The sequence below is a fragment of the Lipophrys pholis genome, assembly GCF_963383615.2.
Source record: "Lipophrys pholis genome assembly, chromosome: 6".
NCBI classification, from domain to species: Eukaryota; Metazoa; Chordata; class Actinopteri; order Blenniiformes; family Blenniidae; genus Lipophrys; species Lipophrys pholis.
The window spans coordinates 27,586,529-27,658,617 of NC_137629.1; the positions used below are offsets into that span (position 1 = coordinate 27,586,529).

The window sequence follows — 72,089 nt, forward strand, 5'->3', positions numbered from 1 at the left end:
TCAGTGTAGAAATAACTGAGTACTTCTGAATACATTTGTTTTTAACCATGCAGATGTGTCATGTCAAAAGGAGTTTGTCTTTTTTTCTCCGGTAACCCTTTTAGTGGAGACGAGGTTAACTTCTGAGTAGAGGATGGTAGTATCATGTTCAGGAAATTGACCAGTTCGCCTTTTCCGATGACAAAAAACCAGATCGTACTGATCTTAATTCTTAATGACCGCTGTGGTATGTGCATGCCTGACATGACATGCAGCCGGAGCAGCAGCCCATAGAACTAAAGCCAGATCTGACTCACACATGCAAAAGACAATCCCACGAAAGCCTGCACATTGTATCAAAGGTATTAGAAGTCCCATGCTCATAAATAAAAAAAATAAAAGATTTCTCCAGCATTATGACATAAGCTTATCTTTCCAAGTGTAAAAAGAGCTATTCTAAATTACACTACTTATAATTAACCCAACTCTTATATCTTTACTGTACTAATGCATTTTACACCTTTTTAGTTTCCCATATCATTTTCAAGGTTGTCTGCAGTTTGTTTCCATCTGTTGTACACTTCCTGTAAGCCAATGACCGTTTCCTTTACATGAGCCCAAACTAGAACAGAGGATGAAGGATGTTTACCACACAAAGGGAACCGTCGCAAACATAAAGTGCAAAGGTGGGGGATGGAGTGTTACGTAAGGCTGCATAAACTCTGATAAATAACTACTAAATCGAGATCCGTCGCAGAATTTCATCCACTCTGCACTGGGAGCTACCTCGCTGCCTTTAAACATTTGCAGATATTCAATAAAACCTTTTGGTGTTCTCACTCACTGTTGAGTTGAAGCGAAGTTGTTAATTCCTCCCTCCCACCCAGAAAACCACATTCATCCCTATGTTTGCATATATTCTTACTGCTTGTGTCACCGTCTGCACAAAAAAAAATAAAAAAAATAAATATAGATGAAAGCTGGGCTTTTTCATAATTACAACTGCATACCACAGTTTTTTTTTCCACCACGCTGTGCACTTCAATGAACTTAATTTCTATTTACTGAGCTTTTGATAAAATGTGTGTAAACATAACCCCACCCAGCACCCAATGAAGGCCAAGTAAATGTAAACTCTTTACCGCACCTATTGAGGTTAGAGGTTGCTTAATGTCTTACGAGGAATATTGAAAGTAACATTGTTGCACAATCACCCATTTTGTATTGTGTGGTCAGACCGTGTGTAAATGCACATGGCTTGAGGATTTTAGCACTGCCCATTTTCTATATTGTTCATGTTATGCAACCATGGACACGGGTATTACACCGCATGTGTCATGTGTTGGAGTGCAGGGTTGGCGGGGCTTTAAGTTAAGTTCACGCTCCTGCTGTGCGGCGGTGCCATGAACTGCAGTATCACCATGAATCCGTGACTTCTGACCTTTTGTCTCTGAATAAGTTGTCCTGCCCTCGCCACATTCCTGGAGTGACTTTGATCAGCTGGAACAGTTGACATAAATGTGGCTGAAAACAAAAATGCCCCCCCCATCCCCCCCCCCCCCCCCCCCCCCCCCCCGCCCCTCTTTTGATCGTTAAAAATGTTCAAGTCCAAGGCAAACTGAAAAGTAAATGACAGCAAGTTACAGAAACAAATGTCAAGTTAAAATACTTATGAATGTTTAGAATGTTAATGAACACATATAGTAATTTTCTGTTTTTTTGAATGTCGTATGATTAAACTAGAGCTGCAACACAGTTTTGCTCACTGTTTTATTATCTCCCTTTCACTCAGAGCAGCTTATGTATGCATTTGCTTTACAAATATGATCTTCTATGTTTTCAAAAGAGTGTTTTCATGTATGCTCTCTGCTCATAAAAGAAGTGGTAGTGGCGGTATACTCGACTCAATTTGACTTGTTTTCCCAATATAATTGAGTCAAATTAGATGGAAGTAACCTGTCAGGACCAAGAAGGATTTTTGTATTGGGTCTTTTACAGAAATCCATTGAGAAATGTTTCCAAATGTGAGACTATCTATGGTATGAATGCAAGTTTTTGGTCAGTTAAAATCTTTTCAACTGATTTTTTTGAGTTGATTTCATTCTATCTTTCTTTCACTTCTTTTCAAATATGTATTAATATGTATGTCTATATTTATCTTTTTTATGTATATTTTTTGTCCCTACAATTTCTCATTGAAATGTACGTATGTATTCAAAATATAGAACTTAATTTGGTGAAAATACAACAGGTCGGCTTGATTTTCAAGTCTAAGACCTACAACACATGCTTTATGCCTGTGTGAAATTCCCATGGGTTCACGAAGAGTTAAAGTCTTAAAGGACCAAATCACATGTGACCTTTCAAATGCCTTTCCAGGAACCACACAATTTCAGTATATGTGTTGTGAAAGATGCGAACAAACTATCCCAGGGAAATTTGCAATGGCTTTTGCTACACATTCCTCATTATCAATAATGACAGGCAGTCGTGACTGTTGGACGGGGAAACAAGGAGCATTTCTATCAACAAAAGCCCACTCACGTCGACTCTTTGACTTCATTTCTAATGATGACTTCTTGGTGGATATTTTGCTTTGCCCCGTCATGTCACAAGTTGGTAAATACAATGCAAGGTGGGAGGGAACAAACAAAATCAAAGTCAAAGATTGCGTGATTCAAGGCGTAACTAACCAACCGACCTGGTGTCCCGCCTGTCAGAGGTGAAATACCTTCCCCGTCTGCGTGGCTGGACTTTGCACATTTGAGGAGGTTCACGCTTTGGGCAGGACTGAGTAGACTTAACAATGGGAAAAGCATGTAGTGACCCACACTCAGCAGAAAATGTAGCGTACGGTCAACTAAGCACACACGTATGTCTTTACAAGACTACAAATCTTTACCACAAATTTTCATTGTGACCAATAAACCCGTGAATGAGCATGTGCTCTTTGAGACCTCCAGAGGTCAACAGAACCGCCCACTTTTTTTTAAAAAGGTCACAATAATGTGTCATTGTAATAAAAATAATTGAGAAGTCAGTGAAATCATGTTTTCAAATTGACATAAATGTGCCCTCCGTGCTCGTAAACAGTCTTGAGATCATTAATGGCACTTCGTCTCACCTTACATAACCATCTGTCATCTGCAGTTTGCAACTCATTTCAATCTGTTTCCCTTTTGGATGAAGGTGAGGAACTTCTTGTTCATATTAATGGAAATAGGCAGTGCATGGTCCTGCATAACGACGTTGCATAAAACCAGAATCGGACTTTTTTGTTTTTCTTTCAGCTCTGACTTTAACGTTGGCACGCTGGTATTCACTGGGAATATAACTTGTGTTCAGTATGTCTGTATGAAAATCAGTCTGACCAAATTGTTCCCCTGCATGCAAACCCAACCGCAGTTACCCGGAGCTCTCTGATCCCAGCACACCATCCCCGAATTTCCATCTGAAGCAGATGTTTGGGTTTTTTTTCTTTCTGCATTGCTTTGGATTGCATAACACGCATAATCCAACACAAGCACTTCTCTGAGCTGCCTGCATTCAGGGAGTCTGGAAGTGAATCCCACACCTTAGGCTCTTCCCAGGGTTTTAATATTTAACTGTTCTTCCGGGGGTGACGTGGGACCACTGACGTATTGAGTCAGACTTTCTGTGTTCTCTGCATCGATTCAGAATATCTGGAGGTGATCTCTCAGTCATTAACGAATGAGAACATACCTTGTTTCTCAGCTGGTTGATTTTTTACCCGGCTGAGATGAATCATTCAAAGACTGGCAGTGTGGGTTGAGTCCCTTTGATAACATAATGTTGCTTCCTTCACACAGTTTCGAATGGATGAAAGTGAATGTGTTACACTAGCTGCGGTTACATGATTCTTAATTAAAGTGATTAATTGTCGTATAAATACTTCTGATTAGATTGGCACCGTTTGACGGACATTAGCAGGAGATTGGAGGAGGTGGCGCAGCTCCGATCAGAGTCCATGTGAAACGGCACATCGAAGCGCATCTTACTGTTGGAGACGACATGCTCCTAAACACTTTCCATCATCATTATCAGGCTTTCGGATAAAACTGCATGTGGACTCATGTGTACACGTCACAAATGGCCAACACTATAGCGCACCACTGTCAGAGAATCAAACAGTATTTTCTGTACAATCCATCAGACCAAATATTCAGAATGGATGTAAAGGAGGAGAATTCAGTCAGACTGACAGAAAAGTCACTAAATGCAGCTATTCTGATTTAAAACATATAATCCACATGGCGTGAGATTCAATCTCCTACCGTGTATAACAATAATAAAACACGCTCTTGCCAAGTTGTAAATCTAACATCAGATGTAGCTCTGCATTTGCTCTGGAGTGAAGTAGTGAACTTCACTAATCCTAATCCAGAACCAAAACACAATCCATCTACTAAAACCAAACTAGTAAGTGAACTCTACGTGCTGCTTCACTCTTCCTACAAAGCTTTTCAAGTCTTCTTTTCTTCCCTTGAGTGCATCAGCCAACAACATGAGTGTGAATAAACAGACGTTCCATTTCTTGATGAAGCTGACCCCGCAGTCTCTTTTCCACAACGTACACAAGGATCCAGATAGAAACAACAAAGACTGACTGCAAGTATCTATCCTGAAGGAACCAATGAGCACTTGTCTCGATCCTCTTCAGCCACTAACCTACCAGTAATTAAAACGCAGAATGTATTTGAGAGCCGATTCATCGACGGAGGCCTTCAGCATCACATAAGATCGGTTGTTTTGACACAGAACAACAGAAAACCGGGGTTTCATGTGTGAGAAGAGGCATCGGGGTCGGCCTCATGTTTACTCGGGTGCTACTTGATCTGTGATCACGGTTCCGAGCCAGACCCGAGTTTCCTTGTTCTCAACAGTAGATGGATGTGAGCCGAGTCTGCGCGCCAGGGAAGCCACAACATATCTGGTTACACACAGGCTGCACTGACTGGCTGCCAATCCGTCTGAAGGAAAAAACGCTACGAGGACAAACTGTTTTTTACTCTCTGCCAGAGCCGGTAGACAGGAAATCTTGCTCTCATTACTTGCTATCATTAGCGGTTGGGCTGTTTTTGACTTTGGAAAAAAAAAAAAAAAAAACTATTTGTGGTCAGTGTTGTTCTTTTTGAGGGAGACTTCGGGCTATATCTTATCTCGGTCCGAGAGGCTATCACCAGCTAACACGAGCTCAGCATATCTCCGTCTGCAGTCAGCGTGGCTGGCTGCAGCATGGCGCTGAACTTTTACCAAATCACATGCCGCTCGTCAGACTCGCTCCGTAAACAACAAACAAGGCTCACAAGGCAGAAAGCGGCAAATGTCCACGGATATCGTTATGAAGTGGCTCCGACTTCCAGGAATATCAAGCTCGTGTTGAGAATAAACAAAGGGGTTGTTGAATGACATTCCACATGAGAGGGGACTTCTGACGTTTTGTAGATCTTGCCGGGTATTGTTGCAGCCGTTTCGCAATTCTTAGACTGGATTTCAAATATGGATAAATCCTTTCATTTCACAGATGTTGTACCAATAAATAAGAAAAAAAAAAAAAAGAGAAAACTAAAAGTTTCAGCTTTTTACCTCCAATTTGGTAGTACAAGATATTTGCCAACTAGAGAATAACACGGTTCTCATGTACATCAACCCTGAGTGAAGAAAAGACAAAATACCAACATGGCGTATTATGTAAACATAAGGTTTATTGCAAATGTGCAGTTGTATCCAAACACCATAGTGAACAACTGTTTTGAGGATACATTACAGCAACAATACCGTTATCTTTACAAAACATATAAACTTTAGCACTACCTACAAACAACTTCCCCCTGTGAAGTTTTACACATGGTCCTGATATTCTCAGCCTCTGTTGTGAGAAAAAAGAAGGAAGGAGAAAAAAAAGAAGAAAAAAAAAAAAAAAAAGGCAAAGTCTTTGGTAGCTGGAAAACAACAGCAACATCTGAGCTCAGTGTGGAAAAATGTGTTCCTCTCGTTTCTTACAGGCACTGTTGTCATGCCATTGTTTTCAAATTGGCATCCGAGTGAGAAAACGGACCAGAGGCTGGACGACGACGCTAAACTCAGGAGTGCATCTGCAGCAGGAAATGCAGGCGTCTGCTTACTAACCACCTCCATTAGGCTAACCTCCGGACATTTACTGGCCTGTGAGGAGTTAGAGGCAAACAGCGTGAGCAGATACGCCCCATTACATAAACAATTTAAGAATTTTTTTTTTAAAAAAACAACAAAACAAAAAAAACACTGTACAGTGCTCTTATTTTACAAACGACTGATTTTTGTTTCGAATCACTAACAAAAACAGAAGATATAGCACAATTAATTTCCCCCGAAAGCAGCAAGCCCCAACTGCAGACAATACAAGATTACATGTTATCAATCATTACAGTATACCCATCAGTCTACTGCAGCGCTTCACCAGCTCTATTACACTACATTGTATTAACCTCCACCTCTGCTGCCTGAGCTCATCCTCTTTGATTATTCTTGTTATGCTTTAATGTACATGAGCAATACATTGTAGGTACAAGAAAGTCCTTGTGACGTGGCTGAAATGTGCAGCTGGAAGTCCTCGAAACTTGCATTTTGCGATGGGACAAATCCACATGAAGGGGCTGTTCTCGTTGAGACTTGGAGGACCGTCTCGGATGGGTCTCCTCTGGGTCAGCGGGGGGGGCGGTGAAAAGCCTCCCCACTCTCCAAGTTAGCACCTGCAGGGCCAGCCCAATCAACACCTCCTCACCCCCTCTCTCTAGAGCGAAGGGTGTTTGTTTGAAGGGTTCGGCTAGGCAGGGAAAGCCCCCTCTGTCTGAAAGCAAGCACTCGTCTGTGTCTAGTCGGCCTCCTCTCTAATCTTAAAACTTTAGTCTACAGACACGGACTAGGACAAAGAGTTGGACGGTATCAGAGGACGGGCCTGACATGGCACCAGTCAGAGTTCTGTTTTGTGCTTTTCAGAGTCAACAGTTCATTTGTGTCCCATCGATCAGAAACAGCCCTGAAGCGTCACCTTCGTTGTTTCGAAGGGTTCTCAGCGGCGGCGATTTAGTAACGCTTACGTTTAAATCGGAGGTCCATTACTGGAGAGAGATAGTGGCTCTGCCCGCCCCAAGGCAGAGCCACTTATACAGCAGAGCCAGCATTGCAGGTCTGCTGCAGTTGCAGATGCTGCTGGTGGTCTGGGGTCAGCTGGTGGCCTTGATTGTCCAGGGGTAACAGCACATCTGTGGGGATGTGAGACTGGAACTGCTCCAGTTGCTCCGGACTGGCCAGGTTCTTCAGCAGGTGGTTCTCCCTCTCCAGCTGGTTGTTCTTCTCCGCCAGCTCTTTGATCTGCTCTTTGAGGATCTCCACCTCCTCACGCACGGCATACATCAGGTGGTTCTTCACAAGATCCTGTCATGGCACAGAAAAGACATAAAATCGTGAGGGCGATGTTAAGACTTGCAGCGCTCGCCTGGCTTGTTGATTACCAGACAAAGTCTTTTTTCTTTCTAAATCGTTTGTTGTGCAATGAAGAAAATATCTATCTGGATCTCTTATGAAACGTGGGGACATGTTCGCATGTTGCAAACTTGGCCTGTTTGCAACAATCCGGAGTCTTATAAATAAGTCTGTCTGTCAGCGTTGTGGCCATCTTTCCATGCACTTGTCACATGAATCGACACATGGCTGTTACATAAAAACTTGCCCGTGCACTCTTTGAAGTGGTTATGTGCCGATTGTATGGGAGGAAGTTGCTTTGGAGGTAACCAACTGTCTAAGTACACGCTGTTAAACACGGGCAGAAACTAGTAAACAATCTGTTACAAGCTACTGTAACAAGTAAACAAGCTCCTTTGCTCACTTCATTAGACAATAGTGTTTTACATGTCGCGTCTGCAAACTGCACTTGTCCAGTTTTCGTCCGGCTGAAACTGGGGGTTCAAACCAGAGTGGCACACACATTTGCATATAAACTGAAGGTAAGTGTGCACAGCACAAGTCCTTCACATGAGATGTGTACACTGTGTTTGTAAATGCAGGCTGCAGCAGGAAGCTGTGGTGTGTTTGTGATGTCATCTTACCATTGCCTGTTCGATCTTGTTGTCAATGGCCACCACGCTAGCACCAGAGGCACTGCAGAGGAGAAGAAGAGTCCATAAATCAAAAGTGCACTGCAATAACAACTTTGAACTCGTCACACTTTCAGAATGAACAGCAACAGAAACACTTTGGGAGCTTCAGAAACAGAAAGGAAAACTCTTCACTCTGTTGTTATTTGGTGTACGTTTGTACGGAGTAAATAGTGTGTTGATTGTAGATTAGTTCGCGTTTTTTTTTTTTTTTTTAATGGAGGTACGAAGCACAGGGTCACAATAAAAAGCGTCCAAAGTGCAGAAAAACCACAGCGCACAAAAGACCAGCAGGCCACAGGGCATTTGAACGCATCACTCCATCAAGATAAACAGTATGCATTTTTGAAAGCGGAGGCCTGAACTGCAGTGCGAACCCGAGCTTTTCATATTAAACACATTAAAATTAGGAGAATATAAAACAAGCACTGTTTACTGGATCGCAAAGTTACCTGTTGTCAAGTTTGACGGATACAACGTCTCCTCCGAGAAGCGAGGAGAAGAAAGAGATGGAGAAGTTATGCAACTGGTAGACGGCCACCTCCATTGGCGTTTTAGCGAACATCTCCGTGCTCATGTTGAGTACCAGACTCGTTTGGATTATGCTTCTCGCCACCTTTGCGACTGGTTGGTCACCGAGTATGTAGATCCGGATTGGTTTCGTCTTGAGCAGCGATGCACTAACTCGCAGTGCAGTGTCGGTGTGTGTGTGTCGGTGTGTGTGTGTGTGTGTGTGTGTGTGTGTGTGTATAAGCTTCGCCGTTTGTTACGAGCGACTGTCTGATGCTATTTCTGCCACAGCCGCCTATTTGAATCATTCGCCTGCTGACGTCACCTGACGCGTGCATACATTATGCAAATTGACCGATGGGGCAGGGACTTCAGTTTTGGTATGGTGCCTTCAAGTGTCATAGGACAAAGTATACTTCGGTCATGAAGGATTCTGATTAAAACAACAATAACAGTTGTTTACATAATAAACGCAGAAAAAGTGGGAGGGTGTCCGTTAGACTACTATTACTACTCAATAACCTATTTCACTGCTTTATAACACTTCATAAGACAGATATTTTATGTGTTTGACTGCTGATTATGCATAGTAAAAATTCAGATAAAGAAAAAGCATAATGCAATACAGTTTATTATGCCTTAATTTCACATGATTTTCTAATAAGCACAATAAACACATTTTTCTTTCTTTTTTATTTTTTGGTGAACTCAAAGCAAATATACCATTGCCATATTTTTTGAATGTTATTTTATTTATGTCAAGATGTGGAAACGCCAACCTAACAAGACTACAATTCACATGTGTAGTTTAATGTGGATGACTATTTTCATAACATTTGTAATTGTTGTTGTTATTTTGGTTGGTCAATTCCCATTTCTTACAAGTCAACAAGAACATTTTATTCCAAAGCCACAAACAACTAAATGTATGTTATTGGTCATTTAGATGGATTGCACGTCCTTATTCAAACTTTAGAATATATCAAAGTCAAGTCAGTTTGAATTCGTCAAGTTGACTGTCAAAAACAGAACCACTGCACAAACAATACACACGATCAAACAAAAGCATTCAAAAAAACGACTTTAAGAATGAGCCCTGAATGCAGCACCGGCTCTGCCCTGTTTCTGAACTCCTCCTGCTTCCCTCTGCAGTTTAACCCACAAACCGAAATCTGACTGGAGAAAATGTGACAAACACTAGAAAACAGCCAAACATGCTTTGCCAAACTGCATGCAGAACATGCCTGTTATTGTTCACGAACACTCACGTGGATCAGGCAACACAAATGATCAGATTTCCACGTGAATTGTTTCTTGGAGCGGTGTAGGTGTTTACCAGAGGGATTACTTTCAGTGTGAATTATTTTATGTAATTTGAACACATTTACTTGTTCATTCCTGTGTAGCACAAGTGTAACACAAACCTGTAAATTGGTCTGCGCGTGTTCTTCCTGTTTGTGTGCCCTGACAACGGACAACAGCCGCATTCTCTGCCCATAAGTGAAGTTATTTATGGCAGTATATGTGACACAGTGTCCCGCACCACAGCATATATGAACATGTGTACAGAATAGGTGTTTTTCCATATCCAGTCCTGGTAAATTTCCCTTCAGCCTACATGTGAACTCTAGTGGTCTCTAGTGGTGGAAAAGTACAATTAGACACTGCAGGGTCCACAAGAACAACATGGATCCTTTGTTTGGGAAGGAATTTTCCACACACTCCTCCTGGGAATTCCAGGTTGTTTTTCCAAACTTGAAGATGGCTGTTCATGAACACATCATATAACATAATAACTAATTCCATTATTATTTCTTATATACCATTCACATATTTTGAACTGAATTTGTCCCTCCCTTTGTGCAGTAGTGTGGACTTTGAAACGCAGTCTGTTTTAGTGTAAAGTATATCTGCAGTGTATCTGCAGCCTATCGTTCCACTAACAAAATAAACTATCATGATTGCATCAGACTTGCTCCAGGGAAGAGGCAGTGCTCCCTTGGAGTATGACCTCCTGCACTCCAGGTAGTCTTTTGGACTTGCACGTTACCGCTCGTGATGCAATTGTACCGACTCTCCTGCGAAGTGCAATAAACAATTGGTGGTATAAGCCGATTCCAGAAGATAAACAGAAAGCACCCTTGCTGCTGTTTCTTTCCGTCGAGCAACCACTGAGTCTATTATTGAGCAACAGACTGTGTTTTTGCTGTAGTATGCATGCACGTTTATTGGCGTTGATGTGATTCAAGAATTTCCCCCAGGGATTAATAAAGTATTTCTGATTCTGAATGCCCAAGCACTGCTTCTCTACTATCACATCACATTTCACATTTTCTTGCTATTAATTGCTTTTGATTACTGATTGTTAGCAAATTACAATTCGTCTTCCAATTAGATTTTATTCCTTAAATTCCACAATCTCAGTTTGTATGATTATTGATACAAAACATGCAAAGAAATATACATATTGTTTGCTTGTAAACAATCAAAAGGCTTATGAACGTCTTTATCTTTGCATCATATTCACCAGTGCAGGTGAACGTCCCGCAAGTGTGGACTGGATGTGGAATACTGGAGGTGCATTAAAATTGACAAAGGGCTGTAAGCATTGAGATTGCTGTGTTGTAAACTGGATTCCTCGATAAAGGAAGAAAAAAACGTTCTGTTATGTAACAAAACAATTAGAGTGGACGGGCTGACTTTTGCTTGGCCTAATACGGCTAAGCAGAGACCACATTGACAGGGTATTAGGGCCCATAGTGCCTGTCGGCTCAGATTTCGTGCTGTGACAGTGCAACTGCCAGGTTTAATACCAAGCTCTGTTCCAGCAATGAGAGGCAGGTGAATTACCTTGCCCTGCTGTGATAGTCCCATTTTAGAGGCAAGAGTCACACCATTGCCTTTGGCTCAGCTGAGAAGCACAGAGGAGGTCCAGACAGTGGGGTGCCTCCGTGTACTGTTAGAGTAAAGCATACTCACTGAGCCTCATGCAGTAAAATAATGGCTTTGTACACAATCGTTTCTGACTTCCCTGCTTCATTCACAGATCCAGAGCTGATTTAAGACAAATTGACAGTAAAAGACTCACAAACAATCATGAACAGCTCCTTTCAATCATGTGCATATATTCGTAAACAATATAAATTTCACAGAAATTACATTGTCCTGCCATCTCAAAAAAATTAAGTCCTTCTTTCTCTGGAACGCTTTAATGCCTGACCATTTTTGGCATTTGCCAAATCCAGTGAGTCACTCTGAAGCGATGGGGCCGCAGTTTCCATCAGATGTCCCTTGTGCAATAGCCAACCACATTATATAACGCTGTGATTCATCTGCACCATTGGCTGAGGAGGAACGAATTGGAGACATGCCGCCAAACACCAAACTTCTGTTATGAGCATGTTTTGGGGGGTTATAACACACTAAAATTATCCAATAAGAAATGCAAATTCATTTTATTATTTTAGGGTCACCTCACGGCCAAATTTATGTTTTCCTATTATTTTTACTGTGTGGGTTCCATCTGCACTCCCGCAATTAGAAATTCATGGCTTTTAAGAGAGTGTGGCCTGCAAATACATATGCCTGTCATAGGCTGCAGCCAGAGGCAATCTCAGAGGAAGCTGTCCGTGTGGGCAACAGGACGGGTTACATCCTGTGAATACTGAGCCCTCTGCATACGCCAGGACACCCAGAGGTAGTCATTATTATCACATCACCTCCAGTCTCCATCACCTATGAATAGCAACTAGGTGGATGGCCTTGGCCTTTCTCTAGAGATGTTTGAATGAATTTGCCAGGCTGTCAATTTCTGTCCCTCGATTGCATGTAATGTTTCCTTATGTGATCTACTCTGTTAAAGTATGCAGCGCACGCAGTGGATAATGGCAAGACTGACATTGTCATCTGAGGACTGGTGGAGATGTCACTTTTTTTGCCTCCTTTCAGTTCTGCAAGCATAATAAAGAAGAGTACAAGTATCGCTTTTATGACTTAATGAATCAATATTCAAAAAAGCACTTTCAGCCTCACGACTGCACCAGAGAAATTAACATGTTACAGCGACATACAATCTGATTTAATGCCTCATATTTTGAAAATAGGTCAACGCTTAATTTACTATGATGTTTTGCTCAAAAAACAATAACTGCAGTAATTCCATTAGACTGGAAATACAGTCAGTGTTATTCTCGGAAAAGTACAGCACCTCATTATTGTAAACTTCCCTGGCTTATTATTTTCTTTAGCCATTTTCTTTTTCCTGGTCCAGTTGCTGAGGCAGGAGCCTATCTCAGCTGATAATCAGGTTAAGGCTGGGGACGCTCTGAACAGGTTGCCAGTGTTAAACGTACAATCGATCACACACACACACATTTAAAACCACAGCCAAGATTGCTTAAGTAACCATAACACACATGTTTCTGGGCAGCTGGAGAAAGCGAGCACGCAAGCACAGGGAATACCATGCAAACCTTGGATACAAAACCAGAAGAGACAGTCTCCCTCCTTCCAAAGCCACCTTTCCCCCGAACTGTTTAATGTGCACTTATGTCAACAGCCCATATCTCCTTCATGTCGGATGTTCTCTCATTCACAAGCCAAGTTCTCTGACCGTCCGCTGATCCCCACTTACCGCCGATCTGGCCTCTTGAACAGACTCGGTGAGTAAGGGGGCGAGTAACTCATAGCTCTCTCGGGATAGATGAAGTGCTGGTGGTGACAGCAGAGTCTCTGGGGCGGCTCGGCCAGGCGGAGGGCGCACACCGTCCTGGGGGACGGCGGCATGGCCCTGAACTGGGTTACTCCTGCAGGACACGTCTGAGACTGACCCATCTCGGCCTCCAAATGAAGAGGCTGCCCGAAAAGCGCCGACCCTTGTACTGCTCACTGCTCGGCTGTTGTTCGCTCTCAACAACTGTGTTCTCAGAGCACAAAGCGACAATTGAAGCCAGACAATACTTCTGGATAGGGAGCGATGGCTGCGAGTGCCAGGCTCAGCCTGACACTGGCTTGAGTACAATGTGCTGTGAGTCGGTGAAATGACAACTTCCTGGAATGCTGCCACTAGTCTCACCTGTTTGTTTCAGCCAGAGAAAGGAAAACATCTCTTTTTCTAAGAGTGCCTGAAGGGAACAATCATCACACCTTCGTGCAAAACTAATTCAATCGTTGGTAATAAGTATCATTAAAGTCATAACTCAAGTGTTGTGAAAGAAACATAATGAATTTATCCAGTGCCAAGCTGCTCACGAAACAAGAACAAACTCAAATGGTCACTTGTATGAGATGCTTATGCTGTGATAAAACTGCCACTTCCAGGCTGAGATGGATGAATTAGCTTGGTTGAATTTCGTGAAACATTTAATCATTACCCGTGTGTTGTTGTTTTTTTTTTTAGAAAATCTCTTTTTAATTTCTTGTCATCAGTGGGTGCTGTTCTTTTGGAGAGTTTCAGCTGGCGCTGAACGTGAAACGACAATATTGAGCTGCTCCTGCCGTGGCTAATTACACCCTTCAGCTCGGCGTTTCTCTCACACCTCTTGTCTGTCTTTAATCGTGTCTGCGGGAAAGTCGAGAGTTTTGACATTTCAGTTTGTATTCGGATTGTGACGCGTGAACAAGTGTGGTTTCACATGATGGACAGGCGCGTTGAACCAGTTTCTGTCCACAGCTTCACACGGGATTTACAAAGGAAAAAAAGAAACTGTAGCGTCAAGACAAAAATGTAATTGTTAATTCTCGGGACTCAGATTAAATTGATGTTGGCTGAGATAATTAGTTAGGCTGAATTTGACTGCACACCCTTTAAGTAAACAAAATGTCCTTGTTACAGTGGCATATCAGGTTCACTCAGGTCAGAGTCTGACAATCATTGATCATGATCATTGTTCTCTGTGATTTTCCTAAGTCAATGTACTCATGACTTAAAAATATAGTGTCATCAACATGTTTTCACTCATCGTGTCAGGATTTTAATATAACCGCATTAGTTCAGATGTTTTCTATTTTTCTGGGGGACCCAAGCTCATTTACGATGGGAGCATGGAAAACTATAAATAAGTACAAAAGTACAACGCCAAATGTTTCCCGTTGTTTTAGTGCAGATACTGAACACTGGAGCCACTTGTTGCAATGAGCCGTTTAATTCTGGGTCTAAGTGTTGTGGTATGTTTGCTAATTTCACCAAAATTGGACATAGTTGCAACAGCAGTTACTTTTTCTGGAAGAATAATCCTCTTTGTGATTTTAATACTATGCCGGAGTCTCCCGCTTGCTGGATTTGGCCCACAGGCTGTATGATTGTTACCCCTGCTCTGGAGTTACTTACTATACTACAGTATATACAGTCCTCTCAATTACTTTGCATTTTTATTCACTGTTTATATATACCTGTTTTAAATTCAGTTTGAATTTCAGTATTTTTTTTCCTTGATGTTAGTTATTTTTAAAATTGGTTTAATTAATTTATCTTCCTAAAATACATTATATATAATTCAAATAATCATTTCTAGAGTTTATAGAGAATTTATACACTTTAAATGCCTTTTTTTTAATGTATTTCTTTTGGACAAATCAAAAGGGCCACAAACATAAGGTTAGATAGATTTATATGTTTTCCGTAATATCTATGTATTTTTATTTTATTTTGTCTTCTTACGTTCATCTTCATATAACAAAATGATGCCTTATTACTTAATACCTGCAGAAGGTACAAGATAACAGCGTCTGTCCCATCAACCTGCTGGGAACATTAAAAATTCAATAGGTTCACAGTTACTGAGACCTAAACCATACTGAGCCTCTTGTTTGTTGCTTTTCAGTCACACATACGGTGCCATGTAATTACAGGTGTTGTGATAAGGATCTTTTCACAGAAATGACAAATACTTATCCGTACAAATACTGTCAGACACTCCCAAACATCCAAGACAACATTAAATAACTAATTAATTGTGACTATCAGCACACCCTTCAGCATATGTCAGGAGGTATACAACATAAATCTAATTTCCTAAATTTGAAAAACTGTTCATGATAACGGAGATGCTATAAATCAAGTGTGAGCCACCTCCTACGCCCACTTATAGGCACCAAAACACAAGCGTTTAATAGAGTGTAGTTATCAGAAAGGTTTTAATTATTATTTGTGTTGCAGTAGACATAGGCTTATTTCCGCCCATTTCTTTTTTCCCCCAAAGGCGCCTCTTACAGAATCAGAGTACACTACAAATATGTTTGTGATTGCTGTAAAGTCCTTTACCTTCAGCTGTATTTTTACGATCAGTCCTTTTATGGAGAATTTCCTTTACAGCTCTTTCGGCGGTATGTTAATTTCTGTTCATTATCCTCATGAGCACAAGGTTAAAACAAGACGGTCCCCTTTTAATGTTTAAAAACGACTTCTACTTTGGGGTCAAACAGAATCATATACAGTTCATTTACTGTGGAACCTAACAGCAGGACGAGCGGTGCTGCTGCTTCACCCTGCACATCGCAGTTAACAAGCTTGGGGACTTTGCAGCATCTGGCATCAGGCAGCAATTCAGCAGGAGTCAGACAGCTTTGGGCCATAATGTAAAGATTTACCTTGTGTTGTAACGGGAGGGGGGGAGGATGCTCGTGCTGAATTTGCTCTGAAAATACTGAAGTAGGATTGAGAAAAGTGTTGAGGGAGGACCGTACTGTAACCTTTGTCAGGCTACTTCTATGCAGCAACCCCAACATCTCCTGAATAAATGAATTAAAAGCAATTGTATGTTCTGGTCCATAGCACGCAGGAATCCCTTCTGTATTTCAGTGCAAACATGAACATATGGGAAGATTTACACACTGTATTGTCCACTCTGACACATGAGGGATTAGACTCCCTCAGTAGTTTGGGTGCAATTAAGTAATCTCACTAATTGTTGCGTAGAGGTTCTATAAAAGATCAGAAGTTGTGCACTCCATTAGCCGCGCAGCGTTAAATAGCAGTGAACTTTGACGTCAGCGGCGTCTCTCCCTTCTGATTCGCTTTGGATCATGAAGTATGCATCAATCGTTGTGGAAAAACGTCTTCTCGGTATTTTATGCTACACGCGTCAAATTCCAGTTTTAGTGGGTTTTAAGGTGGAAATATAATTTGTGACACCTGTGTTTACTCAGTGGAAGGCATGAATAATGGCACTCCACGGCCGGATCCAAAATACATGCAGTTGCAATGGCTGACACTTTGCATGTCTGGATCATGTCCCAGAACAAAAGGTTACAGAGTTCAGTGCCATCTGTGCATATTCATCCGACTATGGTTACTTTAGTGTCCTGTATACCTCAGCTGTCTTGAGTTGGTGTGGTTATGAGTATCTATGTCTAATCGGAGTTGACTTTACCTATGGTATGCTGACATTATACTAATGGATCCATACTGCACTGAAATTCATCACAGGGATGTGCCATGAAGCGAACTGACCCCCGCTGAATTACATGGCGGGAACCGTGGCAAGATGCCAGGCAGCCGCCTTTACGGTACATGGTGGGATCCTTTCCTACTGGAAACTCGGTAATCTGTCGGCGCAACAATAAGAATTTCATGGGTTGTGTGTTGCGTTTATGTTTATCATACTCAGAGTAGCACTTTGCATAAAAATGGCTTGAAATGTTTGCTAAATAAATGAGTCTTCAGGCAGTCGGTAAATTAATCACCCCCAATTAGAGAGCAAAAGTTTTTAAATGAGCAGACAATGAGGAAAATTAAAAAAATAAAAAATTGTATGAATAAACAACAGCTCCTCTGCGATAATTACCCAACAAGTAATTTTTTGATATTATCTGGTGCAAAACATGATGAAATCGCCAAGACCTAAATAATTTCTCTCTCATCACGAAGTCCGCATTTTACGTCCAAATAATTAAATAACCGTGTCCCACATTTCTTCTGGCCACATTTATCTTCTTCTGTAAAGCATCTCACTATTTCATTGCCATCGCCTTTTACTTTTGAATCAATTTTTCACTGTCATCTGTCCTTCGCCTCGTTTTTCACATGAGCGTCTGGCTGTGAGTGCAGCTGTGTGACCCAAGTCACCGACAACTGGGACAACACTGTGGAGGGATCTTGGCCCTCCATGAGCAGCCTCCCACTGAGTGTTTGTGTGCTTGCTTGTGTTTTCGCTTGCTCGTGAGTATGCTGATGCGTGCAGTTGGCCGCACGCTCGCATACGTGCGCGCCTGTGTGCGTCTGGCCTTGTCAGCGCGATCTGGATTTAACCGGACGATAGGCACCCTGCCTACTTTCTCTGTCAGTGTCATCCAAACAACGAGTCGTTCCCACAGACTCCAGCAGGCTTTTCCACTGAGCACTAAAGCTAATCCTTTGTCACCTGCGAGATGACGATCGAGCAGTGACTTAAGTTCCCATGGAACATTTCAGACGAGGCACCCGCGGTCATTGTGAGGGAAAGCGCAATTGGACGACTTCTGCAGTTTCAGAATGTGCAACAAGAAGCTACGTGCATATTTTATCATGCATTCAGCTGTTGTTTTCAAAAAAAAAAGGAGAAAAATCTGTTATGTGGTCCTCATTAGAAAGGAAAATTATTTGAAATCGGAAAAAAAAATGATGACCTCCAGGTCACTGATGACAGCGATCAGGGCTGTGGGATACTGACTTATTCATAGTAGCCTCAGGAAGTTTCATTAGCATGCTTTTTACTGATTTCTACAAGCTGAACAAAGAATATAAATCTCCTTCAACAAAACCACAGGAACGGCTAAGATCAAACAAAAGCGCTCTGAGCGCACATTCATATAGGAACTCTGTTTAAAAAGCCCTACTGCGATGTATACTCAAGACTTTAGACTACATTAATACGATATCTCAATTACATAAGAAACTGGGTCATGCATATGTGGAACAATGTATCATGTATATGCACACAAACAGAATACTTAATACTGGTCTAAGTGTTTCAAGCAGGAACAGGAATCTAAACAGAGACAGGATGAGGACCACTTTTCCATTTGTACTGAATGTACACTGCAGATCTCTTAACGTTCACTCCAGGGATCTGAAGTGAAGGAGTTACTATTGAGGACTCTGATTAATAGCTCCAGAAACAGAGTCTGTGCGACAGCACAACACTTTCCATTGTGTTCGTATGTAAATGCTCCTATAAATTTACCCAAATCACACAGACGTTTTAAAACCTTTCACTGAGATGCCGCATTTACTGTCTCTCAAAAGGGGAACCTGATATAACTCAAAGCCCCATTGTGAAGCGGTGCAAATGTCTTAAGCGCCTCGTATATCTCCCCCCCCCTTTTCAAAAGATTAAAACCATTCAAGTTTGGAGTTTGAAAATGCATCGGGGCAATAGGTCTCGACAGTCCCACAGAGGTACAGTGTGAAGTGCACACAGGCGGGAGAGCTGAGGCCTCCGAGAACGCCGTGTGCATAATATTGCCTCAGCCTGTCTACGTGGTGAGAGTCCCCCACTGACAGAAGACAGCCCGAGACAGACCAGGACAGGGCCAGATGTGCTGGCCCCCCCGTCTCACCGAGTCTTGAAAGGAAATACATTGCAGAGTACATCTTTTTAGAATAGATATTTTCTCCCTTTAAGGGCGAAGAGTTCATGAGGATGTGTTGGTGTTAAGGACAATTTCTCTTATAATCCTCTAATGAAAACTGCAGTCTCAAGAAGAGATAATCATGTTAGTGAAGTCTCTGATAAGATGTGTATCTCTCTAATTATTTAAAGTAATAGATGGGTGAATATTGTAATGATGTTACATTAGAGCGCTTAATCAATATTGCACTGATGATGCAACAATCCCACAGCTTGTGTAATTTTAGTGATGAACAGTATGTGCATATGTCTCATACTTGTATTTCCCCACTCAACCTTTAAGAATAGTCAGTTACTATAGAAGTAATCTGGCATTTCTTCCATCCCAGTTGCAGGAATGAGCTTCTGTTTTATAACACCAAACATAAAAGCAAGTTCTTATCATCAGACATGCATCACTGCAGCAGACATCGGCATAGTTGAATGTTTTTCAAGCTTTTTCTCCATATCTGTCCTGGATCTCTGCTCTTTGCTGATTGAACCATCCAAGACTAATTACATTCTGTTACACAACAGACTATAAGGTACCTATACAATTGTATATCGGCCACGGCGCAGACCGGGTTATATAAGTCAGGCTCAAGTGTTGAGATGCCTGTCCATGGCCACTGATTAATGAATTGCCTCCTCTATGCTGTGCTGTTGAACTGTGCTGGGACTCGCGTCTGTTCCGAGTCATCTGAAGAGGAGTTAGTCGAGCTGAATGCAGTTATGTGTCCTTCAAAACACAAATGGGCTTTTAAGACCAAAACAAATGTAAGATTGACCTCCATCATTCTATACGTCAGACAATACAACTCTCTGAATTGAGTTACATCACCGCCTATACAGCAAATGTTGATCAGATAGATACGCTCAAATCCTCCAGCAGTATTTATTCTGTAAAACAAGATTCACAGTATTTCAGGAGTGACTCATAGAGGAGGCGGATCTGCATTAACCCCGCTGTGTGATCCAAGTATTCAAGGGAAAACTGAGATATCCAGCCATTTCAAAGGTTTTGACTTGAAGGGCTGTTGTTTAGATATCCTGAAAAGCTGTTTGGGAGTGTACAGGAACTCCAGCCTATCCTGCTCTCTTAAAGTCAGGAGACCGGCCCCTTTGAAAAAGTCCTCACTTCATATAAGACTTTTCATTTTAGGATATTTAGCTAAATTAACAGACTGATCTGATAAATCTCTCAAAGATGATACTTTCATCAGTGTCTTTTTTTTTTTAACCTACTTTGAGAGTAACTGTGAAAAAGTGAACAGGGAAACTTTGTGTTTATTCAACACCGTCGTTCTTAAAGGCACCTCTCAGCTCAGTGAGCGTGCAACTTTTAATGAACCCCAGGGTTTGAACTAATGTGTCAGGCTGTAGATGTAAGAGACGACTTTAATGGTGTCACTTTTTTGCAATTTGCAAAAGCAAAGTGAAACTTTGAAACTATTCTTTAAATTAAAGGGATATTTTATTTATTTATTTTCAGCAGATGACTGTCTGACAGGTTTGGGCTCTTTTTTTTTTTTTTTTTTTAAGGAAACAAACAAGAAATACTTCAAGTGACTCTTAAACTTGGAGTCTGTCAAAGTACACAATTTAGATTGTCTTTCGGAGATGTCATTTTCCTGGTTTCGGAGCTGCACGGAAGAGTGAGTAAACACAGTGCGCTGCCCCAGTCATTGTATAACAGCTCAGGTAAACAATATAGGCTAAGTTGGCCTGCCTCCAGCGTGTATCTAGGGGGGTCCAAAGTTCACTTATGAAACCAGAGAACACTGTTGTATCTGTTCTGCGCACGCCGCACAGGTACGCTCACTGGTCATACTGCCGTGCAAGTGAATGTGTGCATTCACGCGCGGGTGCCATCAACACAGAGAGACTCTTATCAATGTACTGTGATGAATGTGAATCAGGACAAATAGGAAGACATTCCCAGAAAAACAACACGCATTTGCACACATGTTGGAGGTCACTGATGTACGCAGACAAAGCTCAGACGAACACACACACACACACACACACACACATCCTGATACACGTACCACTGGCTCAGTGTGTCTCTGTCCGGACACGTAGATTTATAGTGTTGGGCAGGCAACCTCTCACATTCTTAAGACGCTGAAATGGAGAACTCTTCATCAACTTGGCACCTTTCAAATATCCCCCCCCCCCCCCCCCCCCCTCTCTCTCTCTCTTTTACATTGGATTATAAACACAGTGGAAAGAAGTGTCACCTGAAGTATCAAGACTGAAAATGCCAAAAGCTGAGATCGAGCAAAAATGTCAGAGTCACTTTTGAAAATGTCACTCTCTGGCATCTATCAAAATAAGAACCCATTTGAAAAGTGCATGATAAAGAGAACAAGCAGATGGTGATGATGGCTTCGCTTGAGATCTATTGCAATGAAATCTGAGACTGACGTCAAATCGCTAATCAGATCAGGCCTATCAGCAAGGAGAAGTGCGTGAAAGCCTTTTGTTGTTGTGTAGACGGCCAGATTTGCCCACGTTAGCAGCATGTTGGGGCCAGAAAGCTGTCACCTTATCTTCACGCTTCTGTCAGATTTCAGCCATTGATGTGTGAGTTTCCTACCGAAATGGAAAATTCTGAGAATTTACACTAAAACAGTGCAGTGAGAGTAAAAAAAAATAAAAACAACAACTATAAAGCTTGGATTGCTTTTAATTCAGCTTGATATTGACCACTTCTCATATCTTTGCTTTACAGTCATCTAGTTGTGGACAGCAATTGAAGTAATCTAAAGAAAAGATGTTTCAGTGGAAGCGACAGCCAGATATCAGCAAGGTCAAACAATAATGTGAAGCACCCTGGGAAAGCGCACGGAATCAGGGTTGTCTTTGGCTGCAACCCCGCAATAACACACAGGCGTGCTGCGGGAGAAATAGGTCACTTTTACCTTGATGTTACAGATTTATTGCACACAAAAGCAGATATGAGCCAAATGACAGGTAGATTTTTAGACACATGCACTGATACACTGATGAAAAGTATTTAGTAATTTTCCCAATTCCATCAAGTTTGGAAAAGTTACCTCTGCAAATGTGTCAAAAACATATGGCCCAATTGACAATCATGTGGTAAAACCTGTCTTTTGTTGTGATTATTTGCATGGCATGCTTTCAAAAAAAAATAATTTTTTTGAAGAAAATAATTCACAATCTCCTGCATTCATCTATCTTCAATATTCAACTCTGTTCACAGTGCCAACACACCGAGGCAAACACACACAACACAGTTGTCCTTGAAACCTTTTTCCAGTAATAATGCCATTTAAAGTAAAAAATGTGCCAAGAGACTGTGAACTAAATCAGTTTTATGATCTCTGAATTGTTTGCATGGAGTTCTTGTGCCATAGTTGCATTATGACTGTTTTTTGCTTTACGTACACACAAAAACCAATCTGTGTGCTTCAAATGGTGTAAATCTTGGAGTGATTATAAGAAGCTTATTTTGATCTCAACATTGGCTCAAGAATTCCAGATGGTCCTGCAAGGTTTAGTCCATATCTGTAAGCTTCCAGGAGATGGACAGAAATACAAACATAATGAAAGGAGAGTGCAGGTAGATAGTTCTGTGCATATTTCATACACAGCATAATATTCCATTTTAAAAGTGTTTAATAAATGTGCTTTGCGCCCCAAACTTTGACTAAAAATACACAAATTGTTCTTAGAGGAAGCATTATTTTCCACTTCCAGTTCATTGCTTTAATAAACTTTGATGATTTGATTGATGAAGGGCTGACAAATTTCATTTCCAGAGGAAAAAACATTTGCTCAGTGAAGTCGAGCTGTTTTTAAATGGTGACCCTGCATGCTGGCTTCATTGTCCTGGTCTGCCCCTCTGACTCAGAGGGACCCCTCCGGCCCCAGCTGCCTCGCTTCCCTTCCCCTCGTCTGCTCTTGTGTGGCAGGAATCACCATAGCGGTCATGTGCAGCAGATGATTGGCTGACGCATCTTCTTCCTCAATCTGACATCTGATCCAGTGTTAGTGGAGAGCAGGTGTATTGGCACCCTGCAAGTGTATTTAGAGATTTCCTCTGTTGATACATCTCAATAAATCTACAAGTACTTATGTGACATTTTACGTTGGCGCTGGTACAGGATGAGTCGAGTTATGAGATGTAATCCAGTGACAGTCAAACTACATAGGCTCTATTTGAGGATGTATTTGTGGATTTGCAGAACTGAAAAAGAAATCACTTCTTTCACAAGTTCTCGTGACAATTGCTTATATACACGCGCGCGCACACACACACGCACACGCACACGCACACGCACACACACACACACGGAGCGACATGTCATTATGCTTGCTTTGCAGCAGATGTGACTGATTGTCATCATCGCGCTCGTTTAATGACTGTGATGTTCTTTCTAGTTAACAACTGTAATTACAGTCTGACCACAATGCAGGGCATGTACCAGGGTGCCTGCAAGGTGTCTGTCAGCTTTTAGGAATGTAAACACTCCTCAACTCATCAACAAAATGAGAAATCCTTGTATTTTTTGTATCTATAACAGTCTCATATTGGTTCTTGCTGCAATCTTGTGTCTTGTCTGCCACCTTGTGCATAGTCTTTTGTCCTGCTGCCTGAGTCGTCTGCTTTTTTTCCCTTGCCTTTTCTCCGGCTCCTCCTCCTCCTCCTCCTCCTAATCTTCCTCATGTGCACCGTGCACTTCCAAACTCTAACAGCCATTGTTATTCATGACCTTTACACCGTCTCCGAGTAGTAAATCCTATCCGAGCGGCATGCTTCAGGACAGCCTAACCCTGACTTGATAATCATCCCTCCTCTGACCTGTTTCCTCATATTCCTAGCTGTCTGGTACACACTGGCCTATTTTTGGCACAGGTGTTATCATTGCGCCATGAGAGGACAAGCCAGTCTCAGGTATGTATGTGCAACTGCCAACAGATGCGGGGTGGGAGTGGCTACGGTGGAACTGCTTTGGCCTTGTGCTCGCTGAACTTCGATATTTATGTTTACTCTGTAAGTGTACCATGTCTGATCTGAGTTTCTGAAAAAACGTTAAGCACACACTGGCGCTGCCCGGTCCTGCCCTGCCATCCCACTGTTAGACAGATAAAGCAAAAATAATAAAGGCATCAGGGCCCATTACTGAAATCATAGCACCATGCAGTAACTTGCTTTTTTTTTTTTTTTTTTTTTAGAAACTGCAGCACACAGCCCAATTATTCACACTCATTATGCATATATTTTGATTGTGATCATATGAGGTAAGAAAATATTTATTTTTGACAGTGAATGTTGGTGAAGTTCGGCCAGAAATAGATATTTGTATACGCGAAGAAGCATTACAGATAAGTGCAACACCTTGTTGCTCCGCCTTTCAAGGTAATATGTTATGATACATGTTATGAAAAAAATAATTTCAGGGCTACAAATACATAACCCCACAATATAACTTCTTGTTTCAACATGCATTTTCTCTGAACATGAGAAAGAAGCAGGACCGCGGCACAGACAGGCACACAAATTGGCAGAATAACAACAATCCATGGTATCACCTTTCGTCAGAGCGCGGCTCACCAGATACTGTTTGTCTGCTCAGTGCTGCCTGAGGACAGCCCCTCGCTTTGTGTTACAGACTTAGCACAGCGCTACCAAACACCAAAACAGGAAAATGCAAAAATGAGGAAGAGAAAAGGAGAGGAGGGGAGAGAGGGAGGGAGGGAGGAGAGGGCTTTTACAGCTGTTGTTGAGCAGTGTTTCCTCTGATAGCGGCTATTGGCTGTACTCCCAGTTCTTTAGGTAAACTGTCAAAAAACAAAATTACCTTGAGATAAAAGGGAGGTTGGCTTCAAAATAATCATTTAAAAAAAGGCATGCGTTTCTCAAATCCCGGATACATTGAGAGTTACAGCGTCAAATACAGTATATGTGCACGTTTTGCTTGGCGTTAGTGTAAAATGCACAGCTGTCAAGCTTAAATACACATTTTGAACAATAGAAAACGTCATCAAAAACATGTAGTGTGTAAATCAGATGATCTGTGGCGTCTGAACAAGTCCCACATTGTTCAGAAGGACTTTGTGCGGCAGTAACAGTGCGGACATCTGCAAAACCCGTTAGCCTCTTATCACGAGATCAATATGATAAGAACAGTGTAAGTCTTTAATCTGTCCTTGTGCACATCTCTTTGTATTCAAACAGGTGCCTTGGACTCTTGAAGGTGTTTGCACATGCCAACACTTATTATAATTACTTTATTCTTTTGTTAACGTTATCTTTGGCCTGTCAAATGTATTGTATGGTTGAAAGTGAACAACGCTGCCGTTACTACTTTATTCTCTGGGATGTTTTCAGGAGCGCAGCAGAGAGATCTGAGCTGCAGCAGTGAAGCAGTATTACCATCTGTGGGGATGATTTTGTGAACACATGCATGCTACATCCTGCTGACATGATGGGCCCTAAGGAGCAATAGGATTTTGTCAATCTTTGAATGAAATGAAACATTGTGGAAGGTAGGATCTCTGCGCTCTGAGTAAAATCTGGAGGGCAAAAATGAAAAAAAAAACACAGTAATTTGTTCAAAATTATAAAGTATAGAGATATATAGAGAATATAAAGTAAATATAAATTTTAGCCATTTCACTGAATTGCCCCAGGGTATTATTATTATTACTATTATTATTATTATTATTATTATTATTATTAGTAGTAGTAGTAGTAGTAGTAGTAGTATTATTTATTTATTTAAAAAAATGTCATATATATTATTTAATGCCACCCCTCCACACCATTCCATTAAGCTTTGTTTCATGGCTACATCCCTAAAAACATTACTTTTAATAGTAGTTGTGAATGCCCTGCCCTCTTTAATAAACATAGCAATATACCGGGGATGAAAAAGATCTCCCCCTCAAATAACAAACAGAGGACAACTATATTTTTGCTGGTCCAAACCCCTAAAGGTTAAATTGTTATTATGAATTAATAGGAAGTTTGGCATCTCAGGACTCCACAATGGGAAGATTTGCCAAAAAAGAATTTAAATCAAGATGTATTGGCTTCAAAAGAAGCATTTTTTTAAGGCAAAAAATAAAAAAATGTAAGCACGAATTTTAAAGTATGGCCTCCCAGACGATTGATCAGGAGGAATTTACAATGCTCCTGAAACTAAACTAGTGTGTTTGTTTCCATCTGCTTCAGTGAGAGGGAAATGAGAGACTTTCACACAAACAAACACCCAGGAGAGATTCTTAGTGATGCTGTTTTCAATGTGATGGCCTACATTTCATTGCCACTTAATATCACATGGATAAAAAATAACACTCACGAGACAAGCACAGAATGTCTGAATCTGATATCTCCTTAAAGAAAGGCCATTTGAATATGAATCGAAGGAAGTGTCTTGCATGTCTTTCAGTAGTTTTTTTTTTCTTTTCTTTTCATCCCCTCCCTCTACTGGCTGTTATAGAAAAACAGTAGGATCACTTTTGTTGTTTTTTTTTTTATCAGGGTGTTTCTCCAAATTTCCCACTGATATGAGCTACAATAGCATCCTTTCCCTCCACAGGGCGGGGAAATGGGAACCAAAGGAGCACTAGAACAAACAGCAAAGCACTCAGTCAGACCACCGGGTGGATCAGATCGCCACACATTCATTATTCATTCAAGCTCATAATTCTACAGCAGACGGAGAGTAACTAACTATCTGAACTTCATCACTGTACTTAAGCAGGTTTTACAGGTATCTGTATTCCAATGGAGTATTTTTCCTTGACCTGTTTACTTTGACTACATTTTGCCAAAAATCTCTTTTACTGTTGACTCCTTCAAATGTTAAAACTATAAGTACTTTTGCCAACTCTGAATACTCTTCATCATATTATTTGTTCAGGGGAAAAAGTAAAGTTACATAAATGAGCACATCTATAAATTCCAGGAAGAAATATGCAGAAGCCGATGTCACGCCAGACGTTTTAACACTGTTGTGTCTGTTTGTTATGTAAGCTCGGCTGAGAACAGGAAGCTGTCTTCAGTAGAGGTACTTGCCCATATTTGTGCAACCCACAGATGTTTGAGGTCGCACAACCTTCGCCTACGAACAGATTAATTGATTTCAATACAGACTTTTATCACGCTGTCACACTCATAAGAACTGGAGACGACAATGTGTTTTGTCTCCACCCTCATTTGATTATCACATCAGACATGCTGGAGTGGAAAAGGCGCACTTTGACAGATATATAACGGTGAATTTTTCTAGTTTATTTAAGTGTTGCTTTCAGTGAACACGTTTACTTTTTTTTTCTTTCTTTTCGCATGTCCGCACAAAATGCACATCTGCTAAGTAAGGTGCGACAGTTTCCTTTTTTCTCTTTTAGATCCTGGTTCAAGAAATCTGACAGCAGTTCAACATTCAAGACAAAAAAAAAAAAAAAAAAGATAAAGGCAAGTTTCGTAACAGCACTCTTGTGGATGTGTGCTATTTCCTCCCACACGTGACCTGTGGGACCCGCCGTATGAAAATACCCTGCAGTAAAGCAACGCTTAAATGATGCTAAACAAGCCTCAGGGTGATGGGCCAGCGAAAACATTCAGGTCAGGCGGAGCAAGTGAGTGGAGCTGACTGATGTTTATGTGTAGGAGAAGGAAGGAAAGAAGCCATGCATCACTCAGACGACGGCGCTATCCTGTCGGATTCCTGGAGATATTGAAGTGAAATGGCGACTTAACAGAACAACTCGTGGAGAGTAAAATTGTGCCGCTTTAAAAGCAGCAAGAATGACAAGATAACGTGCTGCTTTTATAAACGTAGCTTTAAGTCGAGAACTCCTCCCCTTGGAAATACTTGAAAACCGTCAACCGCGCAGCTGCAAGTTGAAGTCTCTTGACTTGTTTCAGGTAAATATTGCAGTTACAGACAAAGAAGAGCAGCTATAGGTCCACTTTTTTTTTTTCTTTTTTTTTTTGCAGAACTCTTCCACAAAAGTAAAAAAAACCAAAAAAAAAACCCACCAACCCTTCTGACACCATCCAACTTCCACACCATCGATTCTCTAGAACTCAGAGGTTGCGACCTCCACTGTTACATAAACTCCTCTCCTTTCTCTCTTTTTGGCAGAGCGGTGCCGGCTTCACTTCCACTTGTATGACACCTTGCATTCAGTCCGGTAATAAATAGGTCTTTGTGCGCATTGCAGCCCAGTGAAAGACTTGTGTCAGGGATGTGGATGGCAGCCTTGATGGAATTTGAGTGCGTGCGGTGCGCATGGGTCCGCGCCAGAGAGAGATAATTGAAAGGAACAGATGAAGAAGGGGAATGAAAGGAAAGAAGAGTCTCAGAACTCGGTGACATTCCTCCCACTCCGACACCGTACTGGCAGTCTGAGCTTGATTACTTCGCTTCAAAAAAAGGGGCCTACATGTTTTCAGGAGGCCGCTGGTTAGCCTAATCCAACACTGTGTAAACAACAGCATGTAAACACAACAATGAACCTGTGACTCACTCATGTCCATGACACCACACTGGAAGGAATGCAAGAGGAGGTCATTTAATGCCACCGCTGCTAATTACCCCGGCCATGGCACGGAGAGATGGCGGCGGAGCGCGGGGGGGCACGGGGGCTTCGTCTGCTGCAAACTGCCCCCTTTTTTTTTGACACACGGTGACACAAAGACAAGACGCTCTTGGACAGGACGCATCTTGTTATTCTCGCTCGTTTGCGTTGCTGTTGGCGGCTCGCGCTCCGCTGGGGCGAAGCCAGAGACCATCACGACTCAATGTAACTCGGGTACGCCAGTTCATTTTTCTCCTCGCTCGCTCGCTCGCTGCCTTTCATCTGCCAGAAACGCGTCCAGAGAGAGAAAAAGGGGCTTGGCAGCGCAGGTCCAACTTCTCATTCCACAGCAGTGATCTGCCAGTGGACTCAAAACAGTCCTCGGGGCTGCGTGCTTCTCTTTTCTTCAGTCGAGAGTCTCAGAAACAAGGGTTTTGTCATGGTTTTGCTGAGACAACAGTGTTGTCTTCATGCAACAAAAAAAGAACATGACAAAGTTTCTGTTGCGTCACACTACTTTGTTTTCTTGTTTTTCAGCTTTTTTTTTTTTTTTAAGTCACAGTGGAAAACTCCAAGTCACTGATTTAAAAAAATAAATAAAAAATTGGAAGCACCAGAAACAAACAGGAAGTCAGATTTATTACACGAAAGTCAGAGTTTGATGGTTCATGGGGTTTAGTTTGTACACTTTATTCACTGTGTCCGGAAAATGATGCCTCCCTTCTGCCAAGCCCAATTTTAACGTTTGCAGGGAAAATAGAAGACGTTGCTCGGTTAGATCTACCTGACGTAACTTTTCCCAACGCGTTCTCCACTGATTGCTCACGCAACGACCGTGTAAAATGTCTAAGTTGTTTATTTTCTTTGGTACACCTCTCAATGTTATGCAAAGGCTGCACTTATTTACACAGTTTGAGATGACAGTATGACGCGGGAGTTCCGAGACGTGAAGTGGGTGTTGTTTGTGCGAAACATCTTTCGAAATGAAGAAAAACACTTCAGAAAGCTTAGGTGATGTAAAAAAAAAAAAAAAAAAGGAAGCAGATGTCAGAGTGCTAAGTACAAATCTAATTAACGTGTATTTTTAAATACCTGCGTTACAGAATGGCTCAAAGTGCCAGGACCACAAAATGCTTACTCGAATAAGTGGCGCTCAAATGAGTTTGACATTAACTCCGAGGACAAATATGTACGTTTATGCTTCCCATTACGAATCAACTCAGAGCCATTTCTGAAAATTGCATGACCTCAGCGTCCTGTTTGGGAAACTCTGAGCTCTTAGGTTGTAGCAACTGTTTTCTGGCGAACACAGAAAAAGTCGTGAAGCAGAAATAGACCATGTGATCGGCCCTGGCACTGCAACCTCAGAGAAGTAGACGTCTTCTTTCCCAAGTACTCTGAGCACATTTCTCAACAATTACTCGAGGCAACACTTTTCCTTAAATATGCCAAACACTCGCTACAGGTTTGAGCGTTGGAGGTGAACAGAGGCGTCGCTTCTGACGGCCTAATAAATCTAATTAAATCCAAACTATGTATTAGTTGAGAGGAATTCAGTGTGTTTGTGCCTGGAACACTTTCTCTCAGGTTACAGCATGCGTCCCGATGTGTGTGAACAGTGCCCACGGAGGATCAGATAGGATAATGATAGCCCTGGCTCAGACCCACTCCACAAAAGAAATGTCTGGCAGCATTGTGTAGCGGACTATTGTGACAAGGAGAAAGAAAAAACTGATCCAGGGTGGGATAACAACACTTCGATTATGAAACAGTCTTTAGGAGTGAATAAAGGCAGCGGGATTCCTCTGGAATTCATTGTTTCTCTTAACCGACATACAGACAATTTCACCGATGATGAATATATAAAACGCTTGGTAGCAGGGTCGCTTACCACACGGTCGCTTACCATGCAGAGTCAGGAGAAGAATCGGACTGCCGTGCTCATGAAAACAGAGGAGAATAAGATTTTTACTGTCCTCCAGCCTGCAGCTTGTCCCACTCAGACTGGTGTTAAGGAGAGCCCGTTCTGTGTGTAACAATCATCTTGGATTAAATTCCAATTTCATTTGAGTGACGTTAACGCCGCTGACGACCAATATGCAAATTATGTCGCCGGTACGTTCTTCGGGTTCTGACTTCACAAAAGGACTTTCGGTAAACAGAAAACAAGTGCTGCTCATGATAACCCGTCAGCTTTGAACAATTGATGAAGTTATTTCAAATTTACAGGGACTGATACAGCTTTCTTCAAAATATTTAAGATTTTGGATGGCTTTTAATGTCTTGACACTGAATTACAGCAACTAATCTATCCAACAATCACAAAGAGTGAGTTTTGAGTCAGCTGTTGCATGTTTTGAACAATTCAACAATTTTACATTGCAAACATCAGTTTGATTTAATTGATGAACGAATTACAAAGTTGACACCTTAAACCAAACTAGATCAATTAGACCTTTTTTTTCCTCTTTAAATTAGCAGCCATAATTCACATATTTGCTTGTTGAGAGATTTGTTATATGTTGAATGAGATGTTAGTGAGGGTGAAATATTTGTGGCCGGTACAAGGATAGTATATTCTTGAATCAGTTCATCAAAAGTTGAATTTCATATTTTGGGTTTCCAAGAGTTTTCCTTGATTCTAAAATCCTGCTTTATGTTCTTGGGGTTTTTTGGGGACTAAAATCTAAATATCAAAGATTTGTATTAATTTTAAAAACTTTTACTTTATGAAAAACTGAACGGCTTAAATCTAATGACTTTTTAGCAGAACACAATGCTTTAATTGAAGTCTCCATTTTTTTTTTTTTTAAATATTACTTCACATCATTTAAAGATAATTTGTTGATTTATTTATTCTCCATCGGACTCTTTGGCACGAACCACTTGTTGTACAGCAGCGAGCTAAAATCTGATAAGGTCAAACCACCACTAATATCAATCATTGTAAAACATGGTTTACGGTCTAAAGTGTGTTTAAACAAGGTAATAAGTCTTGTATTGAGTGTGTGCAGTCCTCCTGAGGGAATGTGTGTGATGGAAAGTGTTGACAGGCGTCCTTATTATCTAATTAGGCGCCATGGTCATGGTCCAAACAGATAAGGCAGCAAGCACAAGCCATGGTCACCCCACCCCCAGCACCCCCACCATCACCACCACCACCACCCCCCTCCACACACACACTTACATAATTCCAAATGCTGCCAACTTGGAAAACAGAGATGAAGAGATGAGGAATAAGAACGGAAAGAGAGAGAAAAACAAGGAAAGAGAGAAATGGCACATATAAAAAAAAAAATGGAAGAACAGAGTCTGATAATAGAAATGATCTTATTAGGTGGATGTTACTGCTTCCCCTTTTTTTAAAACTGTTTTGGAATTTTTAAAAAGCTTCCTCCATTTTGTTGCTGCAATATTTCACAGTTCTATCAAGTCATTATATGGAAACCAGAGCTCGGCTGCTGTAATGGAGTTTCTCCTATTTCGTTTCTATTTTAGCTCCTAATTTATTTTTATGGACCTAATAACATTCATTCCTCACTATGTCTCCAGTGTTTGTTTTTTGTTGTTTTTTTAGTACAACAGCGTGAAGCCTTGTGGGCTTTCAGAGAAAGAGTTGGCGAAAGGAAACCCACAAAATTCACTGTCTTATTCTTCATGTTCAATGTTTTAATAATTAATTGCTACATGGTCACATTCATGATTAGAACATTCATTCATTCATTCATTCAAGCACTTTCCTACACTCCCGCCCTGTAAATAATGTCTATTTCATAAATAATGAAAGTAAAACTGTCATTTCAAACTGGGTTCTTTTTTCTGCCTTCCACAGCTGTTACATAAGATTTTAATCAGTTATCAAGATCTTTTCTTGTTCTTTAGATTTGTGGGTTTCCGGAGATACAAGTTGAGATACAATCAGTACACATGTCTTATTCAGCATTCACTGTTTCTAAAAGTTAAGGGTCTTTTGTCTCGTCTGATATTAGTAATAACGAGCAGATCGATTTTGAGGATTTGACTCGGGTGACAATGTGTGATACTTAGAGATTTGTAATCCACCTCTGGGACATTCTGTATGTCTGCGCTGTCTATCAGGACAAAAGGGCTTAGCTGGACTGTGCTGTGTTGATGTGTCAACAACGCTATAATGCTCTGGGTCACCTTAGTGTGTCTGTATCCCCCAAGTATGTCTGTGTCGGTGTTATTGGAGTAACTCGCATCTTTACATCTGATGTAACGCCTCAGGCCACGATGACAGAAGATGGAAAGTATTCACATCAATTACAGTCCTAAAACTATTCACTGTGTTTAGACTAATGTATGAATTTAGATCTTTTTTTTTTTTTCTATAAAAATTGGTTTTAAGGTATACAAGTCAATGTTAACAAGGATTTTCCACTAAAATCATTAAAGCGTATGTAATCTCACATTCTTAAAGAAAGATTTTTTTTTTTAAATAAATGAATGTTACATTATGCAAATATAAATGTGTCGCTCCTATAAAAACAAAATGGCTTAAAAAAACAGTAGCCATGAAATGTAAAATTATGAGAATGATACAAGAACCTCCACAACCATCAACAATAACACGTTGTGTTGCTCGGGGCAGCTGACGCTCAGCAGTATTGGTAAAGAAAGCCGTGGTGGTTACATCAACCTGCGGTACAGGGTGTGTCCGTGGATTCCAGATCTCTGTCTGCCAGAGAGTTTGGTCATAAAGGCGTCCATTGTGTGCGGAAGTAAATGTGTGCATAGTAAACTGTGTGTATTCCCCTCAGGGATGTATGTTCATTATCGTTTTACAGACAATGTCAACTACGGCAGCGGCACTGAAGGTCATTCATGTGATTTTAAAGAACACAGACAAACACCCGTTCACCTGCACACCAAGCCATTCAGCCGCGGTGCCAGACATCTTCTGGCGTATCACCAAGGCCAGCCCTATCCACACAGTCACAACACAACGAGGTACTAAGTCAAGAGGTCCATTAAAAAGCTATTATTGTTCATCTCCCTGTACAAAGTCCTTCAGTAATAGAATTAAAGCACAGCGTTTAATTTGTAGAAGGCCCAAATGCACGCCGATGTGTTCGGAAGCCCGAGTGCTTTGTAGCGCAGTGAATCGGCCCTCCGCTGCCTGAAGGTCTCTTTTTAACACATAAGCGCTATAGGGTGAACTCATAAAAATGACAGTAAAGCACCTTTCACGACTTCCTGCGGCCACAGAAAATGTTCATTCACAGAGTAACTTTTTTTCACAAACAGCTGCAGAATTCCTATATCTTACTTCAACCAAACGTCAACAGCGCGGTCTTGACGATGTTTTGTCTCAGCATCAGCCTCGTGTCTGAAGACACACTCCGAGCCTCGCTATGGCAGCCTCTCATACTCCCTCAGACCTCGCCCCATCAGCCTTTGTTTGTGAGGTTTGGTTCATAAAACCTGCCTGGCCATGAAACTGTTCTTCCACTTCATCCTCCCTTTTGCCTCCTTACTCAACTACTGAGCTTTTTTTTTTTTAACATCTTTGTTTGTTTACATCTCCCACCTGCTTTCCATTTAGTTATAACACTTTTTCAGACTTCCACAGGACACGTTTTCTTCCCTTTTCAACAAAGACACCAATTTGCTCTGCACTTTGTTTTTGTTGTTAAAATGAGAGCTCGGAAAAACGAATGTAATTAGATACAGCTTCTTTCTCAGGAATGATGTGTTTGACATTCATAAGCCTTTTATGTGGGCTGTGGAGGGGTAGTTAATAACAGCAATGAGACAAGCGTTTCTCCTCCTTTTTGGTGTATTGTCTTCCCTTTATGCATGACTTTAGATTACACCGCTCTCTCTCTCAGGAATTTCTTTGGAGGAATGGAAGAGAGATGAAATTTGAATTTTAACACGGGCACAGTGGTTTGTCTCACTCTGATCCGAATGCTTGTTACGGCTTGTCGCAGCTTGTGATAATTCATAGACAATGAAGCTGTAATTGCCTAATTTGTGACGAACGTGTGCTATACTGTGAGAACATTTTTTTTTTTGTCATTATGCAACACTGATCCTGCAAATGAAGGCAATTATACGAGAGTGTAGAATGAAGGGGGAAACAATGTTTTCGCTAAACCTCGTCCTGCATTGTTACGTCCCTGACAGTTTTGTATGTCTTTATGACATCGCAGTGCAATCTGCAAAACCGGCCCAGACATAATCGGGAGACACTAAGCAGATGTCCTTCAAACATAAGGAAATATGTGATTTGCCTTTTTGGATCATGGATGTAAACTTGAAATTGTTTCAGGGACTTGCATAAATGACAAGAAGACAATATTTTGAGTGAATGTCAATGTGATAAAGCAAACACACCGAAGGAAAAATAAACATCTGGGATGAAACCGATGCAAATTACAGACAATGCTGCCCGGTCAAATGCTTTGTTCTGATAGGACAACTTTTTCTCTGGTGTGACTTGCATGTAAATGAATTGCAAAAGGTTCTTCCTTTGGGCACACCCAGGATTAAAGTGGCATTTACTGCTTATTCACTTGCATTACACTAAATTCTTCACTGAGAACTAAAAGTAAAGTATAAAACCATTTTGTTATGGAACGATAAAGTCCTTTCTTTAGCAGTTTATCAGGAGTTTCATCGCCACACCCTGGTTTGGGGAATGCTAAGGGCTGTTAAATGTCCATTTGTTTGTATTCTTGAACGGAGTACACATGGCCGAGAAACTTTCCATAACCACCTCGGTGGATCGCTGAATATAGGCCTGCACTCCAAAAACTTGGGAGTTCTCGTAGCAGAGCTGCTCTGTGGTTTTATATTTGGATCACAGAGTGGAGCTTTAAAGCCCAGCGGGGCATCCCACAGCTGGATTCTGTCTCCAGTCCATTGTGGTGGGGCAAAGGTATGTTCAGTAGTCAACTGGACCGGTGCCAAAAAGCCAGCGGTCATCTCAGGCCAACGTTTGGAGCAGCCACCGCTGTAATGCGGTTTCATTTACAGAGGCAACAAATTGTCAGGAGGACAAATTGTTGAGTCAGAGCAGGAAATCTAACTCAGTCTGAGGTCAGGGGTCTTTTGTCTCATTGCTTTTTGTGTGTTTTCCACAAAGCAAAAAAATACTATCTGTGAGCCGTCCTTCCAACTTCGTCCTGCACGCCATCACATCACTCTGATAGAGGAAGTGGCAGCCTTTCCCAACCAGGCTGCATATTCCTTTTTCAGCTACTAGGCCCAACTGTCAAGATGAAAGTTGTTGGTTTTTTTTCCCATTCTTACACTGACAATGTAGCTCCTCTTAAATGCATTTCACAGTGGCAGCAAAGTAACTACGGCAAGAACATTAGTCTGCATACCCGACGTGCTATTCTGTCCATAGATTCCAGTTCAAGAATGCAATCTTCTCTTCGGGACTTTTCTGGAGCAGCATTAGATATGTCAGTGGAGAAAGCCTCTTCAGAAAAGTCTTTGACACAAAGTGATGCCTTCTGAGCCGAGGCGCTCGCTCAGAAGTTATTTTCCCAGCTGCCTGACTGGTCACAGACCTGAAGTTTTGCGATAAAGAAATGTTTGTAATCGCTGCAGGCTCCTCACCTTGCCTCACCCTGGCATGTGATGGCGTTTAGTGGCTGTTAAGTGCTGACTGACTGCCTGTGGTGGAGGTGTGCGAGAGTAGCTTTCTCATCCCAGCCAGCTGCGGCCCTTTCAGCCTTAAAAGTAAATCAACACATTTCCTTTGGATTTATCCTGTGGAAATCACAGATCCTGCTTCCCCCCGTCAGCACTCCCTGGCTCTAGTTCAAACGGCAAATGGGACTTATCTCTCTAAATTCTCCTTTCAGCACATTTCTGTGACTCGTGAATCATTTACATAACACATTTTTGGGGGGGGCTGCTGCGACTACCGGTATTCAACAAGTCCTAAAGATGTCCTGGCATGCTCCTTCAGGCAACACTGGACATTTCATTCTGTTCACAAGAGGCAAATAAGAACGATTGCTGCTTGGCAGACTGACCACCCAGGGTGAGGTCAGTGGGTAAATCTCAGGCAGGCTTTCATCAGAAGCCAGGCCCGGTCACAGTGAAATACTTGAAAAATGCACGAATTTGTGCAAACCTCAGCTCAGTGTGCAGCTTTCTTGTTTCAACTGACAGGATTAGTTTTTAGTACATGTGTGAATGAATGGGTGCGTTTGTGTTCCCGCATGATAAAGTGCAAGGGTGCACACTGGAAAATGGCGTTTTAATCCTGTCAGGAAGTATATCCATGAAAAGCACATGATCCACATCCATGATTCCCTCTTGAGAAGTGAACGGTTCAGGGACAAAGTGTTCTGGCTGGAGATTGTTTGTCAGGCAAACAGTGGCGCTGGCACAGAATGGGCGTATGGCCGCGCCGGCCAATGGCACAGGTGAACACTTTGCCTCGAAGCCAGAAATGTCAAAAACATATTCTACTTTATATTGTACTTCCAGCACTTCCTGTAATTCACTCGAGTGTAGTAAGCATACACTATTGAATAGATGAGCAATCAAGATTTGAATTATGCTAAAATTTGACCACTTGTGCAATCCTGACGTACTGTAAAGGAATAAAAGTATAATGTCTGATTTAGTCAGTAAATTCTTTATGCTGAGGCTGAGAACGAATATCAAAATGGAAAAATACATCTGCGTACCACATTTGACAAGCAGTCATTATTCAATGTATGATAGAGTAAACACTGCGCACAGTGAATAATAAGCACATTGAACACAACGTTCACTATTCAAACAGTCTTTAATAGAACAACCAAAAAGAAGCACCAGCTGGGGGGAGGGCTTCAATCATTAGACCAAAGTTTCTCCAACCGTTGCATGACTCCAGCATTTTCATAAAGACACACCCGAACAATCAGAAATGAATTAAGAACAGATTGTTCTCAGTTTGAGTTATGCAGCTCAGCCGCCAAAACAGAGTCGAAAACAAGAAACATGTCCCTCTGTTTGTCTAGTGAGGAACCGGTGACCTGTCGTCAGTGTGTGCTCTGCCTTGACTTGTGTGGATGTGACCAGCCACGCCGTGGCGAGACTGCAATGTGAAAACACTTTCACTCATTTTCTGTCGTCGTGCTGAGTAAATATTCAAACCAGCAGAAAAGAACACTCACAAAGTGTGTGTAAAAATAAAAACAGGTTAAGATTTAACTGATCTGGAGCGACTGAGGCAGCCTGGCTTCTGTGGGAGTTTGATAAAATACTGATAGCGTGTCTCTTCGCCAAGGAACATTACTGATACGAAAACACCCGCAAATAACTGAGTCAGTGGTAATAATTACCTTTGTTGTGGTCATTCCCAGTGAACGCCATCAGAAGAGATACGGTCACTTTATTGGATGCACGGGTAATGTGACTTTCCCTGACGTGCTTTAAGGTCATTTAAATGTAATTTGTGTAAAGATTCACGTTCTGTAGGATGACCTATACTGAACGGACGTCCGGCTTATCTCATTAAGAAAATCAAATTAACAGTAATGTAAAGCAGTTGGCTTTCAGATTTTCCTTTATTTTTGCTATTTTGATTGAACAGAAAGTGGATTATTTGATGACTGAAGTTGAAAGTATCAACTCAGGAAAGAATAATTACTACTCTGGAAAAATAAAAGTCTGCAAAAAAGGGCAAATGAAGGAAGAGCTAAGAGAGGAGCTCAATGTCTCTTGCCATTTTCTCTCCAAATGTGAGTCCAATCCTTATTACATGTCATGGTCTTTTAACGTATATCTCCGATTTACTGACACATATAACGACAACTTCGCCATAAACCGCACTCAAAGGTGACTTTTACAGTGATAACACATTCACTGTTTTTTTTCCCCCCTACAGGGCTTTTTTTTTTTTTTTTTTTTTACCTTCTCTGATAACCAGACAGACCATATGTAATCACATATGGTTGGCTCGAGTTCAGAAGTGCAGCAACAGTCGAATCTGTGGCTAACTGGAAAGATGGGAACTGTTAATTTGAGGCTGAAGTCATTTGACAGAAGCTGCCAAACCAACTCCCCAACTGGCAGCCGCTTTGAGGCAGGACACGCTCCTCCTCACAATAACTGGGAGCCAAACTCCCGCTTTATAAACATCGCTTGGCAGAAACAAGAAAACTGTCAAGCAGGTCTTAATTGACCTCTACCAATAAAAGATTATATTAATTGAATCATCATGACGACAGAGTGGTGCTTCAGAACGAGCGTGTTGTTTCGGGAGTCTTTCCTTTCAAGGTGTTTACCTTTATAAAAACATTTATTTCTCTTTCTTACCTTGTATAGCCTCACATGAGGTGAGTACGCCACAATCTTCACACTGTACAGTGCATGCAGTACGTTTGTCATGTAGTATATGCTTCTGAATTACATGGATGTGCGGATGTTAACAGATCCTTGGGTCGTTGCTTTGTGGTTTCTAACTACATGGATATGAAGTGTCTTAAAAAATGTTCAGCACTCAGTTAGTGATAACAAATCCTTTCTCATGTTTTTCCTCACTTTTGTTTTGAAGCTTACACGTCCCTGCCAGACAGACTTATCTCACCCAAGCCTATACTTAATCCACCGCTATAAATACATGTGTCAGCATTTTTGGAGATCCAAGAAACCTGATTAGTTTGCGCTCGCCATCTGCTTCATTTAACCAATATATGCTCCCCAGACTTTGATTTTAACTTGATAAGGCAATTAAAGCATTTGAACATGATGAGTTTTGGACTAAACTTGCCGTAAGAAAGGCGAAGTAATAACTCTAAGTTTAAGTTTAAGTTTCACAATGCTGCTGACGTGGTACCGACTGAGTGAAACAAACATACCTGTGAAAGTAGAGCAATATAGACAGCATTGTCTGGTCAATGTTGCTGTTGCAGATCCCCTCGTTGAGCAGGAAGCAGGGGTCCCTCACCACCGACTCCAGGGAGTCCTGCCTCATGATGTTGTTCAGCTTGTCCGTGTTCAAGTTCTCGTACATCAGCTGGCTTCGGAGCTGGCGAAAGTGACTCACACTGGGGCTGGTGGGGCTGCCGGGCAGGCCTCCGGTAGAACCCAGGCCCGGACTGCTGGACAGGGAGTCATCGCAGCCATTGGCCAGGTCCAGGCAGCAACTGCAGCAGTCCAGGCCGATGGGCGAGCGGCAGTCATCATCTGACATCTTGGAGACCAGGTGGATGAGGGAGAGAAGACGTCCTGGTATTTCAGTGGCGGATGACACAGGCGGAGGTGTGTAAGAAGCAGACTGTCAGCAACAGGGTGTGTTCCTCACTTGTGACAGAGGCGCTGGCAGGCAGACGGGGCCAGCCTAGTGTCCTAGTGTCTCCACTCCTGTGCAGGAGCGCTGTATGGCAGGTTGAGTTCCTCCCTGAGAAGCGAAGTCACGCTGAGCCACTCTGCCTGCTCCTGTCCCTGAGAGTTTCCCCTCCCGCGGTTCTGCTGCGTTAAGCCTTTTGTTCGGGCCGACGCTGCCGCACTGTGTTGCCACTGTGGCAGGAGAAAGAGTGAAGAGATCACACACACTCATACACACTCACACCATTACAGCGGGAGTCCGCTTGAAAGCAAAACCCAGAAGCTGTTTGCTGCTTATCACTACTTTTTCCCCTGGACTTTTTTTTTTTTTCTCTCTCTCTTTGGTTGGCGTGCCTAGAGACAGGGGGAGGGAGCAAAAGAGAAGAGAGGAAGGGCCAGAGGAGACAGAGAGGGAGGGGAAACTCCTGTGATTGGTAAAAGACATTGCTGGCTATACACATTAGGCCCTCCCTTTTCACTGCTTGGCTGTGTGCACATTGTGAAGAGGAAAGGGAAAAGAGACAGAGGAGGGGCGCAGCCTCGGAGCATGCTTGAAACATGTGCAGTGAAGCCAGCTCCACCCTGCCATGCTGACAGCACAAGGAGTGGCTGAGAGCGGAGGAGGCTGCGGCCATGATAACCTGTCTGAGTGATAATTTGTTGAAAGACGATAGAAACTGATGTTTCCAGTTGATGCGACGCGCCTGAACCGCTTTTAAATGCAGAACGTCACTGCTCCTTTGAACTTCTATTTATTTTTTTTATGCTTTAACATGTTTTGCTTGGCCTCCAATTAATTTGCATGCATCCAGCAGGGTTCTTCTTTTCACTACACAACAAAGCATGTCTGAGATTCCGATGGGCGGAAAGCATGAGCCCACAGAGTCACAGCAATTACAGCAAGTTTGTTTAAAATATATATTTTTTCTTTTTTTAATCTTGCCTCTGTGATTATCTGTTCTTTTTTTCCCCCTTCTGGATGTTAATTCAATTGCACAGTCCAAACATGTGCATTTTAAATCCATTAAAATCTGTAAGATGCCTAATGAGAGCATTGAAAGTCATCAAGATAAGCAGAAAGAAATAGACCAGAAGAGTTTTGCAGAAGTTAAAAGTTCAACGTACAACTCCCGAAAGGCATAATTCTGTTGTGTGTACTTGTGTGAGATTGTGTGTGTTTGTCAGCGACGGTGGGGGACTGTGTGCTTTCAGGTTGTACAGTAAACATAAACACTATCTTATCAGCCCTCCCTGTGTTTGATCACAGATTTTGCCAATTTCCATATCTGTTCCCAAATAGTTCTGGATTGTGCAAGAGTGCGCTGTGTTTTTGTCCTCCAGACGAGCGTTTCATAAGCCCCGGTGAAGATCAGGACAATGTCATTACAGCGATACAGGCGCTCGGGGAGGACGGCCGGGCTTCTGACCTCAGCCAGCGACCAACAAGTGTACAGCATGCTGTCTACAGATGGCCGGTCACCCAAGAACACAACAAGACAATTAGAAATAACATGTTCCACTCTGAGGCATGCTGCTGTTTGCACTGCAATAAAAAAAAAAAGTCACACCACCTATTGTTGGGTAGCAGAGGGATCAATTAAGCAGAGAAAATGACTGACTATTGCTTTATTGAGTGTGTAATGATGTCCTCGGGCAACAGGGCTTCTGCAGTTTGTCTGGTGGAAGAACTGAGGGGTGACCCTTTCTGGATCAAGACTGACATCTAGTGGAGGAATGGTAGTATAGACCCTGAGCGGCTATTTCCAAATGAAGATTATCTTCTGATTAATGTTTTTGTTTTTTGTTTTTTTAATCTGCGTTCAGCCTTGAAAACATACCCACAAACACTTATGTTCACCCACTTTAGTCTAATGTTTGATATTGTGATTTCACTTCTGGTTCATCAATCCTGTACAAGCGTAAACACTTGATTTAGCTGAGGAGGCTGCATGAAAAGCTAAATCAATACATTTTGATTCAACATGAAATATGTCAATTATAATCTACTGCTCCTGATCTGAATGTGTCAGGTTTTTGTATTTCTTTGCATGTTCTGCCAATTAATGGTGCTTCATATTTGTGAGCTCTTTCAGTACAGAGAAGATGGATAAAGCTGAAGCCACAGATAATAACTATGAGGACAATAGAAATGAGGGTGTCATCGTCAAAATAAGCAAAGCAGTTGGATTGAGTTGATTGCATTCATAATTCCCGGAAAGGGCCGTTAAGAAACGGGCAAAGGGCCGTCCATTACCCAGACCTACTGCAGATCAATATGACCAGTTCACTCATGTTATGTTGTATGGTAATCACACCTTTAATTAAAGCTGAAATCAGCAGTGAAACTTTAAAAAAAAAAAAAAAAAACACCCCGGCAAACAAACACAAAATGATTAACACAGTCAGGTTTAAGATGTGGAAGATAGCTGACAAAAAGGAAAAACATGTTGGGAAAAGGTTAGAAGCAGACTATCAGGTTGATTTTACCCATCTAATGTTGTGATTTTTAAATAAAATGGGACAAGTTATAGCTGCGGGTGTGGATAACCAGATTCATTTACTGCAACATTTACGTACTGAAATATTTCAGAATTTTGTTTCTAATGGAAAATACAAATCATTGCAAAACAGATTGTTACTTAAAAGGAGTACTCATTTAATAAAATAAAATTTATAGTCAACTCAGATTAGAACGTTTTTAAAGGGAAATGCATCAAATGCATTAAAGATGAGGCACTAACACTATATTAGGGAACACAAACTACAAATCCACATTGAGTTCTAAAAAGCCTCATGGTCCTATCAACAGTATTCATTTTAAACGGGATTAAATCATTTCCAGTGAGATTACAATGCAGCCTGTTCCTGCTGAGTCTAGTAGTTTAGAGAAAACCCCCGTTTACCTTAAATGTCTCACATTAGATGACTTTAAACCAACACACTTTCACCGTTGATCTTCATGTGCCTTTTAAAGGCCGTGCAGGTTAAAACTAAATTCATTTGATAAACAGTTGTTCGGATTAACTTCCAGAGCCACCTGCAAATCTGGACTACGTCTCAGTTTTCTGCAAGCCCCTTCTTGGTGAAAAAGATGTGTTTCCACAAGCATGGACTGCACTGCGCTAAACGATGTGGATAGTGAGTATGAAATATTAATTTGAGGAGAATTGCCTTTTACAGACAAGACTCCCACAGCTGTCTGAACTGGGTCAATGAAAGTAGGCTAGTCGGTATCAGTAGCACATTCCTAAAATCTGTTCAAATAACACAGATAAGTTCAGCCGAGACGAGGGACACTCGACCACAATTTGTTCTCACGTGCAATTCGAAGGCACACAAGCGATAAGGATCGCAATCATGTCAAAGCCTGTACGAAACCGCTTATTCAGACTTAAATATCATATTCTCACCTTTAAACTGAACCCAAAAAATTATAATAATCCCGAAATTATTCTCAGACTTGCAATTACCTTATAGCTTTAGACATAACAGACTTTAAAAGACATTTGGACATGAATTCCATTAATATGTCAACTCAAAATTTTATGTTTCCACCAATTTATTTAGGTGAGTATTTATTTATTTATTTTTTAAACTGTTTGTACTGCATGGCAAACTTCCTCTGCTCAAATCTCCTCCACAAACCCCATAAAGCTTCGCCAGTGTGCTGAAACTCAAACCATCAAACCTCACACACACACACACACACACACACACACACACACACACACACACACACACACACACACACACACACACACACACACACACACACACACACACACACACACGTTGGTCCTAAAGTGGTCAAAGTGAGTTCATCCCCCCCCAACCGGGGAAAAGTTGTGTTTGGTTCATTTCCCAGCAGCAAAGAGTTATGAGAAGTGTAATTACTCCTGATTTTTTTTTTTTTTTTTTTTTTTTTTAGATAGTCTGGAAACTCGGAAGGTCTGAGAAAAACTTGTTTTTTTTTTACTTGCACTGTGTTATAAAGGCTATGTTTGAGCTTTATTCTTATTAATTATTTCTGCTTTGTCCCTGAGTGAGCTCTACGAACATGTTAAGTTATAGAGCAAATACATAACAACTATTATTATTATTATTGCTATTATTATTATTATTATTATTATTATTATGAATGTTTTTTTCTGAAAACATTTCATTGCTGTTACGGTTCTTTTATTGATTTTCAGATAAGAATTCAAGCCCTTCATTTGATCGTAATTTTACTGAAGCTGCACTAGTATACAGTGTATACAAGTTATATCCAATTACACGAAGTCCTTCAGCCTGGTGCAACCATTATCACTACAACATCACAAACTGCACTGGAATCTTAACCATCCATCTTATATACTACTTCGGGCAGCACATACAATCAAATGTAGGGGCATTTTAGAGTGAACAATTAGTATCGTAGTTTTTGAAGATGTTCCGTCAACAACATGTCAACTCCTCTCATAGTTAAGCCTCTTAAAAAGCAGAATGTTAAAAGTCTTCATTACATATTTGAACGTGTTTAAAATGGGATTAAAGGCTTTTTCAGCCACTGAAAAAAGCTCCCTTTCGAACTGTAAATCTTGGCGAACACCTGCAAAAGTCTTACAAACAAAAGTGTTTTATGTCGGATTATTTTTTTTTTTTTAAATTTCACGTCTGTTTCCTTACATCGCTTTATAAATAAAAAAAATAAAAATTAATTAAAATGGCATAAAATGCTTCCAACTTGACAAATATATCAGTTGCATATAAGCTAAAGTTTTGAACTTCAAAAGTTCACGGAAAAGGGAAATAATGAACATTTCCTTTACTGTCTTGTGTTTTTGTCTCGTGTCTGTACCTGTGTCCAGTCCCGACCTTTGATTGGCCCACCGCTGCCTGTCAATCATCAATGGAGGAGCCCTCCTTATCTCTTGGCGAGCTGTGTGTGTGTACGTGTGTACGTGTGTCGCGAGCATCTGGAGCAGCTCGAGGAACATCTCGTTCACACACAGGAAGCTGAGGCAGCGCGAGGTGAGGACGTGTTGAAGTCCTGAATCATAACAAACAATCGTTTTTTTTCTCCTCAACATAAACTTTATTTATAAATCACAAGTTCGAAGGGTAACAACTTAAAGTTCACCCAGCTGTTTAATCCTAATTTAAGAAAGGTTGTTTTGGGTTTTTTTTGCAGTTTAATCCATAAAAAAGGTACAAATCTTTGAGTTGACCCAGTTTGCAGGTGAGATAAGCTCCACCCACCTCCTGGTGTACAGAACATTATATCCTCAATCTGTGGTTACATATTTACATACGTTCTCCTTTGTTTACATATATTATCTTATCGCTTACACTACAAACTAAACCTCGTTTGTTTCTGAATCGTCCTATCATTTGTAGGTTAGATCAATTATTATAAAGCATCAATATGTTTCCAGTTCTGTGTGTGACCCAGTGAAGTATTTATGATCATTATGGGAGGAAACGGTTCAAAACAGGCGAGTGGAAATCAGGCTACTCTAGTTTTGAAATACTAAAAAAAACTATTAATAATTTAAACTCTTCCTCTCGTGATGCCACAGCTGATAAACACCAGTCATATCTGTAAACGGCCACTAGAGGGCAGTGAATGCAAATAGAAAAAAGTCATGTGCTTTTTGTCTCTTTCAATGGCTTCTTTATTATTGTTTATTTTTTAATCATTGTTTGATTTTATATTTAATCAAGCATCACTGAATGTATTAAATTGATAACTTTGATATCTTTAATCGTTTGTGGTGCACTACAGTGGGTAAATTGCACCACCAGGTGAAAGTTGTAACAAATTAATCGTAAATTATTATTTATTGGCAAATACTCGACTGTGAAAGACTCGACAACAAAAAAATCAGTTTTGCATTCCCTAATTTACTTTTAATTATTTTCTCTCTTCTTTTAAACCTGGCTTGTTTTAACCTTTTAATCCTTGTTTCAGCCTAACATGTTAAAATCCTGAAAATAATGGTGGAATTGTTTTTTATCATCAAAAGTCGAAAGAGAAAAAGAGAGAAAAAAAACCCTGAGAAAAATATATTCAAATAATATTCCTACTTGAATTCCAATGCGATACACAAAAATGTGTATTATGGTAACACAACGGGATTAAATCATAAATCTGACACTGTATAAAAAATTAAAAAGCATCTGACTCAAAGTTGTTGTTATTGATTTAAACCAGGCAGTGAAAAACCTTGCCAAAAAAATCCACTTTGCATTCAAGTATCTTTTTTTAAATTAAATTGTTTCTTATAAAAATGACATTGGCCTTTTGGAAAACAAAGACAGCATTGAATTGATTAAAATCCTGAATAATTGTGGAGATTTGATCAAGACTAAAGTAGGAAAAAAAGATCTTCTAATAATACATATATTTGTAGTCGTACATGAGCCACCAAAATGAGGTTCTGGAAGCAAGGTTTACTTGGGGGTCAAACAAAATATATCAGATTATTTTGGGGTATTATAAGAGCAGATGTATCTTTGATATGGTATGTGGAGCTGGAACTCGGCATTGCCATCATAGTGAATCCTTTCTTGCGGCTTTTTTTCCATGTGCATTTGATCCTATTGCCTCAGGCTCTGATTGGCCGACAAATACAGGCTCAAGTTCTGTCATTGGTTCGTGAGATACGGCACTAAAGCTTCTCTCGCCCTCTGAGGATTAAATTTACTGTCCAGCCTTCTTTAAGAAATTGGCCCGACTGGTTAGGGTTGGATGTGAGAAGAGTAAAGCTCAGACTCTTAACAGGCAATCGCTCATAATGGGAACATACAGCCTCAGCCCGAGTGGTGAGCTTTAGTTGGCTGTGAAGGAGAATCAGGCCCCGAGTTAAGCCATGGAAGTAATTACCGTTGTCAGGAAACTGAGGTCTGAACTCTCCACTGTCAAAGCTCGGTCTCACGCACTCCTCTGCACTCCTCAGTTCACCCCCTATTCAACTTTAATTTCACTTTTTCCTCTTTTTTTCTGTAACATATTTTCCGCTCCGCCTCAGTTTGTCTTCCTGCCTGAAGAAACCTGTATAAACTTAGTCAGTTCCTACCTTTTTTTTTTTTTTTTTTTTTTTTTTACCCCTCATATCGTCTTCTCCAGCTTTCTGTCAGATACCAAGGTTTTAATGGCCGCATATCTTCAGTTTCTCTGTGGTGACTTTTCCAAACGTATTGGGTTTTTTTTCCTTTCTTGACTGAAAATAACTTAATTACCATGTTTCTGCAGCTGCCCACATGAACCTGGGGTGATTTCAGTCAGACTGCAGACTGTTCACACTCGTCTCGGTAATAGAAGCCAGGAAAAAAAAACCAAAAAAAAAAACCTTTAAGCTCAGAATAAGAAAAAAACATGTGAACAAAATATGTCAGACACATTACATAAGAGCGATGAGGAGAGTCTTTGAAGGAATGACACATTTGTGTGAATGAATCATGATTTCTCGTCGTAATGTTGATGTTATATTCATTATGCTCACCGCTGCACCGCTGTGCATCTCCTCCACATGAGCAATGTAAAATATACTTTCTAAGAGAATAAAAAAAACAAAAAAAACAACAGCACTGGGTACAACTTTTAAAAAGCCAACATATGTATGTGAGCGTTCCCATTTATGATTCACTCGTCCCTGTAGTCAGTGTTTGAAGTGCTGCTACTTTGATTTATATGCTTGAGTTTCCCACTACGTTTGTCTCCAGCTTGTTTGAAGTTCAAACGGGTTTCTGCTTAGCAGGCAATGTACTTCCAACCGCAGCATTTAGATATCATCTCTAATAATCTCCCAGCACTGGCATTTTTTTTTTTTCATTCGACTCCTGCCATCTTCTGGGAGACATTACCACGAAACGGGAATTGGGTTGCAGCCTACATAAACATAATTGCCGATGCACTTGGCACTGAAAAAGCGTATGTTTAGCTTCCTCAACACTTACAGTTTCATCTCCAGCACGACATGCCTGTTTCCAATGAGGGGGGGGGGGGGGGAGAAAACTCGGTTTCCACAAATGGCAACATGTGGGATGAAAGGTTCCACCAAAGACTAACCTTGTTCCTCACGCCGAACACGCCGCATCCCGCTCACCTTAATTGGAAATCTCTTAACCTAAAACTGCACGTTCATTTCAGCGGTGACAAATATATCTGTGCGCGAGGAAACGTGGAGGAAAAACAAGCACGATCACAAGGGAGTCAGGCATGACATCCGAGGCATTCCGTTACGTGAGAGCAGTTTAACCACGTTCATATTGGCGTCTGCGCACAGCGGGTGAACGGGCCGTCAGCGTGATAGTGTGTGTGAGAAGGGCCCACGAAATGGGGCAAAAATGGTAATGGCGATCAATAAAGTATTGATTAACCTTAATGGAGGAAAACTAAATGAAATGACCGAAGATGAAAGCGCGCGATAGAGCGTCTGTCATCTTTTTGAAATGGTCTCATCTCGCACAGTTTAGATAGCTCAGTTCCAAACCGAGGCGAAGGTATTCTCCACATCATATCCTGTGTCTTTGATTGTGTCCTGCTCAACCAGGCATGCACACACACACACACACACACACACACACACACACACACACACACACACACACACACACACACACACACACACACACACACACACACACACACACACACACACACACACACACACACACACACACACACACACACCAATACACAAACCTTAAACAGACACACCCAAACAAGAGAAGCACATCCACAGGTGGACATAAACTATTCATGTGTGTGTGTGTTTCATGTCTACTCCCTTTACACTGGATTATGTGACGATGGCATCATTTAGACGTGCAGCTTGGCAGGTGTTGTCAGATGAAAAGGTTGATTTCTCACAATGGGAAGCTTAAGGAAACAAAATACTGCTACAAAGCGGGGCTAGTTTTATGTGGTGAAATATAAAACACAAGGAAATTAGTTTGGTTTGGTCATGGCACAATATGAATATATTCATGGGACCAGATGAGAGTATACCAAACACACAGTATACACTCCATCTACTCTCAATCTTGCATGTTGGACTTTGGTCACGCTGGAAAAGGCAGCAGCACTCTCCCTGATTGAGCTGCCTGTGTTTAACAGGACTTTCTGACACTCTCTGTCCCGCATTGATTGGCCATCTGAGGCTTTTAAAGTCGACCTTCCCTTTGTTAATTACAGCCCAGAGCTTTCAAACACAATAGAACAATGGAAACAATGGAATAATTACATATACTTCATTAAAACACACATTTTAAGCCTCAATGTAATGTGAAGGGATAGAAGATGGATTATCATCATTTAAAAAAAAACAAAAAACCCTTCTATGTAGTTTTTTTCCAGGTACTGAAGTCCAGAAGTATACTTTAGAAGTTCATTGTTGGCACTAATTTGCCTGCAGGCGTGTACACAGTCCTGGTGAACTGTGCAGAGGCAGCTCCCACCCCCATGTGACCCTAATTTGGACAAAGGAGATGATTGGATGCATTAAACCAGAAGTGTCACAGGTCCAGTGCTGACTCGTTTTATTTATGAGGATATATCTGAATTTTTAGAGTAAATGCATTTGACATGTTTTCGCTTCATTCAGTCCTTCTTATTCTGGCTAAATCCCAACAGCTGCTATCGCTGCATTTCACTGTGAATATACAAGAAGTCCGGCATTTAACCACAATTCTCTCCTGTAAGGTATGTGGAGTTGTTGAAGAAATTCTGGAGAGAAGCTGGAAGGAATTCACTGATGATTGTTTGTTACAGATGGAGTTCAGATATATTATCTTTGAGGATTGGGAGAGTGCAGTACTATACAGTGAACTCCTTATCCCAATTCTTAGGAGCCAGCCTCCAGGAAACGTATTGCTGAAGAGAGCCAAAACAGATTGAATAGGCTGAATTCAGATGAGGGAGTGTATAAACTGTGTGCAGATGCTTTGTCTCAGTTTGGGGCATGAGGAACTTTTTTTCCCGGGGTAGTGTTAAGGCCTTCGGACGTCCTGTGATAAACTGGCTGAAAGTGGAGACCAGTGGTTCCACCGTGTGAGATGGGGGTCTACGTGGAAGAGCGGCGGTGGTTAGTTTGTCTTTATTAGTTGTCACTTGAAATTTTGAGAGCTTGTAGCTCTGACTTACATTTTCAAGTGTTGTTTACGTGCAGATTGCACTTCAAAGTGTTTATATTTAACTGAATTCCAGTTGCACTCATATTCCACTAATTGCTGAGTGGAAGATAATCTGAACCGTTTGTAAAAAATAAAAAAAATCAAGTCCGAAAGCTGTAATGTGACAAGTTAGAGACCGATTGACATTGAAGCCGAAGATTCCTGAGGCTTGTCGTGGCACCATTTGCACCATCAGTCAGAGGGGAGGTGTGTCTTTAGTGGAAGACTGATTGTGAATGTCCTGAAATCAATGAAAGAGCACTTCACCTGCAGTTTCATCTACATGATGAGTCATCGGCAGTCAATAGGGCTTAAAAAAATTAAATATTCAGTGTGACTCAGCACTAATCCACAGTCAGCTCTGACACATTAATATGGGATACCAGACTGTGTTTGGTAATTCTACACTTTCAAAACTGCTTCGGGTAATTCCCCACTGCAAACCTCCAGTGCTACGCAGCAGAGTTCCATCTCGCATGACAGGATTCAGGGGAGAAAAAAAAAAAAAGAAAAAAGGACGTAGTCGCTACTCAGCCTGTCATTCACTGTTAATTAAGTCCCGGCGGTGGTTCCATGGAGAGGTTCTTATATTTTCTTTTGGACAAACACTATTAGTTAAAGCACATCATCAACAGCAGGTGGCCTGAAGTACAGCCACTCGCACGATACTGCTGAGTTTGTAAAGAAAATCATCTGTTCAGTGAAATTCATTTTTCTTTCCTCATGAGACTTTTTGTCTGAAATGAAGTGTCGAGGGATTGGAGAGGCGAACTCGTCCCGGCTGTGGCAGGTTTTTTTTTTAATAATCACTCTGCAGTTGAAAATGAGTATCGTTAATTGTAAATGTGTGCGTGCGTGCGTGCGCGTGTTTGATTGTTTGATTTCTCAGCAGTATGACTATTTTGTCATTTCAGGGAAATACCAAAACAAGAGAGAATAAGAAATAGTTGAATAATCAAGTTTCTTTGAGGATTTTTGGCTTGAAGGGAATTTTAGTAAGTAAATTGCCAATTACTGGGAAAACTAGTCATAAAATTCTAATTAAATATATTTGCTCTACATCCTTTTGTGAGCCCTGAGCAAAGTTATTTGGTTGATGAAAAAAAAAGACATTACCTAAAATCTTCACATAATGCCAGTGGAGGTTTAGTATATATATATATATATATATATATATATATATATATATATATATATATATATATATATATAATCAGTTTGTTAATCAAAGCTTGTGATCAGTAATGCATATGTTTCATTCCATCATATCAGCGTGCTATAACTGGAACAAATTAGATCCATATCTTCTCGTATAAATGCCCTCAAGCAGGTTTTCCAGAATTATCAGCATTATCTGTGTGTGGTGTGTGTGTGTGTGTTATCTTGTTTTTGTTTGTTCTGTTAACTATACACCTCTGAAATGTCCTTCCCCCTGTGTGGTTTGTTTTCTAACTATAGCGACCAACACACTGGTGGACATTCCCCCAGATGCCACACAAGCAGCCCGGGCGCCTAAATGAGCTCGGCGGAGTCGGACGACCGGCTTTCAGTGACTTCCAGATCAAAGGTCAAGACAACTGCGACAGATTCCTTCCTCCCGCTGGGTGTGTTGAGTTAATTGACTGTGGAACGACATAAAATAACCACTTCCTCCAGAGCGGGGCAACACCAGATACTTTGTGTGGTTAACGACGCCATGCAATTGCACCATGTGCACAGGAGCAACGTGTTTGTGTGGGTGTGCATGGGTTTGTACGGATATCAACCGGTCAGTGGGCATATGGAGAGAGTGAGGTGCTGCTGGGTCACACAGTGTGACAGAGAAACTATCTGAGGCCCGTGTCTCTGATTTGTGTCCAACAACGCAGCACGAGCTTCATCTGTGAGCTCAGGCACCACTGATGGTTTGGTTGCAGGCTGCACGGCGTGCACGCCCTCCACCATCTTATCCAAAACTGTGACTCACTCCAAAATGTCACTCTTTTCATGTTGTGTTGATTTAAATCTCTCTCAGCTAAACTGGTTGATGCTGCGGCGTGCAGGATCAATCAAACTTCCAAGTGGAATCTTCCCTGACGCCAGAAAGAGTATTTATCTTCCGTGCGTTTCATCTGGATACGAAAAATGTACACTCAGTTCCTCTGCTTGTCTCATCGGATGAAAGGCACATTTCCTTGTTTCCTCCCCACAGCTCGGCCTCTGAGCCATGTCTTCCAGTCACGCCGGAGGCCGGCTGAGTCTGTGGCCAGCTGAAAGCAGGCAGCGCCTGACGGTCAGGAGTGGTCCGGACTCTCAGGTTTCCGCAGATGGTCCCTGGAAGGACCGCTTCAGTCACATGCTGCACCGTTTTGGAAGGTAACACGACATGCATGTAGTGAGATCCCAAAGGTTTTAACTCGTCCCTGATTTTCCATCTGCTGCGCATGGAGCTGCTATCCTCTCAGGAATTTGACTTTAAAGTTGGATTTAGCTTGACATTTTCCGCCTTTTTCAAACACGCGTTGTGTTTCCAGCGATGTAACTGTGCCTGTTTGAGAAGAGACACTAAAATCACAAAGACATGTGCAGCAGACATCAAAGCCGATCGTGAATCGAGCACAACAGCGTCACTTCAGAAGCTTTGCCTTTTTTCTGCAAGGAGGTTTCAAGTGTGCTATTTAGAAAGGCAGACACAGCTTGCAGCCGGCACTAAAGAGTCACTTGTGACTTGACATGTTTGCCCGGTTGATTTGAATAAAAGAAAGTTAAAGAGCTTAAAAATAAAGCAGCTTCTGCATTGGCACTGTTCGCCAAGAGCTGAAATAAGTCTTCCAATCTGAAGGCGATGCTTCTGCCAATCTCGTTGTTTCATAGACCAACGCCTTCTCACACGTTACAATTGCAACTTAGCATCTCGTGGGACTTCACATTCACTTAAAATACATTAAAAGCAAAAATCCTAGATGTGTGTATGTGCCACAGTGACGCGTAGAAACTCCTCTCTCATTGGGAAGAAACCGTGAATTAAGTGTCGGTCTGAGAAAAAGAACAGAAAGCAACAAACAAAGACTAATGGACAAGCTGCTGATTCAATGGCTTGGAGGGCAATGTGCACAAACCTCCAGCTCCACAGACAGAGATACACAGACACAAACATTTTTCAAACTGCAAGCTGCTTTGAAATTTACCAAATAACACAAACATTGTTACCTTAAAAACTCCCTGTATTGTAAGAGTTTATAATCAGTTGGTGTTTATCAGCGTTTGTACTGACCACAGTTTTCAGAAATAGCACATATTACAGGAAAGAGTCTAATCTCTAGATTTTTTTCAAACAAGTGTACAACAACAAAAGATAATACTTAAAGAAGCGTAGATGGAATGTTCAGATTTTATTTAGAATAGAACAGAATAGAATAGAATAGAATAGAATAGAATAGAATAGAATAGAATAGAATATGCTTTATTAATCCCAGGGGAAAATACCTTCTCTGTACTATAGATAGAGGTACAACAGGAAAGACAATAACCAAGCAAATCTGAGAGTAGCACGTTAAAAAAAAAAGAGTATAGTAGAAAGACACACTCCTTTTTTTTCTACCAGGTTGGAACTCCAGACTAATTTTGCACTTACTATGACTAATATATGTGAACAGTCCAGAGTGATCTGAGCCAAGAATAATAGCACTAGTTATCATCCTGAAGGGAAGAGTTATGTTCGTTTTTAGACAATAACAAAAAAGACCATTGCATGTTAGAACTTAGTTTGAAATCACTGAATTTAGTGCTCATGATAACTGTTGATTTGTTTTGTTTAAAGCAGTTAAATCCTCCTTGGACAGTCACTGTTGCTGTGGTCTTGATTCCCTTCCGGTGAGCCTTTCCTCTTTACATGTGCTGCTCCTTCCTCCTGTTGGTTGGTGGAAGTTGGCGGACGTGTCTGCAGGTCTCACACATTTGCGATGTTTGTTGTGTTTGTTGTGTTTTTCTCCCACCACGCCGCCCTCTCATTCGCCTTGCAATGAGCCACACACTTTTGAAACTTGCATTAACAAAGAAAAAAAAAGAAAGACATTTTGGATCTTTTCATTACAGTCACAGATGCTTCTCATACCCCCGATGTCAGCAATAATAATAATACCCTGTGAGTAGTTGTGGGCTCTTTGTTCTGCTGTGCAAGAGCAGGTGTTGTCAACAGTATAGCAGATGTTTTATTGTCATCTCATGTGTTGAATGCACTAGGACCTCCAGAGCAATATAATACGTGTCGGTTATGTCAGATGAACCCAGACAAAGGCACAAATCTAAATTGGCCTTTAGTTAATGAGAAACTTGTCTCATTGGGTCTCGTTCTCTCTCTCTATCTCTCTATCGTCCGTCACTCTGTGTTTCACGATCAAATCTTCTGCCTGTCACAACTTCCTGGCATTTTCACTACTATCTGATTCCATCACTGTGAGAGCAGAAAGCCTTTAAAGCCATTAAATCCTCCCCAATTCAATTTCAGGACGGCGACATTGCCTCGTGGGCCTCTGCCAACCAGGAGTCTGTCGGTGACAGGGTCCCGAGATAATCAGAGACCCCCTCCAGGTTTTCCAATCTAAGCGAAGCTTCCTTGGGCTGGCAGGAACCGATGCTTGGATATTCCGTTTGACACGGGACCGCTGCCTCGGGCCTCCGCGGACGGACCAAATTTCATCCTGCCCACGCCGGGCTGCGGCCGGGTGCCTGCACGCAGAAATCGGATATTTAAGCAATCAGTTTGAGAAGTAGATGGGGCAGTGTTTGTGTATACCTGCTTCAGCACCCAGCCGGGTTTCATTCCTCACATGGAAACACCCACTGCCTTCTTTGGTAAGAGATTTTACTCCTTCCAATCCCCAAATAAACCACAAACTATCAGGGTTGGTTCAGGTAAAATGAAAATCTTTGTGGTCATGCAGTGACATACAGGTATCTCTTTCTACAGACAATGAAACAAAAGCCAAACCTTCAAATAAACACAAGCTTGCTGATGAACATTTCCACCAGCTTGGTTCAAAATATCTGTAAAAAAGGTAGTTTAAATCACTGTTATAGGGGGTATTTTCTATCGCCAAGTACTACATGCTGTACTAAATGCTAAACTGTAAACAGTTGTAGTGCCACCTGCTGTGCGCTCTCCTTATCTGCTTTATGGCATATCTCTCGCTCAACTAACCAGCATCAAATTCCTTTCTGGGTCTTATCAGCACTGTATCTCGCTGCAGTAGACTTGGAGTCTACAGGAAACATGATAACCTAACTGAGCTGATGAAGACAGGCTAGTCAATTAAAAAAAAAAAAAAAAAAAAAACTACAGTTGTCCCATTTTTGTGATTCAAAAATGAAGAAATTTGTTGTATTTATTCGTGAAGCTAGTAAATCAAACATTTACAACTTAGGTGAGACACTCCCGCTCCCGAGTCGGGAACATTGGCAGGACAACAAGAAACAGGTTGACCATCACAGACAAACTGGTCTCATGCTTCTTTCTTAGCTGTCGCTTGTTATTTCTGTGTCTTCCTTATGTGTCCTCCCCTCAGGTTCCTTCTGTTTGTCCCTGTGTATTTTTTATTCCCATGCGTTTGAATTCCTGTACTCTTTCTAGGTTATTTTAATTCCTGTTTTGTTTTAGTTTGAAACCCGGTGTTGTGCGTTTGGGTTTTCGGTCAAGGCTCCCTAACCAATATTATAAAGACAAAGTATTCCATTGTAATAGTTTGTAGTTTAATGTCCAGAGCTGCATGGTGTTTAAAGTCTGAAAGCATTTGGATGTGTTTTTCCCATTCCGAGGTTGGAACTTTCCCGTTTACTAATAAATGCATCATCACTAACGATGGAAGCTATGAGTTTTTGAATCTGTGTTTAGATGTGGAACACAGAGTCGTTGTTCTTTTTCTTAATGAGTCTCAGCTTCAAACTAACATGCTTGAACAAGCCACATTACTTTTGCTTTAAGACACTAGAACTATGAAGTGCTGACATAAACAGTGCTGCACGTTCAACAAGCTCCGTAGTGTTTCTATAGCCACAAAAACAAATATATATATATATCTATATATATAGATATATATATATTTTTTATTTTTTATTTTTTTTTAATCTACTGCTTCGTATAATTTACACACTTTCTTTTCAATTTCTCTTTTCTGAGCGGAATCTGTGCCTATTGAATTGGATTTCAGGCTGTTTTGAACATGGACCAAAAGCAAAAGAACTTTGCGAGGCTAAAGTCACAAAACGTGAAAAGAGCGCAAGTATTTGATTTAATAAAAAAAAGTTTCACTCTGTAAAATAAAATAAAAAAACTGCAGTTTGTGTCAAACTATGAAAGGTGTCCTTGATTCCGCATCGACTTCTATCACTTAGTCGCCGAGGTCTCGTGATCCTCCTGTGGCGTTGTTGTTCAAATGTGGACGGTGCTCCAGTTCCACTGCGGAGTTTCACTGCTGAGGCACCAGAACAGATGACACAGTCCCTGCAGTGAAATAATTCAGCCTCCCACCACCTGCGAGCTGACGCCTCCCCGTTCAGGCATTTATGAGGGCAGTACGATTGTGGGATTCTGTTGTTTTGGCTGGCTCACATCTTAGGAACGGCCTGGACAGCAGCTGGCAGCTCCTCACATCAACACTGATCCTCAGAGACCCCCCCCCCCCCCCCCCCCCCCCCCCCAATGTACAGACAGCAGCGCAGCCTCACATTCAACAAAGGAGTGATTTCAAAACTTCAAATGCAAAAATATGCACATTTGGAGAGGTGAGACTTAGTCACTGGGATAGTTACATAATTTATATTATACAGTATTCTGCAGTCCTTGGACGCTTCCATTGTGCGGGATGGTGTTTTTTAGCTTCCAGGCATAAAGTGCTGATGAGACCATCCTCGAAGTTTGTGGCTGTTTGTTTCATTCTTTTTTTTTTTTTTTTCAAAACTGTGAACTATTCTCTTTTCTCTGCAAAAGTGCGGAAACGTCAACAATCGGAGTGCTTTCAAAGGTCTTGGAACACTTTGCTTCACCAGTCACAGCCGGCCATTCACGTGGGTGAGCGTCCTCCGCTAAGAACACACTGGGTCAGGATTAAACCACAAACCTTGAATTAGTGGACCACCACCAACCACCAGGTGCACAGCCTCCAATAAATGTGTCTAACTCAAGTCAGAAAACTCTTTTCTTTTGAGTAGAAAGTCACGTTTTTTGTAAATCGGGCTTCACTGATTTGATCTATACGCACAATCCAGACAACTTCCAAAAATGGGTCATTTACCACAACTCAAAATGTAATTAAGTATCCCATGCTGTCCCATCCGTACCCGACCTCATTAATTATTACTTATCCCCAGTCTCAGTTATCCCTCTTCAATTAACTATTCATGAGCCCTGTAATGATTAGCGATACGTTTTGGGCAAATTTCTATGTAAATTACAGCTGCATTGCTGGAGATAATGTGAGGTGTCGTTTCTCTGCGAGCATTACTAAATGCTTTTAATCGATCTGTACAAGCTCAGGCCTGGTGAAGTTTGATGTTGATGTTTTATTCAGAGGATGTTATCTGCGTTTGAATTAATTTTCAGGTGTCAAAACATTTCTCTAACGTCTTCAAAGCTTCAGCAACACAGTCAAGAAGTTTATCAGTTTATCTCTGCAACACAGTGAAACTGCATAGCTTAATCAGAAGACGGCTTCAAAAACATTTTGGGCGAATCTAGTTCTAAAAATATCTATGCGGTCCACTGACGGAGGATGCATTGTTACTAAGTTTGTAATTTGGCCTCGAGATATTTAAAAGGAAACACTAATGTTATCTACCCTACAGCTACGGCTTGAAGGTAGGTGTATATTAGGACCTTTTTGACATTTTTTCTCTATTTGATTATTTTCTAAATTAGGGTACCTGATTAATATATCAACACTTTAACATTTGAGTTATGTGATGTTTTGGTGTTTAAAAGAAACTGCTTGCTCCCTTTTACGATTATGACAGACTGGTGACCTATCCAGGGTGTAGCATTGACTCCAGAGCACCACGAAGCTTCTTAGGATGAGGTGGTATCAAATATGCATGAACAGTTTGTGATGTATGACTGTGAGGCTTAAAAATTGCTCAGTTAAGCAAAGACTGACACAAGCCGCAGAAATAGAAACGACAATATCATCAACTGAAGGAAACATGTCTGCTTGAACAGGTTAGATGTATATACGCAGATATCCTCCAAATAAGAGGGGTAAAACTCACTTTTATGTGTGCATCAAATCCTGTGGAATTTTTTTTATTTCTGTCACAAAACAACACACTGTGAGAGTTCTGTATAAAAAGCCATTTTCGTGTCAGGTGGTTTGTGCATGTGTTTGCGTGTCCCGATGTGACTCACAGCTTGAGATGAAATCTGCCCAGCTTGCAGTGACAGATCCACCAGGGACCGGCCGCTTTTACAGTATTCACACGCAAGCAGAAAAATCCTCCTGCCACCTCTGATTTACAGTCCCGCGGACATGCTGAACTCCGTGGTTCCAGTTTATCAACTTCCTGCATAAACATATATGTAAAGCAGGAAGGAATCAGAGCACCTCGATGCTTCCGGACGCCGCTTGTACTGAGGAGAACTGAGAGGAACGATTACTTGGTTTCCTTTCACTCTCTTTTTAGTGCCACTTTCCAGTGTAGATCTCCGCTCTGGGGACCCGCCGCATGTTTTAACTGGCCAGAAATGTAATGATGATTGACGTCTGGCATGGGCCATCTTAAATGTTTTAAAATTACTGACGCGAACACAGTGCAACCGAACGCAATCAACATTAATTTGCATTCGGGAACTCGGTGAGTGGCAGTAGGTGTGGGAGTGCAGTGGGTGATTCTGAGCGCAAGAGAGACGGAAAGACAAAGACCACTTATCAGTTTTTCCATCAGCGTTAAGTTGTCCTTCTCTGCCTCCAGTGAATAGGCTGCTTGTCGCAGAGGACTTAATTAAGATGGCAACTTTACATGACCGTACGGTTCCTTCCACAATCCAGCAACCGTCCCATTTGCATATGAGTGCCGTTTGAAGGCGGCGATTCAACCGACAAATCCTTGTTTCTCATCAGCACACCCACGTCGGCTCACCTACTTGCCTGGAAGGAAAAGAAAAGCTCCTAACATCTTCATCTCCTTCACACCCATACCTTCATTTTCAAAGTACTTCCAACAGAACGGAGCTGAGTGACAGAAAAACAAATTAAGATGCAGGCGTTTTGTTGCCTCCGCTTTCTTCCGTTTGGCACTTACATGATGATCCAATCATTGCTGTCTGAAAAACTTTAATCATTTAATCCCCAAGCAAATATCATGCTGTTGGGGAATAAATACATGAATTCCAGTTGTGTGACCTTCAAAATCTGTTAGAGAGTGTATCCTATTTCACCACAGACCCAATGTTTATTTATTTGTTTATTGCAATAACAAGCTGTTGAGTGCAGTGCAGACAAACAGCAGTAATGATGTGACTCTCCCTGGCCACCGTGTGTGCACAGCAGGCTAATGAGCGGGAACGGTGTTTCCACTTTCCCACTTTCAAATTTTAACCACATGGACCTGAGGAGGGTGAGTTTGCTTTGCAGGGACCTCAAGCTTTTGGTGCTCTGCATTTGCAATAATATATGTTAATACAGCAACTTGACATGAACCAGCTTCACATAACAAGCAAGCTGACTAAAGTGTCTACACTCTTCAGTTAACATTAATTTGGGATATTTCTATGTTCTATTGTTGTGCATGACTAGAACAGTATCGACATTAACATGAAAAGAAGAATTTGTTCCACCTGAATTAATACAACGTCAAAAGAAGTCGTCACTGAAGCCTTGGATGTTCCTAAATTCCTTGTTCATTTATTATAAATAGATTTTTTATTTTTTTTTTTTAAATAATCTTATGGTGGTCAAAAAGAACTGTACTGGCCATCTCATTTCACTGTCAACTATAATGTGTACATTTATGGAACTGTATTCAATATTTATTTATTCTTAAAATGTTGCCTTTGCAAAATCTATGTTTTTTTTTTTTTTTAATGTCACATCAAAACAACTCTTGTGAATCGGAACTGTTCAAAGAAATTACAACGAGGGCTTTTTATTTATTGATTCCTGTTCCAAAACAAACTTAACGTCAGTGTATTATTCGGGTACACAGAGAGAAACAAATTGGTTTTGTATATGAAAGAAATTTTAATAATATAGCATATGTGTATTGCTTTAAAATAAGGAGAGGTGAGGCTGCACTCTGGTGTAGTGGTTAGTTCTTCCCATGATCCCTGCTTCGATTCCGAGCATGAGGGCATTTTTGTGGTGAGTCTACATGATTTTCATGTGCATGACTTTGTTTCAACACATTCATTTGAGGCTTCTTTTTTTTTTTTTTTTTTAACCAATAACTGCCCATAGATTGGAACTTGAGTGTGTGTTACTGTGTGTTTTTCTGTGTTTATGATGTGACGGGATCCGCTCAGGCGCTCTGCGACTCTGAGTTGAATAAAGATTTACATGCAATCGAGGTACATGCCTTTCCCGAAACCATCCGGATACAAATAATTGTGATTCCAGGCCTTTATAGGCAGATGTGTGGGTCACAACATTACAGAAGTAATAAAACCGTTTTAAAAGCCTGTTACTGTCACTGTTCATAGTATCTTATAAGTGGCTGTTTGCAGATGTTTTTGTGTCGGCTATCAAGGTTTTCACTGTGTGTGTGTGTGTGTGTGTGTGCGTGTGCGTGTGTGCGTGTGTGTGTGTGTGTGTGTGTGTGTGTGTGTGTGTGTGTGTGTGTGTGTGTGTGTGCGTGTGTGTGCGTGTGTGTGTGTGTGTGTTACAGCCTGAACACCCCAAGTATATCTAGTGAAACCAGTTTAACCTGCAGGAGTTTCTGCAGGCTCATGTTTTGATGCTGCTGAGAAAAGCAGAAATAATTCTCATGACGCCCTTCCTACAGTGGTGTAAAAACAAAATGGGCAAATATATATGTACTTCATCTGGATGTTTGTCCTTCATGTTTCCATAATTGTAAATGTTTAATAGTAAATAGGCTGAATACCATTCAAATCAAAAGTAAAATACTTGTACCCCTGTGAACTGAAACAATGTCACTGTGATATTGGTGGATTAAAGATTATGAACTTCAGCCACTTAATGAACATTCACTGTTAAAGCACTTGAAAGCACTAGTTGAAAATGCTGGAAAGTTACAAAGCAGAAATTGTTGAGTATGATCACTTACAAAAAAAATGCAACTGTTCAGGTGACACCCCCCCTTTAAAAAACTTTATTGGTGTTTTTAATATCAAATTTGGATTTTCTGAAATGTTGCCATTTCAGAAAAAGAAAAGGTTTGAGAATCACTGCTTTAATCACTTCCATACAAATAAAATATGTAGATTAAATTGTGTCTAAATTGGGTTCAAATGGATGGAAATAAGTATTTTAGGTTACATTCTGTGCAATCAATGCAGCCCGATCGATAGCTTCTCTGACCTAATACCAGGTCAAAGGGGAAGGTCAACTGTCATGTAAACAAATTGCAAACTGCACGTGAATTCGTGACAGCGACATCTTGAGGCCACAGCAGGGGATGTGCGCGTGGTTTGGGTGCGCGTGGCTCCAGTTTGTTGCGCGGCCACTGGAGCAGCGGTGTAACCGATCCCAGCTGCTGCCGTGGGGGGGATGAGAGCTATTCCCGTCCCCCGTGGGTTGATCACGTGATCCTCAGGGAGCCTTTTGGTTTGGAGACCGCGTCGTGCGTCGTGGAGCCGGAGCGCGCCTTTGCGCACAGCCGAGTTGGAGAGCAACATCTTAAAAGAGGCGTTAATGATCCCGGCCGTGGATGAAGCGGATCAGTTTTGTTTTGGGGCGTTGTCATACACACCACGCAGTCACAACTGACTGGTGAGACTCGGATCCGTCAGGCACTGACGCCGCGTGTGTGATCCACGACTCGTCAAAACTTCTGCGCTCACGAGCTGTGATCTTCACTGCGAGCGTCACATTGTTTCCAGCCCCTGGCACAAGTCGACAGAAGAAGCTGTCAGGGCGATCCGAGGTAGGCTGTGCTGCTTTTTACTGTGTTTTCCCATGAAAACCGAGAGGAACGTGCGCAGGAGGACACGCGCTGGCTCAAGGAAGCACAAAACGCACAATTCTGTGCATCAGATTCAGAATAATCACCCATAATTAGCTGATTCGAACCGCCTTTTCCACATGTGCTGAGACCTGCCACTTGAAAACAAAGAGCATAACTGATCTGCCTCGGAATACAAGGCGTGCTTTTCTGTTTCCCCCCCATTTTTTTAAGATGTGCTCGGGAAATCTGTTCTGCTGTGCGCCAATTTTAAATCAAGAACTTAACAGATGTTCATTAGTATTTATTATAATGGGAAATTAGTCTAAGGAAGTATGCAAGAGTGATGCACTAGTTTACTACAATTGTACTTTAGATAATGTAGTTAATATTAAAGGGGTGAAAGAGGTTAATTTGTGGGCTTGGATGAAGTGCGCTCTTCCCGGTTCCGTCGTTATGCTCAGCTGTCTTCCAACCACGCCCCTGGATAAATATGTTCTTTATCTGGAAGGACTATATAGATAAATTATTTCTCAACAGCCATCAGCGAGAACTTACATTTTTCCCTGAGCGATAGGCTATACCTGTTTTTGAATTCCATGTGATTTATGATAGGAGAGAAATATATCAGTTACTGTTTAATGGATCCCAACCCGAGGTCTGGGACCCTCTTGGGCGTGGCTATGGAAATAAGATTTGCAACTGACAAATGAAATCATAATGTGACACGTTCTAGAAAGGAGAGCAGACCCTAGAACGTGCCATTACTTTCATGTTCTTGTATGTGGTGAGAGTGTCTGTGTCCTGCGTTTGGCTTCACTGTTCAGTCAAATTCCAGATCAAAGAAGGGGATTGCAGCTTTTTCTTTGAGGCTTCAGGTGGAAATAAAACATTTGAGCGTAGCCACCTCACACACTCACTAATGAATACTATATGAGTCCTCCAGGCCCCCATGGGGATATTACATCATCTCCGGTCCAACAGCTTGTCAGTGTGGTTATTGTGGAGACAGACTGCAGGTGACAGTGGAGGTACTGTGTCTTTGGCTTCAGAATAGTAGAGTGTAAAATGTCACCTCCTTATTAATAATGCAGCGTACCAAAACAAGGGAGAAGTAGAAAGCGGAGTCCAGGGTGAAGTTTGGTCCAATGGCCAGTCTTGTTTTTGCACATTATTAAATGGGTTGAATGTTCCGTAATTATAATGAAACCTTTCCAGTCCTTTACACTGACCCGCACAATATATTCTGTCACAGACATGTTTATAATACATAAAAAATATTTAATGCCGACTGTTATACTTTCAAAAACTGGTGGTTTTGCCATCTTATGAAAAAATGTATTTCTTTTCCACTGTCTGGCTTGCTTTCTCGTTAATGCACCATCACAGTTGTTAATGGGACGGGGCTCAACGTATGGGGCCCAGCTCCCTCACAGACAGCACTGCTCGCTGGGTGAATATGGCTGACACCCTCATTCATCATGAACCTACAGGGTGCTGCCTCACTCTCTTGCGCTCTCTTCAGATGCAACTTAAGATGATAATTATTAAGACATTATAATCATTTCTCGGTGGGAAGCACAGTGTGGAAGCTTCAGCGTGCCGCGATCATTATAGTTGTGACAGACGGTTGACATCCTGCGTCGATGCACACGACTGTACAGTGGTGTACCTGATAGACCTCACTGCAGCCTAAAAGCAAATTGACTTCTCTGCTAAACTGCATTTCGGTTTCTCTAAAGACTTTGTCAAGAATCAGCCAAGTTTACTCCTGAAATATTTAGTTTGTGTGCTCGAGAGGTTTGCTCATGATTGTGATCATATCACCAAATCCAATTAAATGTGGATATATAATCTCTTAAAGATGTGGCTCTTCAGAGCTAGAAGCCATACCTAAAGAAATAATATAGCAGGATTATGTCTGTATCGTGAATCCCATTAGAGTAGCGTGCTTTAGTCAATTAAAAAAGGCAATATTAAAAATGTGGGTGAGGAAAACAAGTGAGACAGTGAAGCACAACACCTTTCAGAATTGCTGCAGTCTGAAATAAAAAATTTAAACAATGTCATGATACTACATGATCCGTTTGATTGCATTTTACTTTAATAAATACAATTGGTTGACAAAGACAGAGGCTCATTATTTTTACATATGACTCAGGAAAAGCAAACATCCAAGATGGGGGATGTTGTTTATAAACCGCTGTGTGTTCGCTGTTGATGCCACTTTATGGTTTGAATGACACATTTTTCTATTGAAGTCCACTTCTTGGCCGTGTCTCCGCAGGGAGTCTTCTGAGACAGCAGGGGGGCTGGCATGTTGTTCCAGGTAAAGGAATTAAACAGCTGCCTGTGAATTGGGGGGGGGGGGGGGTGGAAGTGGTAGCTCTGTTTCACCTTTTCTTTTTTAAATTGTGTGTCGCAGGAGAAAGTTTATTTATTGACTGTGAAGAAATCGGCATTGTGTATTATTGTTACAATAGACATTATTAAATTTTTTATGCAATCAATATCTAACTAATGAGTGTATTGATCGTGTTTTCACTCAATAGTATACCATTCCTGCATTTCTTGTTACATGTGACTGATATCTGAAGGTGTTGTTGGCTGAATCATGGAACTTTACCTTGCAGGCTATTTCATGTTAACTTCTTCATATTCATCGTCCTGAATCTTACTGAGGCTTTTTATTAGACTGGTAGATTTCTTTCAGATAGAAACGACACAAACAGGATGTGTATAAGTGTTCGCTCAGGTTTTGTTCCGGAGGAACAAATGAAAACTCTTTAGAATGTTTCCATGAGAAATGTCACAGGGAAATGACTCATCCACGTGGTCAATAATCAATAGCAAAGCGTTGATGGATCACTAATGTAATAGAATGTAATGACAAATATGAGCACATTGGAAACAGGCTTTTTTGCATGTTGCTATTGGGATTTTGTGCCAGTTGATTATAATATCTGGGTCTGCTTTTGCAACACTTCATTTAATGGCTTTAATATTGCTTTCTGTCAACTATTACTTGTTCATTTATGGTTTATACTTCAAGTCATCACCACTGTATCAGAATCCAATACTGCGCAAAGTTTTTTGTTTGTTTTTCATTTCTTGGGGCCTTTGTACCAATATTGGGCTTCATCGTGACATTTGCTGTTGGCATTCAGGCTGGATGTATTTGGTCATTTTCTCACCCAAAGCTACATCTCTCTATCATTAAATCACTTTATTATTGAAACAAACCAAATCTTGCAGTAAAAGCACATACAAGGCATCAGTTTACAAATGTTTCTTAAAGAGTTTGTTTTGGTTCGCCTTAAAGTCTTCAATATTCTGTCATACTAAAAGACCAAGATGTGAGCCCCACCCCCCGCCCCCTTTTAACTTTTGAAGAATCGGAATTTGTGACAGTACATCAAGCGTTCTCTGATCTCTTCTCATCACGTTCCACCTCATCATCCATTTCATACGTACGATTATAAAGGCAAGTATAGCAAGAATGACAATTTTTTTGTGTGAATTAACTCCTCGGGTCTCCTGTTATCGTTTCAGCTTTTGGGCCAATGAGATGAGTCTTGGGGAGCTCCTTAATCTTTTTTTCTGCTCTATAATTGTGCTCCTTCTATCTTCCCTCAGCATGCAGCACTAAACATGAGGAAGAAATAAAAACGCTGAAGGCCAAATTTATTTTTGACTTAACAAAAGGCCGTTTTTTTTTTTTTGCCGAACTCTTGCAGTGCCGCCATTGATTTGAAACCAGCTGTGTTTACATGTGGGCTTGCCAAGTACATCTATGCTTGCTTGCATCTGTGGGCCCCTTGTGTGAATGTGGCTGTGCATCAGTAGATACTTTCCCTCATCCAGAACATCGAAATTATGACGCCGTAGCGTAATAAGCCTGGATTGCCCGGATGTGACTGATGCGGCAGCGAGCAGCACCGCACGCATCCCACACCAACACATTCCAACCTCCTGTCGACATCCCAGTAGTTTGCCTTGCCACTCATCGGGGGTTTAATATTCAATTATGAGGGTCCTCCAGATCATGCTGTGTTGGATCGCTAGTGGAAAAGCCCCACTGATTGATGCGTGGGCATCCTCGCTCAATAAGTTCACAATTTGTCCCTGTGGGAGGAAGAAAGAAGGCAGATGGCTCGTGGGGGTGTTTTCACTGACGTGGCAGGAGTTTCTTGTTGTTTTTTACTTTATGAAGGGTGTATTCAGCAACTGAAGCACAACAATGCGCCTGTTTTTACTCAACATGGGATCCAGAATATAAGTAACCAAATAGGAGGGGTTGAAAGGTCAAAGGTGCGCTATAAAAATGCCTCGAGCGGAGTACCGTAATCGTGTCACCCCGCTTTTAGTTTGGCTTTTAGTTCATAGCTGTGACAATCTGTCAAACTGTCATATCCAGCTGAGTCTAAAGAAGAGCACGTCTCACTGGGTCGTGCTGACAAACAACAAGCAGACAGATAAAGAGGCAGAGAAGGAGACATGCGGTTCAGCGTTTAGTAGGATACAGTGTAGGCGGAGCAGCTTCTCCTCTGTCATCCCGTGACAGATACCATTTTTTTAGCAGTCAGGTATTTCAACCTTGCTGGTGGGCTGTTTCTTGGCTGGACTGAGCTGTCAGTCAGATTAGTGCTATGAGCCTTTGGTGGGAGTGCAGTCCTATCCCGGGGAGGCAGGACAGCCGTTTCAAAGATCTACAAATCCCCGACACAGAGCGTGCACTTTTAAAGTCACGCACAACCCCCAGCTCAAGAATGACGGGATAAGATCAAGCCAGGTCAGCGGAGGCTCTTCTCAAAGAAATTCCTCCTTCAGGAGACCGCTGCGTCCTCCACCATGCCCTTCAAGCACATGTGCATATATTTACCCCCTGACACATGTGCTTCCTGACCTCCTCGTCCAATCATGGTGATCAAAAGGCTGACGCATGACTGGCCGAGTCTCTGTTGTTGTTGTTATTGCCTTCCGAGAAAAACATATCTGGTGAGTAGTTTTTCCTGTTTGTCAAACTTTCTTTCAAAAGAATAAAGGAAAATACATGAGATGACACAAAAACACTTTGGTGAATATATGTTTTGTCCAGTTTGTATAACAATCATCAAAAGCCAAAGGCGGTTTCATTGTTTTGTCTATTAAGATACCATATGCAAAAAAAAACCAACCAAATTTTTTTGCATATTTTTTGAAAGCTAGTTTCCACTCAAAATATTGTAAAGAATTTAATAAAAATAAATTAGGGTGTTTATTTTTAATACCCTAATTGTTAATTTGTAACCTGTGTATGTGTAAATATGTTTTTAAGTGTCTGAAAGAATATTTCAAGGCTTTGATGTTTAGTATGCAAAGATGAATATACAGAAATGTTCCTATCAATTCAAATAGATTTTTATATTTTTTTATTATGACTTACAGTATAATCTTATTGATAATGCCAAAAACCTAATGTGATTTTCAGATGATCATGGAGCTGCACAGAGAAATCTATCGAGCATTTCTTTGTTTTCCGATCTTAAGAATTGGTGCTTTTCTCCGGCTTGAAGTGGACCCACAGGCCTCGGCTATCTTTGGTCTCCTTCGGCCTTCAAGGAGAAGTTGCTGAGCTTTGAAGTGTGTTTGATGTCGTTATCCTGCTTCTTGGTTGAATCCTCCTTCACAAAGAGACGAACCAGAGCATGTGTGCGAACAAAAGAGTGCTTCTTCTTTTTGTTTGTTTTTTGATTGGAATTGAATTGGAGTAGATGTCCAGCTCAGAGTTGACTCAAGCCACACCCGACAGTTAAGGTAGTAAATCACATGTCACCTTCTCGCCTGGAATGAGTTTTGTTGTTGCCCTGCAAAGTAAAATGCGGTTGTTTAATAGCTCAGTGGGGTTTGTGAACTTGTCCCTGCCTACGCTGAGACTCGACACTGAACCCAAACTTGCTCGTTGCAGCCGTTTCCATTGGTGTGTGTGTGTGTGGTTGTGACTAGCGGTGTAAAGCACCGTGACACTGCTGCAGCAGTAAAAATATGCCGTATAAGTGAAGTATTATGTGTTTTCCCTCCCCTAGAGTATCTATTTGATTAAACATAATTTGATGCTGGAGAAGAAAACAGGTTTACTTCTGAAGATTTCCCGAAGGCCTGATGCCATGTTTCCTTCCATTGCAGCACTAATAAGAAAGCGGTGTTCTGTTTAAGTCCCAGCCCCACAAAAGAAATCTTGAATATATTTATTTCACTTCCCGTGCAATATCTACTTTTGTGTTTTCACTACTTCTGAACCCGAAGTCGTTCTCCTAACGTTCTGATTGTTATGAGAAAGTACAATACATTTTCAATTTGGGCTTCAGCTATTTCGATCCCACGATGGGAATAGAAACAGAAAATAAAAATAAAGAAAAGAACACGAATGAACAACATTGTAATTTTCATCAAACGCTCATATCTGAAATTGGATCAGAGTACCTGCCATGATTAATTGTGTTGTATGTGTTTTCACTGAAGCAGCTAAATGATGCAAAGTCGAGCACCATGATATAATCAACCAATTCCCTCCGGAGTGTTTCCAGTCGGGGGAAGATTGCATGACCAAGGTGACATGTCCTGCATTCAGAGCAGTGTGGGTGAAGCTGTGCATCACTAAGTGATCCACCACGGGGACAAGCATGTTGACTGATGCTGCGATTCTCACTGGAGACCCGCTTGTAATAATCCTAAACAGTCCAAATTGTGTTTACCCACCAGAGGAAAAGAGCTGCCAGCCAATCTACACATAAATACTCCCAGGCGTTACGCTTTATATTAAGAAATGAATAGGTTCAAGGCTGAGCTCCTTCCTCTTCGTAATTCTACAGTACTGTAGCTTTCTTCCTGAGAAACACCAGCTTAGCAAATGTCTGTTTATAGCTTCAGATTGGAGAGCTTTTATGTTCTGCCAAGCGCATCTCTTGTGACGGTGCACCAGATTTGGAAAACCTCCAAGATAACTGGTTCTCTAAGGCTTAATCCAATTTTTTACACCTTGCCATCATAATCTGAATCTCTTTATGAAATCTGCATGTCCGCCCATCTTCTGTACCTGCTTCGTTCAAGTAATGGTCACAGGTTACTCCCAAGGTCATCACTTCTGATATGCTGTGTTTTCAGAACTTCCCTGATCGGAGAAGTGTTTCCCTCTGTTTGCTATTCCATAACCGTATTCCTGTGAGGAGATGCTGATGAACTGCTTTCATTACTGTGTGAAGGCTGTGCTTCGTAGTGGGAGCCACGTCGGTGATGACGCTGACCTCTGGCCGTCCTCTGTCATTACTTGTTTTACTTGGAAATAACAGCATGGATTGAGGGCAGCTGGGATTGGCATCTCCTTCACTTAATTCACCATGATAAATTACTCCTAATCTCTCACTATCGCTCCAACCTCCGCTGCCAGACTGCGATGTAAAGATTTCCACATGCATGCATGCGTGAACAGTTTTCATCTACTGTCCCTTTCTCTCTCTCTCTCTCTCTCTCTCTCTCTTGCTCTTCCTCTCTCCATCATTGGGATTCATTCAACACACACCCTGCCTATAAACAAGATCTAAATCTTTCTTTTGTAGTTTTTAATCATCTCCCTATCTCTTCTCCATGCAGTGGTGCCAGTTTCCAGCCAGATAATCTGTTGTGTGTCCTCTGTTGTGTTGATAGGAAGGTTAATTATTGGTTTCACAGAAAGAAGAAGAAAAAAATTTTTTTTTTCACAAGCGCATAAATCGAAATCAGAGAAGCCATTTGAATTTTTGGTCCAGTGACCCCTGCGGATTGCTTCGACCCCACCATCAGCCAGCTCAGGAGGCTCAAAGGCAAAATGACCTGGTCAACTTTTTTCACATCTGCATAGATGAAGTTGTTCGGTTTCATAAGATATTGAACCCTCATTGTGGAGATAAACTTGGCTGTCATGTGCCATAATTGCAGTGTCCTATCTGAGCCATGTGTCTCGTCTGCAGACGTGTGTAATCAGCGTGCATAATTATAGTTATACAAATGCACTCGGCTGGACTTCAGCGTTACAGTCCTCCTTCATCACATTGTGTTCCTACTTCCTCAGTTCAAGATATAAAGGTCATTTCTTTTCAGCGACGCTATTATCCATGCTTTAACGGATAGAGGAAATCATTTTATCCCTGACTGTGGGATCTTCTCTTCAACAGAGTTTGGGTAGAGTGATATTTGGTAGCACATGCTCTGACAAAAACAAAGCGTTTCACTTTAAAATGCAGGGTAAGGTACCGTCCCATCCTGAAGGGATGCGACTGACTAAACTGATTTCTGGGCTGAACCCGCGCTTGCTGAAGGCTTTAATGCTGAGCTGTAGGATCATATGATTGAGCCAGATACAGTACCTCCATAGCACTCAAGGGCTTTACCAGTCAGCTTATCGCTTTTATTTTAGGAATGCTCTGACCCAGGAATGTAAGTAGGTTAGCCACCCAATCAAACATAAGTTACAGTGCAGCAGGTGTAAAGCCTTGATAGAAAAAGTTGAGATTTTTATGTCCAACACTGTATAAAACTTGTATCCATCCCTAAAAACTTTATAACTCCTGTTAAACTTTATGAATGAAAGATGAGGGGTACTCTCTTAAAGAGGTTCTGGAGGATCTAACGGTCCATCCCTTCAGATCGGTCATGCCAGCTGTGATCATTTAAACAGAGCTCCACGGAGATCTCTTACCAGCCCTCCTACTCTCAGGGGCTGGACATGCTCCAGCTTTTAGCGCACCCCCCCTTCACCACAGTTTTTTTTTTTTCCTCCTTCACACAGAAAATAAAGACTCACTGTTGCATCATGGCTTTTTTCAGATCCCATGGTTAAATTCCTCAGCCGTCAAAAGAGAAAGACGAAAGACGTATCCTTAGAAAACCCCCAAGAAAAGTGAACTCTCCTAACCCGTGGAAGCCTAAGCATCCTGGGAAAAGGCCGGCTGCCCCCCCCACCCCCCACCCCCCCCAGCAGTTAGAGCTCAGCAGCTGTGTTCAGCATGTGATTGAAGATATAACAGAAATGCTTTCATTCCTGCTCTGTGTTTACGCGTTTGGTTATCGGAGAGACGCCGAAAGCCACACTGAGCGTTGCCTTTCATATGTGCTGAGAAATGAAACTATGGCTGCGGTGATTGTGTCTGAACGGGTCAAGATAGCGAAGCGGAGCCTTTATGTTTAAATTTTTATCACTGCACGGCTGCTTGCGGACCTGCATATTCTCCCCATTTACACAATCGCTTTCGAGTCGAGAGTCCCGAGTGAACTGGTCCCGGGCCATTTTCTTTGTGATATTCTTTAATATCACAATAGGTTTCAGGCGTTCCGGTTTATCTCATCCTCATGCCCAAATCTTCCTCGCTCACAGGTGTTTGATCTGATTTTGTATCGTTTAGACGAAAACACTCTTATATGAATGTTGAATCAAAAATCTAACTTTATGTATATAGTGAAATAAATACATGAAGGAGACACAATTTCTAAGTCTTTATTGTGAACACATGTTGGTTTGACATGAATTCACAGAACACTGAAATATAGCTTTATTAAATGTTGACAGTAACATTTCTTTTCATGATTTCCAGTAGAGAAGCAAGTCAAACGTGGGTTCTTTTGAACAGGGAATATTTTCAGGCTGACACCTTTTTAAAGAGAGGGTGACAGCATATACAACCCGAGTTTCGCTTCCCCTTCCCGAGGGATCTTGTCTCTGCCTCCAAACGCAGCC

At 41.4% G+C, this 72,089-nt stretch overlaps 1 protein-coding gene across 3 annotated transcripts; it reads right to left on the bottom strand.

Annotated features, from left to right (window-relative positions):
• Nucleotides 1-5,685: 5,685 nt before the first annotated feature.
• On the bottom strand, nt 5,686-40,452 carry tsc22d3 (TSC22 domain family, member 3). Of its 3 annotated transcripts, XM_080465952.1 has the most exons (4): nt 40,074-40,452; nt 39,628-39,962; nt 8,088-8,139; nt 5,686-7,416 (listed from the first exon to the last, which is right to left on the bottom strand). In XM_080465952.1, the coding sequence occupies exons 2-4, from the start codon at nt 39,960-39,962 to the stop codon at nt 7,144-7,146; spliced, it is 660 nt and encodes a 219-aa protein (XP_080322078.1). In that variant the 5' UTR covers nt 40,074-40,452; the 3' UTR covers nt 5,686-7,143. The 3 variants fall into 3 exon arrangements, with proteins under 3 accessions (XP_080322078.1, XP_080322077.1, XP_080322079.1); XM_080465951.1 differs by having other exon boundaries at nt 39,628-40,410; XM_080465953.1 differs by lacking the exons at nt 39,628-39,962; nt 40,074-40,452 and adding an exon at nt 8,588-8,923.
• Nucleotides 40,453-72,089: the final 31,637 nt, after the last annotated feature.

Bases quoted from the DNA above. Each gene is read 5' to 3' on its own strand.
- tsc22d3 (XM_080465952.1), bottom strand. From the start codon at position 39,962: ATGTCAGATGATGACTGCCGCTCGCCCATCGGCCTGGACTGCTGCAGT. The intron at 8,140-39,627 runs GTATGTTTGTTT...TCTCCTCTGCAG, and splicing joins ATATTGCTCTACTTTCACAG to TGCCTCTGGTGCTAGCGTGG. The intron at 7,417-8,087 runs GTAAGATGACAT...GTGCCATGACAG, and splicing joins ACAAGATCGAACAGGCAATG to GATCTTGTGAAGAACCACCT.